Source organism: Phodopus roborovskii, unplaced genomic scaffold (genome assembly GCF_943737965.1).
Source record: "Phodopus roborovskii unplaced genomic scaffold, PHOROB, whole genome shotgun sequence".
In the NCBI taxonomy this organism is placed as follows: domain Eukaryota; kingdom Metazoa; phylum Chordata; class Mammalia; order Rodentia; family Cricetidae; genus Phodopus; species Phodopus roborovskii.
The window spans coordinates 20671722-20743202 of NW_026126407.1; the positions used below are offsets into that span (position 1 = coordinate 20671722).

The 71481-nt window shown below is 46.3% G+C and overlaps 2 protein-coding genes across 2 annotated transcripts; one reads left to right on the forward strand and one right to left on the reverse strand.

Moving 5' to 3' along the window:
- The first annotated feature begins 2470 nt into the window (after nucleotides 1–2470).
- Rasd1 (ras related dexamethasone induced 1) lies at nucleotides 2471–4016 on the forward strand. The gene is made up of 2 exons (XM_051180530.1): nucleotides 2471–2887; nucleotides 3002–4016. Exons 1-2 carry the CDS (start codon nucleotides 2602–2604, stop codon nucleotides 3556–3558), a joined length of 843 nt encoding a protein of 280 aa, XP_051036487.1. The 5' UTR covers nucleotides 2471–2601; the 3' UTR covers nucleotides 3559–4016.
- Nucleotides 4017–6254: 2238 nt separating this feature from the next.
- Nucleotides 6255–19871, reverse strand: Med9 (mediator complex subunit 9). The gene is made up of 2 exons (XM_051180531.1): nucleotides 19613–19871; nucleotides 6255–6843 (listed from the first exon to the last, which is right to left on the reverse strand). Exons 1-2 carry the CDS (start codon nucleotides 19822–19824, stop codon nucleotides 6627–6629), a joined length of 429 nt encoding a protein of 142 aa, XP_051036488.1. The 5' UTR covers nucleotides 19825–19871; the 3' UTR covers nucleotides 6255–6626.
- Nucleotides 19872–71481: the final 51610 nt, after the last annotated feature.

Consider the following 71481-nt stretch of genomic DNA (forward strand, 5'->3'; position numbering starts at 1 on the left):
AGACAAGCCCAGTCCTGGCTCCCTCCCAGCATTGCCTCGGACAGAGACTGGCCCTGAGTCCTTACCACAGGTACCATGCAGGCATGCCTGCCTTGTTGCCAGGGCCTCCACAAGGGTCTTGCTTTGTTTCTGGAATCTTAGGTTCTGTCTCGGAGCCTGAGGGACCACTAAAGTTGTCTTGTCCAGGGCACCAGTGTCTTGTCACCCCCTCCCAGTGCTCATGTGACTGGATACATGATAGCAGAGACTATCAACTTGCTGCCCAATGGATGGAGTCTGCATCACAAAGCATTTTGGGTCAATGAGCCTTAAAGGTATCAGGAAACCACCATACCTACCACTGCCAGCTTGCATCTAAGAGAAGACTGAGGTGTGATATCAGGCCAGCCTTGACATTGACTGTGGAGGGAGAAGAGGCCATAAATCTAAGCTAAGCCTTGGTCCTCTGATGTCTGTGGGTAGAGCTGGACCAGATATTTGACCCTGCCACCCTTTTAAGTCCCTTGGATCTTCCTGGGACTGGAGACACAGGGAAATGGTGACATTGGCTCTGGGCATACTGAGTCAGAGCCCCAGCCTTCCACCCAATGCCTTCTGGAGGCAAAGGAAAAGGGCCCCAGTCTGAGGTGAGCAGCCCTCGCTTGCACCCTTGGGTGGCCCTTTCCTGCAGTGAACACCCTGTGATAGTTACTGTTCATAGCAGTCCTGTGTTTGGCTTGGGCTCAAGTTCTTCTCACAGATGAGAAGAGACGCCCCAGATGGAGAAGGGAGGGGAGCATCCGTGCGGGCAAGAACCAAGAGTGGTGAAGGACTCACCCCACCTGGCCTGTCCTAGATCTAGCTGATGAGGCCCAGGCTACTCAATTGATATGGATGTTGAAGCAGCCTGGATGGGAGAGGAGTGAATATGGATATCCTGTTAAGCTGCAATGGGCCCAACAACTGCAACAGTGGGCACTGTTGTGGGGGGCACAAGCAGAGGTGAGGATGGGACAATTGAGAACCAGGAGGCCCAGGGGTCCAAGGCCCAGGCCTTGCTAGGTAAGCAGCTTGCTTCTCTGTGCTTCATCAGTATCTTCGTCTATAAAGTACAGAGTGCTGTTTCTCCTCTCCAGTGCTGTGTCCAGGGAGGGCGTTATCAACAGGACCACCAAATCAACACCCCTGGGCCCTGTGGGCCCTGGGCAGGATGGCTGATGCTCTACAGAGGCTGGGCTTCTGCTGAGACCCTGGGTCACAAGGAAGGGATGAAACCTTGGGGGCACTACGCAAATATCTCAATAGGTGGGGCACCAAGACTGCCTGGTTGGGTGGGTGCATTTGTCAGCTGGTGGGTCTCTGGGCTTTCTCCTAAGCAGACAAGGTCAGAGCAGAATGAAAACACAGCTTGACTTCGTCATCACCAGTTAAAAGCAGCAGACACATCCAATTTCTCCCCAAGCATTACTCAGTCCTGGTTACTGATCAACCTGCTGCTGGCTTTCTCCTTGAGCAGCCTCCCTGGTTCTATATACACTTTATTGTTCTGACCAGGAACTGGTCTTGGAAAGTGTTTACATTTACAATTTCACAATTAAGGAGCCGGTGTCATCTTCCAGAAAGGGAAACTGTGCTCTCAGGCCTCCTCTGAGACTTTTGGCCCCACTCAGCTCACTCAGTGCAAAATGAGATGATTGGCCCACAAGAGGGAAAAAGCCAGAAAGCCATTGGAGACTGTAGGGGACGCTGGCTGGCCTAGGATTGATTTTTTTTTTTTTTTTTTGTTTGTTTTGTTTTGTTTTGTTTTGTTTTTAAGGGCGTACGTGTCTCTATGTCATCAGGGACTGAGGATGATAGACCTCTGGTCCCCACAGACCAGACTGCCTTTAATTGGGAAAATAAAGCACAGATGGGGGAGTTGGTTTCTGTTGGCTCCCCTCCTTACACTTTACAGAAGCCCTTCTGGCCTGGCCACAAGCTTCGGCCTCCCAGCGTGCCCGCTGGGCTCCCTGCTTCCCTCTGGTGGTGGAAGTTCAAAGCGCGGACCTTAGCGCAGGAAATCCCAAACCCAAAAGGCAGCACGAGGCTGGGGACCTGAGGGGCTGGCGCTGGGAAGACGCCCAGCAAACCTGTTGTTATCACTGGATTGTATTTTCTGGGAAACTGGGGCCCAAGGAAAGGGAATGTCCGCGCACTGGTGTTGAGAGAATGGGAGATCCCAGGGGTCAGTCACCGGCACACCAGGACCCCTGCGGCCGCTGAGGTCGCCGCGACCGAAGCTGGGAAGCACCGGATCCTCGCGTGGCGGTAGTTTGGACTTAAGTTTTCCTTCCAGTGCACGTAGGGATGGAACGGAGCCGCGGGCTCGAAGGCGGAGGTCGCAGCATCAGGGAGGAGCAGGGCGTGCCCGGGGGCGGGACGTGACGCACCTTGGCTGGGAGGTGCCAGCCCGGGCGCTTCAACACGCTGCATATAAGAGCAGAGTGGAGCGCGGAAAGCCAGAGCCCGCAGTCCCCAAGAGTCCAGCTAAGCTCGAGCGGTCTCGAAGCCAAGTCCTTCCGCCACTCCCGAGCCTCTACCTTCTCTTCGGCTCTGCATCTGCCCCCGGGGCCCCGTTGCCCAATGAAACTGGCCGCGATGATCAAGAAGATGTGCCCGAGCGACTCTGAGCTAAGTATCCCAGCCAAGAACTGCTATCGGATGGTCATTCTCGGCTCATCCAAAGTTGGCAAGACTGCCATCGTGTCGCGCTTCCTCACCGGCCGCTTCGAGGACACCTACACCCCTACCATCGAGGACTTCCACCGAAAGTTTTACTCGATCCGCGGCGAGGTCTACCAGTTGGACATACTGGACACATCTGGCAATCATCCGTTCCCCGCCATGAGGCGCCTCTCCATCCTTACAGGTGAGTAGGAGGCCGGAGTCGGGGATTGGGGGAGTGTGCTGGTGTGTCGCGGCAATGCGTCCGTCGTTCCACCCCTGACAACTGTCCTCACCTTTCCTACTCGTTTTCTTTTAGGAGACGTTTTCATTCTGGTGTTCAGCTTGGACAACCGCGATTCATTCGAGGAGGTGCAAAGGCTCAAGCAGCAGATTCTAGACACCAAGTCTTGCCTCAAGAACAAAACCAAAGAGAATGTGGACGTGCCTCTGGTAATTTGCGGTAACAAAGGGGACCGGGACTTCTACCGAGAAGTGGAGCAGCGCGAGATTGAGCAGCTGGTAGGCGACGACCCTCAGCGTTGTGCCTACTTCGAGATCTCGGCCAAGAAGAACAGCAGCCTGGACCAGATGTTCCGTGCGCTCTTTGCCATGGCCAAGCTGCCGAGCGAGATGAGCCCCGACTTGCACCGCAAAGTGTCTGTGCAGTACTGTGACGTGCTGCACAAAAAGGCTCTGAGGAACAAGAAGCTTCTGCGTGCAGGCAGCGGCGGCGGCGGCGACCCTGGAGACGCCTTTGGAATCTTGGCGCCCTTTGCCCGCAGGCCCAGCGTGCACAGCGATCTCATGTACATTCGTGAAAAGACCAGCGTCGGCAGCCAGGCCAAAGACAAGGAGCGCTGTGTCATCAGTTAGGAGCCCCCAGCGTCGGCCACACAACCCGAGGACCTTTTTGTTTAAAAGTCAAATCGGATTCCTGGGCTAGCCTGGGCGCTCCGTGCTACGAGGGCGCCAATTGGCCTCCTCCTTCGCTTCCTGCGACCCAGCCCTGCGCACCGGGAGACCATTAAGGGACAGTCATCTGTTGTGAAAGGAAAGAGAACTGGCTAAGACTGGACACTAATACCCCCTGTTGGTGCCTGCCCTCACTTTTGGGATGTCAGGACCCAGCACAGGGACACTTGGCGTTTTTTCTCAGAGACCGGAGAACGAGAGTGTGTGAAGTTCATCAGGCCGTGAGACTTCAAGTAACTAATTGTCCTGCCTGCTGGAGGGACAGGACCAACAAGGCATTATCTTGTCTGTGATTGGTGTTGCCATGACAGCTGCCAGCCACTTCAGTCCTCTGCAAACTGGAAACTTTGGCTGGGGGGGGGGGGGAGGGTCAATCATAGGCAAGAGAGTTGTTTACGTGTGTGTGTGTGTGTGTGTGTGTGTGTGTAATTGCTCAAAAGAAAAAAAAATCACAAAACATGCACTTTTAGTTCCAGTGTCAACATGACATGAACAAAATCTCTCTATTGTGTGAGGTCTTTATTATTTTTATTTAAAATAAAATAATTTAAAAATGGAAAATAAGGCTTCCTTTGCTCTTGCTTTTAGGGAGCTGGGTTCCTGCCTCAGTGGCAGTGGCCGAGCAGAAGTGGGGAGGGACCTTGCCTTTGGAAAACAGCCTCCCAGCTTCCAAGTGGGGCATACTCTAGACTTTTCTGGCTTTCTCTGTCCACCCTTTGCCTGTCACAGAGGGCCTCATTTCTGAAGACATATTCATAGTGTCCTTCCACACTGCCCCATCTGTTACTCAATTGTGGCAAGCTACAGAAAGCTGTCATTCTTGAAACTCTGACCTTGATTACCACAAATAAGAAGCCTGAGAAATGTTATCTGGGAAAAAGCCAGTGCTAGCTGCTTATCCCTTGCCCCAGGGTTGCCACAGGACCTAGTAAAGTGCTAATAGCTTGCAGTTTAGCCCCCAGAAGCACTCACCAGGTGAGGCTTATCTCCATTGCATTTTGCAGTCTCCCTCTGTAGCCAAGGGTTCATGGCTTGTGACCCAGATCTCCTAAACACTCCTACTGTCAACTTGGGGCAGGCCTCACCTTCCAAGCCTCTGATTCTGTAGCCAAGAAACAGGCACTCTGTGGGGGTTCAGCATGGTTCAGGATTAGCACAACCGTGATACCCATGAGCCAAGTGATACCAATGAGCCAAGTATCTGGTGCTTTTCAAGAGAGTCTTGAGCTTCAAGGGATGCCCAAGATTGTCCTAGGGGTGGTACTTCGACCCTGCTTTGGGAAGGGCCACTTCCAAGGAACCATGCCTCTCACAGAAAAGCATTCACTTCTCAACAATGGATGGCTGGGCTGTCCAGGGTCTCCTGCAGGAGATATGCAGGCTTTTATGTAGTTTAATGGATGCACATGCTGGGTGGAGGAGGAGCACAGAGAACATTTTTGCCTCTGCACTACCTACAATCTTAGGGTTTGACTCCTAGTACTGTTGAAAAAAGACAGCAGGCAAACCATGCATCCTGAGTAGAGCACACTTTTAATTCCGTATCTGCAAATGTGACAGGTCAGCACACTGGAGTAGAGAAGACTCCATCTTCTCTGGCCCTCTGCCTAGCAGGAGGACCTGAAGCTTCTGCATCTCATGTGCTCTGTATTTTACAGAAACAGGGCAGAGCCTTAAAACTGGGCTCACCCACTGCTCCAACTTTCCAGAAAATAACTGATTCAGTTAAATAACAGTTCCCAGGTAAATGTGGCTTAATTGGCACTCTCCTCCCAAACTCAGAGCCCACTTTTTTGTACAAACCACTGGAACTCATCACCCTCTTTCACACATCCCAGGCCTAACTGTGAGGCATCTTGGATAGACAATGCCACCAGAACATTGCCAGCCAGTACTCCTGCCAGGGCCAGCTGGCAAGCACCTGTTAAGTCCTAAACTGGTCAGCCCAGGCTGTGCCCATTTCAAGAAGTATTGGGTACTTCTCACCTTACTTCTGAGAGAGGAAGGGCCACCCTGCCCTCAGTGTGACAGCTCCTGGGAGGGAGAGAACACGGTGTCCCATGTGGGACTAGCAGAGCACACTCTACAACTAGCACACAGCTATGGAACCTCCAGGCTTAGCTACCCCTGCCCTACAGACCTGACTCACATCACACACACCCCTGGCTGAGGAACCACCCCAATTACCCCCTTCCAGCCACTCTGCTCCAAACCTGAAGTGTGCAGGAACCATGTGCGGGGTAGTGAATGTGACTGACTCCTTGGCTAGAGAGGAGATGACGTGGTAAGCTGGGGCCTATGAATCAGGGCAGAGCTGCTTGCTCAACAGCCTCTTTGAGCCAGCGTGGGAAGGACAAAAGGCCCCAGGCAAGCAGCGCTTTGGCTATTCTGAGCACTGCCTGGAGTGATGGAGATAAAGGGAGCAAGAGCCTATAAGGCTAGTGTGCAGGAGGCTGGAAACTGGAGTTGGTGGCTGGCTGGCAGGGCTCTGGGATGATGCCCCAGAGATAACAGTTTCATTCAGTAGCTCAAACAAAAAAGGAAGTGAACTGTTTTGAGGGGAGAAGCCACCCACCCTCTGGCCTTTCAAAACAATGTTCACACTCTCCCAGCCTTCTTTAATTATATTAAATCCATGCCATCTGAGTGCAGGCCTAATTTATCCCATGAATTCTATGCAAATGCTTCATGAAACTGCTGTTAATGGGAACAGTATGTACCAGATATACTCTGATGATATGGGGAGTGGGAGGGGCCATGAGGGAAAGAAGGGAACAGCCATCTCCTCTCCTTCTGTGCCCTCTAGATCTGCTGATGGGGCCAGGGCACAGCTAGTCAAGGCTGAGTACAGACACGGAGGCCCCACACCAGCCACATGTGGCCCCCAGTTTAGAGCTGGGCTCCCAAAAGAGCTGGACACCACAGGTGTGAAGCTCTGAGTCCTTTGACAGTTGTCCTGGGAGCTGGCCCTACTCCTTGGGGATCTCAAACATGCAGAGGCTCTTGTACTTCTGTAGAAGCTCATTCTTGGTCCTGACTTGCTCCCGGAGGCTGTGAAGCTGCTGCTGTTGCTGCTCAGGGCTCACATGTATGCCGGGCATGGTGCCTATGAGCTTCCTCATCTCCTGGAACTTTGTTTTGAGAGCATTCAGGTCCTGGTGGAGATCTGGGCTGTCCTTGTCCATGCTATGGGTGGCAGGGGGAGTAGAAGGCAGTCAGTTATTATTAGCAGGAGCAGCTCATCTCCACAATGGCTTCCTTTGATACTCTCTGAATGTTCTATTTTCCATGTCTATCCCCTGAGTAGGTTGCCTACCCCAAAAGACAGGAATTGGTCTTTTTGTTTTGTTTTTTTACCTTAGCTTTAAGTTAGATCATAAAAACATTCCCTTGACTAGCACACTTGACAAATCTGATACTTAAACTCCCTGCCCCACTGAGGGCAGGGACTGGAGCTTGCTTCATCACAGGTGTCTCACTGGTCTGGCCCTATACATAGGACATTACGCTCAAGAACCAATTGTGGATAAGAACGCTTACACGTTTGAGTTTGGAGCCCCACCACCCATGTAAAAGTAGGGGCTATAACCCAGCTTAGGTAGGGGTGGAATATAGAAACAGGCAGGTCCCAGAAGCCAATGAGCCAAAATAGAAAGCCCCAGTTCTGTGCAAAGGAATACAGTGAAGAGTGATAGAGCAAGGCACCCAAAGTGCTCTCCTGTGGCCTCCCTTGGCACATAAATGCACATACAATATGCCAAATTATGTTTTCAAAACACCACCTGTCAAAAGAGTGAATGCCTGGGAAGCAAGGCCACAGCCATGCTAAATGAATACACCATTACCAATCACCAGCTGATTGCTACCCAAAACAAAAAACAAACTTGATGACATACTCCACTCCACCTGACCTGAGCCATTTCTAGGCCAACCAGGAGACTTTGAGCTAGTAGGACCTTCATTTCACTGAGGTATGATGCTGGCTTAGACTTTAGTTATCATAAAGATGAATTCCCATAGAGCTAATCATGAATTTAACTCAGTTATAAGTCGCGGAAATTCTTCAACAGACATAGGCTCTCTTCTACCATGGTTCTGCAAATGCCTTCTTCTGGGTCAAGTCCATTTTCAAGGCAGATCATTCATGCCTTTTCACAGCTGTGATCCACTGCAAAAAACCCCATTCCTGCCATCAAACCAAAAGCAAAAGAATAAAGGTCCTAAGAACAGCATGGTGGTGGCATACACCTTTGATCCCAGCACTCGGGAGGCTGAGGCAGTTGGATCTCTGTGAGTTCAAAGACAGCCTGGTCTACAAAGCGAGTTCCAATACACAGCCAGAGTTGTTAAACAAAGAAACCCTGTCTTGAAAAATCAACCCCACTGCTCTACCAAAAGAAAACCCTGAGAACAAAAGAATCAGCCCCTGGAAGCCAGGAATTATGATCTTCAGAACAAGCTCCAGCTCAGAGCACCAACACTGAGGACTGTCACTGATCAGGTGTCAGAATTTAAAAAACACTCTTTTAAGAAAACTGGCTCAGAGGGGCTGGAGAGATGGCTCAGAGGTTAAGAGCACTGGCTGCTCTTCCAGAGGTCCAGAGTTCAATTCCCAGCAACCACATGGTGGCTCACATCCATCTGTAATGTTAACTGGTGTTCTCTTCTGATCTGCAGGCTAACATGCAGGTGGAACTCTGTATACATAATAAAATCTTAAAAAAAAAAAAAAAAAGAAAGAAAGAAAGAAAGAAAAGAAAAGAAAACTGGCTCATATCACATGTTTAGAAGTATAGAGTAAAAGCAAACAACAACAAACCCCACAAAATTAAAAGATGGAAGGAGGTTTATAGTAATATGGTTCCTGAAGCAAACCTAACAAGCCCCAAAGAAGTTGGAATTCAGAAAGCAAAGTGTGGGCCATGTGTAAGATGCTCACTTCTGAAACCCTCTAAACTCCAGATGCTGTTCTTTACCAGGTGAATTTTGGGGGGAGGGGTTAGACTTCAAGGAAGGAACAAGCCATAGGGAAAGGTGCCTGGAGGGGATTGAGCTGCAGGCCTTAGGCTGTTCACCTGCCCTAGTTGGTAGTGGTAAATAGCACAGAAGTCCTGGGGTGAGGAAAACACTCTATTTGGAACCTGTTATACCAGCATGACTGTGAAATCCCTGGCCTAAAGAAAAGAGTCAGGCTTGACAGTGAGGGAATAAAAGTCGAAAGCTCTAAATGGGCCTGCCTTTGTGCTCAATGTTAGTCACCATCCAACTTTAGAAGAGACGAAGAGAGAGACTAGGTCAGGAACGATGGAAACCATACAAAAGACAACGTTAGAGCACCATGGTTCCATCTACAGTGCCTTAAAGAGTGGGCAGAAATACTAGGGCCACAGGGAAATGAAGAGCAGAGCATCCTCCTAGCAGCCATCATAGGCATTCAGGCAAAGTCCCTGGGCTCTTGAACAAAAGCCTAAGAACGAAGGGTGCATCTAAGAACATGCCCTGATTTCCCCCAATTTCTTTTTTGTACAGAAGCAAACTGGCAACAAGTGAGCAGTGTGTCCTCCAGCAAAGCAGAAACAAGGGGAGACCATGGGTCAGCAGGCCAGCAGCCTCCTCTCAAATCCGACAGTCACTCTCCTCACCTCTGGGTAGCCTGACCTGGCTGCCTACATCTTCCTCCATTAAACTTCTGTCCTCCTCAGAAGTATGTCCCACCTGCCTCTGCTAACCAACCCTGGGACTAGTGCCCCTCAATCCTCTAGCCACAGCCTTTCCTCCCACTGGTCTGACTCCAGTAAGTGGCTTTTACATACCCAGATCAAATGTTTCTCTTAAATATTAGTAGATGCTGGAGGGGAGAAATTTAGTGATAGATACCAAGACTTAGACAAGGGAAGAAGTCCTTTTAGTCCCAAGACTCAGAGAGACCTGTGTTAGCATATGATGCAAACTGTTGTGTGGATCATCTCAAAATGTGCAATACCATACAACCATGTGTATACTAGTTATTCTGACAGAAATATATCAAATATGGTTCCCATTCTTGTCTTTTCATTTAACCCACATTGGAGGTCTTTCATATTAATACGTATTTGATCACATTGTGAAATTATTTAGTTATCTGGAATGCTTGTAATTCATCAAAATAGCAATGGACATCTTTACATAACTGAGAAAGTATTCTAGAAAGATAATGTCCTACCAGGGGGAATTTTGGGTCAAAGGCTTTATAAAATTTTTGACATATATTGCCAGAATACCCTCTGAGCCTGGCAACACACACCTATAATCCTGGCTTCTTGGAAACTGAGGCAAGAAGACCAAAAATGAGGTCAGTCCAGGCAGCACAGGAAAACCCCATCCCAAACATACACATATCTCCTCAAAACTCTGGGTGTCTCTCTCCTGACTGTGGGCAATCTTATCTGGCTACTGGTGGCTACTCCCTGCCTAGCAGTGACCTGGTTTTCTGTGGCCCGCCAGCACCCACAGGTTTTTGATACACTTCCCACACTAGCTTTCATTTGCCACAGGGTTGCAGGTGTTTTCATTCTCTTTAGTGATCACTTACAGGAGGCTCTGCTACTTAGAGAACTTGGAAAAACTGCCTCCACAGTATGCCTTTGGGCTTCTTCCCTCACTCCCAGCAACTCCCACAGCCCTCTTTCCCAAGTCTAGCTCCTCCTCCAGCATCCACAGTGGAGTTGCCATCTGCCTGCCTCTGTGCACATCCACAAGAGGACAGCAGTCCCCATCCCCTAAGGCTGCCCTCTCCAATTCCAGCCAACTCCCCCTCCCCAACACTACTTCAGACAGTCCACTGCTAGCTCTTCTTAGACACCCAAGAAATCCAAATCTGAGCACGTCACTATGATGAGTTGAGGCGGATCTCCACCCCAACATACCCTGGGGTAAATACAACTGTGAAGGAGGCCATGAGTGAGCACTCTTAACTTCCTCTTCTCAGACCCTTCCCTGGCTGCGTTTCTTTTACTGTTTTTTGCTGGCGGAGAGGCCACCCTCATGGAGACCATCAGGACCCAGATTAGCTCTACTGTGAGTCTGAAAAGAACTGGCACAGATGCAGAGGCTGGGAAGCAGTTCTTCTAAGCACTGCAGACTGGCTCTAAGGGCACCCTTTCTGCTCCAGGACACAGCGGAAGGAGTAGGCACTGGGTGGACACAGGGCAGTGGAACTGTGAATCCCAGACATGGCCTGTGGGGGCACTTCCTGCACAGCCCAGCAGGCCTCAGCTGGCAAGGAGCCTGTGTGTGGGAAGACGCAGGTCAGCAACACCCTGTTCCCATAAAAGAGGTCTTGCTGACCTGCCACGAGCAAATGGGAGGGATGCTTGCGCTCATCTCTTGAACTCCCTGTGCTGGGTCAACAAGGAAGGCTCTCCTGTACCCACTAGCAACCTAAGACATCTGACAAAAGCATGACATTTAATTAAAGCCACATTGCTTAAGTATCCAAATGGATAGACGACTTAACTGGGTAGGCCGAAAAGCAGCACACAGGCAGGGACACCTCATTTCAGAATTGGTAGGCTGGGAGACTTAGCTTCAAATCTGATGAGATAAGCTGAGTTTGAAGGCAATGCTTTATCTTCCTTTCTTGTCTCTGTCCTCTGTAGCTTCACTATATACAAAGAAAGGCCTCAGAGAGAGGGGTTTATAATAGTTCTTACAAGTATTTCCTCTCCGAATTCTTTCAGACTTCAAAAAATAGGCCAGGTATGGTTGCACATACTTTTATCTCAGCACTTGAGAGGCAGAGGTTGGCATTTCTGAGTTCAAGGCCAGCCTAATCTACATAGTAGTTCCATGACAACCAGGGCTACATTGAGAGACCCTGTCTCAAAATAATAATAAAATATGCAGCCTGTAAATCCTAGTACCGGCATTGAATCTGGCTTCATGACTGATAGGCAAGCAGTAAACCACTAACTCACATCCTCAGACCTCTTTTTGATTTTGATTGCGCAGGCAGGCCTCAAATTCTCATCCTCTTACCACAGCTTCCCTAGCAATTGGGTTTATAGGGTTGGACACCAGGTCTGGCAAACATGTAGTTCATATATGTCGTTGTCTGTGTTCATAACTGAGGGGGGGAGTGTGGATTGAGAAAAGGAATAGGCAGGACACAAGAGTGTCGGGAGGGCATCCAGTAAATACTGAACCCCCCATGTTTATTGTGTATAGTCTTTTTATAACCCTATCAAAAGAGAGGGACACGGCAAAAGACTTCCTTACCAAGATACAAAGAACAAGCAAGCATAATTACTTATCAATACCCAAAACATCAAGTAACTATAATCTGAGTTAAGTATTCTATTGTTCAGGCAGGACATGCAGCAACCACATCCTATGCTAAGTATCTTGTTGCATTCACTTCTTAGGCCAGATATCCTTGTTGTCTCACCTTGGCAGAGCAGGGGCAGGCAAAAACTCTGACATTAAGTCAAGATGGAAAGGAGTCAATGCACTGGATGCTGGGAAATCCCCGATCCTGTTTTAATAAGGAGCCAGGGCATGTTTATGTTTTATTCATGGGGGAAAAAACACCTAGTCCAGTATATGAAACAAAAGAAAGCGAGATCTGATGACATTGTAGACCCTCACAGACAAGTTTGAGATCTGCTGAACCTGTCTGTGTTCCTGATCCTCTGTATAGTCTGAGAAGAGGAGGAGGAGACCAGGGTTGGTGATTCCCAGTTTTTTGGTGAACCTGCTACACCAACTTTCAAGATATCTGTGAGTTTTTATTCTGGATCTGGCTAAGAACTAAATGTTTGACAGTTTATCAACACATCTTAGGACATAGAACTAATTTTTGCCAGTTAAAACTCATTTCTGCTGTTAAAATAAAAAGCCACCATGATGGACAGATACAACTGTGCCTTGCTAAACTCTCCACCATGATGGACAAATGCTCTCTCAGTGAATCAAAACAGATATTCTCCTGTAGGTTTTTCTACTACCATGTATTTTTGTCACATGACAAGAAAAGGAACAAACACAAACTCACACTCAGAAGCTGTGAAGGAAAAGCAGGTTGAATCTGACTAGATAAAATCATGATTTTTATGTAGGAAAAAAAATCACCATGACTATTACCAAAGATGAAAGAAAAGTCAACAGCTTGGGAATTTACATCTGAAAGGCAGAGAAGTACAGCTCAATAGAAGCACAGCAAACTGCAGGGAAGGGTACATATAACAGCAGCAGCAGCAAAAAAAAAATTAAAATTGCAAGCTAGGCATGATGGTGCACACCTTTTAATCCAGCACTCAGGAGGCAGAGACAGGTGGGTCTCCAAGTTCCAGATCAGCCTGGTCTAGTGAGTTCCTGTGATGGGAGATGCCATTATGTATATATGTTTCTCATACTGGTTAATGAATAAAGCACTGTTGGCCAATAGGAAATGAAGATAGGAGGGACTAGGAGACAAGGAGGAAAGAGAAAGTAGTAAGGAGGAGTCAAGATGGAGAGACTGGGGAGACAAGACGCTGGGCCCTTTCCCCGGTAAGAGAAGACCACATGGAAATACTAGATTAACAGAAATGGGTTAATAATTAAGACAGAGCTAGCCAATAAGAAACTAGTAACCGGCCAACAAAATTATATCAAATACAGAGTCTCTGTGTGTTAATTGGGGCTGGTACGGCGTCGGGACCAGACCAGCGGCGGGAGGAAAAACCCTACACCTTACAACCCTGTCTAAAAACAAACAAATTACATATGAAAAGATGATATACTGAAAATAATAAAATATACCAATCGACTATCATTTCTGACCTATCTATCAGACTAGCCAGTTAAAAGTTTAATAGTAGCAACAGAGAAATACACTGGTAATAGAATTGATGCACTTTTTCCAACTTTGCTAATAGTGACTGGAATGTTATATTCATCATGTACCACATCACTAGAATTTCTCCTGGAGACTCTAGAGAATTCATTGAGAAACTGCAGACTCGGGTATTAATTTCATTCCAACTACAGAAGCAGAACACAGATGCACTAAGAGTCACTGGGTAGAAAGTTTCAATGACTGATGACTCAGTCCTATATGGAATTATGTACAGATGTGGGAGAGGGAGGCAGTGGAGAGGAGTGGGAGACAGATCACTTCCTACTTTCCACCTATGGAATCGATCTTTCATATGGCTTAGTGCTTCTTAGGTGGCAGATTTACGGGCCATTATAGATTAGTAGAGTTTTAGTTTAACTGAAGTAGCCTGATCTGAAGTTTGGAGGCATCAGCTAAAAAGATGAAATGAGCAATAGCTGTCAAAATAGAAAGTGCATGTCCCCTGCTTCAGTGGTCCCATGGCAGAGGAATTACCTCACTGCAAACTCAGCAAAGGGCTGTTCATACCAGCATGGTGCCTACTGTAAAAATGAAGTACCAACTGAAGACCACCTGCATCTCAGATTCTCTGCAGCCCCCTTAATGAGACAGACTTGCATGTGCACAGGATGGAACCTACAGCAGGCACATGACAGCCTAGCCCCTGTTTCTACAACTTTCTGAAAAAACACACTTGTATATAAATCCAGAAAAGAAACTTAAGGAATTTCCAGCAGCCACAATTTGTTGTACTTGGCAACTGTTCCTTTTGTTAATTAAAACCCCCTTATGATGTAATTAATGCTGAGCTTTTTAGGAGAACAAGGTTAAGTCTTTACTCATCCCAGGAGGAAACATTAGCTCAAGTGCTGCTGAGAATCACAAAACAAGGCATCAGAGCCTGGCAGAGCCACTAGACCTGCTACCCCCCATTCCCCCACACTCCTGACCTGTAAGAATTGCTGGCAGCCTAGTCCTCCAAGAATAAAGGTTACCCTCCAAAGGAAATGCTGCCCTCAATTTTCCGGTTCCTCTACAATCTCTCTTCTTCCTTAGATTGTGCTGAACACATCACACTGAGCAGTGACCTCAGGAGTCAGGAGTGCACAGCTTTTCTTCCTTACCCAGCTATTCTACCCTCCCTTCTTCCCTCTTGTAATATCAGACTCAAAAGTGGCATCACCCACTATGAGCTTTGATTCCAGGCTTCCTAAATTCCTTCCTTCCCCTGCCCTTGCCATAGTCCTAATCTCTTTCCCTCACACAACACCCCAGAGCTTTCAAACTGGACCTACCCTTTTTCATGAAGACAGTACTAGTGTCCTAGTTGACCTCTCTGAGGAGCATCCTGTTTCCTCTTGGGACCTATCCTCTTTCTTACTTCCTTTTTTCCTTTCGATACAGGGATTCTCTGTGTAGTCCTGGCTGTCCTGGAACTCACTCTGCAGACCAAGCTGGCCTTGAACTCACAGAGATCTACCTGACCCACCCTGCCTCCCAAGTTCCCAAGTACTGGGATTAAAGGTGTGCACCACCTCAGCCTAGCAGGTCCTTTTTTTTTTTTTTTTTTTTTTTTTTTTTTTTTTGGAATTTTATATTTTTTTATTTTTATATATCAATCCCAGTTCCCTCTCCCTCCCATCCTCCCCGTGCCACCCCTCCCCATCCCATTCCCCATTCACTCCCCAGGGAGGGTGAGGCCTTCCAGGAGGGATCATCAAAATCTGTAAAGTCATTTGGGGTAGGGCCTAGGCATTCCATGTCTCTAGGTTAAGGGGTTATCCCTCCATGGGGAATATGCTCCTGAAGACCTTTTGTGCAACAGGGACATGTCCTGGTTCCACTATCAGAGGTCCCATAGACTGCCCAGGCCTGGAGGGTGGGGGTGGGGGGTCCTGCTGTCTTCCTTACTGCAGTTTCTTTTGCACGTGCTAAAGGCTCTGAGTAGGAATGACATATCTTCATCTCTAGGATGAATGGAACTGGCTTTTCTTGAAGTCTTTTCTCCCTAGGGTCTTTTTCCTTTGGCTAGTCAGACACTCCAGGCAGGTACCTTATCCTCGGCCAGGCTAGCAACTACACTGTGTGGGGTGAGCAAGGGGCTGGTTTCCTTTCTCAGCCCTGAAGTATGATATGTGTCCCCCACACTGAATCTTATTCCTTCTAAAGGATCGACCTTAGGTAGAGCAATATTTCATTGTCTGCAGCTGGAAGAAGGGTATCATCTGGCTGTTTTGGGCAGCAGAGTGGGTCAAAACTGTGGGTATGTCCTTAGACATCTCCTGTTCTTAGACCACCTTCTTTCACACTGCTTATAGAAGTGTGGGGAAGGCTACACCTTTCTATCACTGCCAGGCTCTGAAGTGTAGGGAAGGTCACATGGCCATGGCAGTTGTTTCAGAGTCAGTAGGTGAGTTAGACCTTGCCAGCTGTATTCTGGTGATCATTGCTTGTCCTTTCTGTTCTTATGCTAAAAAAAAAAAAAAAATAGAAAATTCCTTGCCACTTTTCATAGGTACGTACCTTAGAGTTCTCCAGTTCTATGAGAAGTGAAGTTACCTGCCCAAGGCTCCCTAGCCACAAGTCACAGAGCTGAAATCTGAATCCATTGATCCTGGCTAGCCTAGAACAAGACACGTAAACCAGGTTGGTCTCAAATTCAGAGATCAACCTTGGAATCCTGAGTATTGGGATTAAAGGTGTGCACCACCATGCTCAGCATTCAGATCTACTGATGTATAAAGACAGGATAATTAGAGCCTGGGGAGGTTAAATATTTACAAAGAAGGCAAGCCCAGTCACACAGAGTTGAACTCAGACCCTCTGACTTCATATCATGTTCTTGGTACAATCCCACTTCCTGTCACCAAGGCTGGTGTAATCCATGTACTCCGATGGCTTGGGAGCATCTGTTCTGAAGTGTTGATGAATGGGTACCTATTTGTGTTTTAATTTTTCCATGTATGTGTGGTTTACTCTAGATAACCCCAATACTCCGGCACTGCCCTGAGAAGGTAAGGGTTTTTTGTTGTCCATTTGCTTTCCTCTCTTCTGTCTCACTAATATATTTGCCAAAATATAACACAAACAATGCAGTCTACCTTATCCTATACAGGATGATCATGTTGTCTGAAGCCAAGAGAAGAGTCTAACGTGAGAAACAAGGCTTTGTAGTCATTTGAAAAGTTGCAGATGAGCACTGTGCTGGCTAGTTTTATGATAACTAGACATAAGCTAGAGCCATCAGAGGAAGGAACCTCAACTGAGAAAATGCTTGCACAAGATCAGTCTGAAGGTAACCCTAAAGAGCATTTCCTTAATTTGTAATTGATATGGGAAGGTCCAGCCTATTGTGGGTGAGCCACCCCTAGGATGATGGTCCTGGGTTCTAGTAAGAAAGCACATTGAAACCAGGTATGGTAGTCCACAACATTAATCCCAGTACTTGTGAGGCAAAGGCAGATGGATCACTGAGTTCAAGGCCAGCCTGGTCCACAAATAGTTCCAGAACAGCCAGGACTATATAGAGAAACCATGTCTCCAAAAACAAAAAGAAAAAAGAAAAGACAGAAAAGAAAGCGGGTTGAGCAAGGCATGTGAAACCAGCCAGTAAGCAGCATTCCTCCATGGCTTCTGCATTAGCTCCTGCTTCTAGGTTTCTGTCCTGATTTTCTCCAGGGATAAATAGTGACATGGAAGTGTAAGCCAAATGCATCTGGGTCGTAGTGATTCACCACAGCAATAGCAACCCTAAATAAGGCAAGCACCAAGCCACCGTACAGAAAGGGACCTAGGCTGTCTCAACTCCAATGAAGATGGCTATTAAGATTTTTTAAGCCAAATGACAATTCCCATTATCAGCAAAACATCAAAGGGCATGTCAATGTTCATAAACATGGCTGGAATTGTAATCTTGTCTTAATTTACTTTTAGTATTTGACGGTTTAGCAGAAGTTACAAGTTCAGGGGTTTGCACCTAGTGTCCTATGACTATATAGTCAGTGCTGAATAACCTGGTCAATGCCAGATCATGTACACACTAATAGTCTAATGGTTATAATGTAAGCAAAACTTTCCTTTGCCTAGTGATACATTAGCTGTGGTAACACTGCATCAGAATGCATCACTCACACTAGTGTGTGTGTGGGGGGGGAACAGTAATATTGCCAGATGTATAAAAGTACTGCATATACAATTACAGGTAGTGCCTAATGCTTGATAATGATATAAATAATGATGTCACTAGTTTATGCATTTACTATACTGAACTTTTTACTGTGATTTTAAAGCATATTCCTTCCTACTAAAGAGATTCACAATTGCTAGGTGTAATGGTACACACCTGTAGCCCCAGCACTCAGAAAGCTGAGATAAGAGATCAAAAGGTCAAAGGCAGTGTGGGGCTTTGTAGCAAAAACCCCGTCTCAAACAAATACATAATAAAATTCCCTCTTTTAACAGAATGTCTTAATACACCAACAGCAACCTTCATACATCCCATGCTACCAAGACTCTTTTTTGTTTATTATGTATGTGAGGTATGCCTTGTATGTGTGTCTGTGTGTGTGTGTGGGGGGGGGTGCTATTCCGGTCTGTGAATGCCTGTTGAATGTGCAGGCAGGCATGCTAAGGTAGGTTGTCTTTTTCTGTTGCTCATCAACTTATTGCTTTGAGACAAGATCTCATGATGAATAGGAAGCTCAGTTTCAGTCAAGCTGGATGGCCAGAGCTCTCAAGATCTGTTTGTCTCTGCCCTCAAATAATGGGCTACAAGAATGAGCAGTCATGAGTGGCTTCTTATGTGGATGCTGGGGATTCAAAAGCCAGGTCCCCTTGCTTGTACAGAAAGTATTCTCACCCACGAAACCATCTAACTCTCTCTTGCTGTTATCAAGAAGCCCCAGGAAGTAATTGTTCTGCACCACCTAAGTTTAAAAAAACACACTTGAGATGAGAATGCTTTCACGACAACAGTCACCTCTGGGAAGTGACACAACTGTATATAGAGATTAACAAAAAACGTACACCAGATTGGAGACTGGAGACTTTGGGTCAAACAAAAGACACCCACATTCTTAGGTATTCTGTTAAAGTTAATACTGGAATATAATCATTTGGAGCAACTTCCACGTCTTTGTTTCAAAAGTTTTCTAGCATCACCTCACCCCTCTCTGGTTGTAAAAATCATAGACTATTATGTTTGCTTTTCTCTGCTTCTAACTGTTAAGCCCTGTTATGGTAAATCAATGATTCCTTTCCAGTGTTCATCCATAGTACTTAACAGAGCCACATAAGTAAAGATGCTGCCTAGTACTGAAACGGGAACTGTGTTCACGGTGAGAATCTCGCAGCTGAACTTCTAAAAATCCACCAATATTCAAAAACTTTTAAAACCTACATAATGCTACAAGTGGAACATTCCACACTAGGCTTCATATGAAACAGTCAAAACGCACGTAAATTAAAACTATTGTATAAAATTGCCTTCAGGTAGCCAGGTGGGGTGGGATACACCTTTAATTCCAGCATTCAGGTGGCAAAGGAAGGCGATCTCTGAGTTCTAGGCCAGCTTAGTCTACAAAGCAAGTTCCAGGACAGCTAGGGCTGTTACAGAGAGAAACACTGTCTCGAAAAATAAAAAAAAAATAAAAAATTGCCTTTAGCCGGGCGGTGGTGGCGCAGCCTTTACACTGGGGAAGCAGAGGCAGGCGGATCTTTGTGAGTTCAAGGCCAGCCTAGTCTACAGTGTTCCTGAACACCCTGCAAAGCTTCAGATCTTGAAAAACAAACAACAACAAAATTGACTTCAAACTATGTGTGTAAGGACTTGAGACCCATCCCAAAGACACTGCGGGATCTGGGATGCGAACAAGAGAGTGCACCGCAGAACCTATGGATTTGCTAAGTATGTGGCGTTCACCTGGATGCACAGTGTAACTCTCAAATCCTGGGAGGTTGCTGAACTCAGAAGACCACTATGTGGCTCCTCTGAGGAAATGGGGCGTGGCCCAGAGCGCACAGCCTTTGGCTGCTCTGACCGAACCAGCAACACCAGAGGCCGGGAAGTTGCTGTCTTGACCTCCTCTCCTAGGCCCTTACCATTTGATGACATTGTGAACCAACGGCAAAAAGGAGTAATTCTCCTCCTTCACGCCTGCGGGGGACTGAGGGCGCGGAGCCGCCGGCGGCGGGAGCGCGGCGACCGGTAGAGGCTGAGGCGGCGGCGGCGGCTTGGACTCCGGCAGCAGCTCGGGCGGTGGCTGCAGTGTGTCTTCGGCCTGTCTCCCACCCGCAACCCCGGAGGAAGCCATGGTACCAGGCGTGCGGTAACTGATGAGAGTCGCGGGATGCTCACGTCACAGCTGCGCGCCCGGGAAGCCGGGCGGTGAAAGGCTCTGAGCCTGCGCCCTAGGCGTAGGCGGGCAAATGTTGCTAGGCGACAAGTGTCCGGCCGGCTAAATTAAGTAGTCAGAAGTAGAGGACCTATTTCAGTCATCTTTTTCCAGTTCGCATGACGAAAGAAGGGTCAAAACACCAACAAGGACCTTCTATCCACCCTGGGACTGGCAGGAAGAACGGATGACGCTGGTGAGCGCCGTGTGAAAATGGGGCTCCGAGGCAGCGAGCATCCTGATGACAAGGACCTACGCTTCTTTGTGTCATGCCAGCCTCCAGGAGGGTCCCTAACTGGCGACAGCAAAACACACCATACAAACACATTGTCTGCCGAGGTTCCACGTGGCTACCGAGGGAAACATCAACGGTTCTTCAATCATTTTGCCTGCATCTAGCAAGTGCCACATACATATGCATGCTAAGACTCTTGGGCCAAAAGTAGGGGGCTTCTGATACTTTCCCAAGGAAAATATGACATGGAAGCTGTGTTATAAATTAGTGGACAAGAGTGGCAGAAATTCTGATCTTGACTAACAAAAGGCAGAATTAGGAAAACTGGAAGAGGCCATGTCAGTCCCCCATGTCAGTAAAGAAAGGCAAAGAGCTCACATCCTGGAAGCAAAAAGGAACAGAAAGGGGCTGGAGAGATGTCTCAGTGGTTAAAGAGTGCTCAGTGCTCTTCCAGAAGACCCTGGTTCGATCCCCAGCACCCACAAGGCAGCTCATGACTGTTTGTAACTCCAGTTCCAGGGGATCAGACACCCTCACACAGACATACATGCAGGCAAACACCAATGGACATAAAGTAAAAATATATAAGTCATGAAAAAAAGGAACAGGAATGTGAATTTCACAGAATTTCACAGTGGCCAAATGAAGCAGGGTTGTCCCTGACTTCAGCTGCCTTGGGAAGGGCATATGGAGCCAGCTCTTCCAAAAATGAGATGTTGGAGGTGTTTTGAGTTATTTGTCTCAGAATTGTTTTCTTCCAAGCTGCAGAGAGTGTCCCAAACAGAGGAAGTGTTGGGCAAAGAATGATTGAAGTGTTGCATAATGGAACACAGAGACAAGATGAAATTTGGCAAGGTGATTTCCTTTTGAAAAATGAGTGCACCAGAACCCAAACCAAGACAGCAAAAATATTCATCAAAATGCCCACTGCCTTTACCCCTGACTTAGATGGTGGCTGCATTCCATCTCATTGGGGGGAACACAACTTCACAATATAACTTGATGGGCTAGTCACCCAAAGGGGAGGGAGGGTGTTCAGGACATTATAAGTCCTGGTGGGACTAAGTGTCTTTGACAGAGAAATGTTTCTCACTGCAGGAAACTGTAAGGTTTTCTTCTAACCCAGTACCTCTCCACCTGAGGGGAGGGTTTGTGAGTCTTGGGGGAGAATGGAGAATGGAATGGCCTATTGAAATTGGACCAAGTGTGCCAGAAGAAATTAGACACCTTTGGAGATATCTGGAAGAAATTATGGTAAAATAATAGTGTTAGTAAATAAGTTATCATTACTATTGTAGAATGGAAGTGACAAGAAACAATTAAAACCCTCATTTAATCCACTGAGAAACTCTGAAAGGTACATCTTAATTTTTCATTTCATAGAGAAGGAAACTGGAGTTAAACAAAGGCTATAATAGTAGCCCCAGGGTCAAGGTCACAGAGCTTCCTTGACATCAAGTCTGTGGTCTAAAATCTACAGGTAGGCGACCTTGGGTTCTGCAACCTTTTTATTCAGTGTTAATGTTTTTATTCAGAATTCAAAAAGCAACCTAGTAGCCACAAGTAACGTCCTCATACCACGTCATTTTTCCCCCTCGATGTGTTTTATAACTTAATTACAAAGTCCCAAATCTAACATTGGCAGAATGAGGGCACCTCTCTAAAAAAGCACTTAAGATATAAATAGATATGGCTAAAGAAAACAAATTGGGAATGTAGGAAGCATGAATAAGTATGGTGCATTGACAGTTTGCCCTAAAAATAGTTAATATAATTAGTGGCAAAGAATAGAGCTGACTTCACAACATTGAAAACAGATGTCAGAAAAATGCTCCCTATTCTGGTTTCATTAAAGCTGAAATTGCTGCAAATAAGTGTGTGTCTGTACAGTCATGCTGATGAAAGTTAGAAAGGGGGGTGGGTGACACTGAGATAGATATAGAGAGATTGTGTGAGGCTTTATCCAGTTCTACTGCAGCTGTGCCTTCCTGGGCAGCTTCCTGGGCTTCTCGGGGTACCTTGTCCCACCAGGTGTGTGACTAAAAGGCCAGGCTTGAGTAGCCTGCCTGCCTTCAAGCCAGTCTCCACCTCTTGGGTGTGGTATGAGTTTAGACAGTTGCTTAACTTCACTTTGAATAGCTCCATAGCATCATAGGAAATCTGAGTGGGTTATTTATGTATAGCAATAGTGGGAATGTGTCCCAAAAAGTTAATGTGTGAGAAATAATCCCAGGGTCAGGGGTAGCACCTTTATGTGTCATTAGGCTGAGAAACATGGATGCATTCATGTTACTTTAAGAGCGATTTCTTACCAAGGGAATAAGTTTGCTATAAAAGCACACTCTGCATTCTCTTTCTAGTCAGTCAGCGCCTGTTGTCATGACAGAGCCATAAGCCCCTTGACAAATGTAGCCCTTGACCTTGGCCTTCTGAGCCTCTGCAACTGTGTACAAAATCTGTTCATTATCTATCATCCAGTCTGTGGTCTGCTAGAATACAAAATGTACTAATACTTGGTATAATTATCTGTGTGGAGTAATATAAAATGTATTCTCACTTGGATGTGGGGTGTTCTTCCTTTTCCTGTCAAAAGCTAGACTGACAAAAGATTAAAATATACTCAGGGACTCAGCGGTTACAAGCAATGGCTGCTCTTCCAGAGGACCTTGATTTGATCCCCAGCATCCACATGGGCAGTTCACAACTGTGTATAATTCCAGTTCTAAGAGATATGATTCCCTCTTCTGGCACCCACTAAAGGGACAGATATTTGGAATATGGTACATATGTCAGGCACAGAAACATTTGTTGTAGTTGCAAGGGGAGGGCTTGGAGGACCAGCATCCTGGAGCAGCTAAGGCTCTCTTCTGACCTCCTTGAGCACCCATGTGTATGGGTCTATGCATGTACAGAGATACACTCACAGACACATAAAAATAATTTATAAGAGGGACTTAATATGTGGGACTTTTTGTATAGCCTGTGGCAAGTTAGCTTGCTTTCCTGCACCACAGTTTCTTCGTCTGGAAATGGACCAGTAAGAACACTGCTGCTTTAGAGCTACCATGCTAATTGTTGGTGCAAATGTGTGTAGATGTTAGTGCAGGGCAGAGCAGATTTCCTTTTCATCTTAAAACCATCCTGTTGAGAGGAAAGACAACCAGAACCAGACTCGAATGTTCAAAGAGGATCTGTATCCAAATACCCAAGAGCTTGCTTGTGTTGAGTTCTGTACCAAATCCAACAATACTGTTGTCTCCATCAGACGCCATCATCATGTGATGGGGGCTTTTTAAACTAAGAGTGTTCCTACCCATGATTCCTTTTTTTTTTTTTTCCTCACCTGGCATGTTGGGCAGGTGGGGAAGCTTTGCTTATTGTTAGCTTTTTTTTTTTTTTTTAAGCAATCACAGTTCAAGTGAAAGGTAGTTCTGTGCCAAGTTGGACTGTAAATCATGAGCTGTTGCAGAACCTTGGATGAATTGCTTGCCCCAGCCCACTCAGCCTCCCCTTTAATTTTCTTCCTTTCTCTTCCTCTCGGTCACCTCTCTTTACCAAAGAGACTCCCCCATCCCAACATCTCCCAGAAACCCTCACGCAGGTGCCTTTCAGCACAGAAATAAGACTCTTTTAGTCCCTTGTTCTCCTTTTTGCGATTTTCCAGCCAGCTTCCCTGTGTATCACCATCAGCTTTTGATAGAACACAAGCAGAGCAGTTCCTTCCGGGAACCAACTTTGTCTAAAGTGGCTCATTATTGTTCTGAGGCCATACGCCTTCTGAGCTTTTTACCGGGTCATTTTTATTCAAATTACTGGTTAGCCAAGCCATTCTTTTCTGTTTGCCAGCTGCTCCAAAGCTTCAGGCTCCATCCTTTCCTTTACCCTTAAAACAAATGCCCTTCTCTGGTATGTCTGTCTCTTCTCACTCATCATCCCCCTTGAAGTTGTTTATTCCCCCACTGACTCACTATAAATCTTTCCCCTTGACTTTTAACTCCATTTTGAAACGATAGAAATGTTAGATTGCTTCATGAGGAGGAATTGCTGTTTTAACCCCCCAGCAGCTCCAAAAGTGAATTATAGAGTAAAAATGAAGCTGATGGTGCAACAGGAATGGGGAAGGGCGGGGGCATAGGGAGCATCCTGTAGCTGCCAAGGTGGATGTCACTGGGGCTAGGTGGTCAGGCTCCTGGGGCAGGAGGGCAGACCGTGGATGTTCAGTGTCTCTTTCCAAAGCTATGGGAAACAAGAACTGGAAGAGGGCTGAGATATGCTTGCCTCAGGCCCTCACCTCCTTCTAAAGCTTCCTTGAAAACACAGCCTACCAGCTTTGCAAGCCCCAGCACACCCCTATACCTAGCCCTGCTCTCAGCTACCATGCACCAACCAGTGTGCCACACTGTCACTGTGTTTCATGCATGGTGTATGAGGGGAGGGATATTATAGGACAGGCATCCTTAATACCATGGAGAGAGTGGTGCCCTCTCTTCTCGCCTGCCTCTCTCCCTTCCTCTTTCCTCCCCTCTCTCTCCTCCTTCGTTCTCCTTCATGGCTTTGATGTAGAAGAAACTCGAAGAAACAGAATTATGTTCTAAAGGATGTACTAATAGATTTGCTTAGGAGACATTAAATCATATAAAGTAGAATTTAGCTAAGAGAGCACTGTGGCCTAAATATTCCAAAGATAAGTAGTGTGTTCACCAGCCCTGTTAGAAATAAACAAGATTAGGATGCTAGGCTGTAAAATATTTATTCACAAGGATTGACCAGCCATTAGGCTCATCCCACATCAAAAAAACATGCCTCAAATGGGCAGCCTAAGGGGGCAGTTCAGAGTCACAATCACCAGTAAGTCCTGGTCTGTTGTGGAAAATTTTTTAACTAGGCAAAGATGTGTTACACATGTTTATGCTGTGGAATATTAGTTTAACTATGTAAAAGTGTGTTACTTTTGTTTTGCTGCATTTGTTTAATTATGTAAAGGTGTGTTACTTTTGTTTTGCTGCATTTGTTTAATTATGTAAAGGTGTGCTGCTGGTTTACCTTCCCTGCCTGAGGCGCCTGATTGCTCTAATAAAAAGCGATAGGTGGGGCTGGTGGGCAGAGAGAATAAGTAGGAGGGGAAAAAATCTAGGCTAGAGAGAGAAGAACAAGGAAGAAAGAGAGGAACATACCAGGCCAGGGTCAGAAGCCAAGCAGCTGCCAGTCAGACACAAGGAGCAGTGAAAGTAAGATACACAGGAGAGAAAGGTGGTAAAGCCCCAGAGCAAAATGTAGATGTAGAGAGACAGATTGTTATGTGGGAGCTGGTTGGTGGCTCAAAAGAAAAAGCCTGGTACATTTGGCACCCAACGTGGGGTCCGAATTTCCACATGAGGCCTGAGACAGCTTTTCCTTTTACCACTAAATGTGTGGAGACATTTCTCACTGGCAAAGTGTTATTTCTCTCGTCATCTCCCCCTCCTTTCCTTTTGCTCTCCTTCCCCCTCCTCACTTTCCTCCTTCCCTCTCTCCCCTCAGGGTACAGGCTTGCCTCAGAGCCCAGAGTAGCTTGAACTCTCATCCTCCTGCGTAGCCTCCCCAAGGCCGGGCTACCTGGTGTCACCAGGCCTGCTGATAGGGCTTTGCCGATCAGGCTGAGCTTTGAGCTTTGTGAAGGCTTCCTTCCTTCTCACACAGCTCTAAACTACACTTCTCCTGGTTGGCGGGGGGGCTGGGGCCGGCTGGAGACTCTAGGAGACAACCCCTCTCCCTACCACTCACATTTCAGTTCTTTCTGACCCAGGAGCCATGAGCCCTTCCGTACAGTTTGCTTTTCTGCCTTCAGCTGAGTGCCTCTTCTGGGTCTCTGTAGATGAACCTCTGGCTCTAAGGGGAGGGACTGGGACACCCAGGGGAGCAGAAGGGACAGGCTTGAGAGCTTCTGGGCTGCACAGTTGGGCTCCCGGAGCTGTTGTTGGCTGCCCATTGGGCAGAACTAAGCACCCTACCCCACCTCACTGCACTCCACAGGGCTCTGGGTGAGGGCACTGCAGTCCCCGAGTCTGTCCTTCTCCGAGTACTCTCTCATCAGGGGCACACTGGGAACTCTGACATCCTTTTGCTATTCCTATGAAGATGCCACAGGTGAACTGAGGGGTAAACCGAAGGCCCAGAAAAGCCCCTGCTAGAGTCTGGCTCCCTTCTATGTAAGAATGAAGCCTGGGCCAAACAGTGTGACCTGGGGAAAGTAAGGACATGCCCTCTGCTGGCTTGTTGGCACTCAGTTTCAAGCTTGGACAGTCCTTGCTTGTGGAGGGGAGTGGAGGGGAGGGAACGACAGAAGGAGGTGTTTCTGAGGAGACTGTGGGGATAGGCATGCCTGGAAACCTCATAGTATCCTGCAGATGAAGAAGCAGAAGACCCAGAGACTGAATGAGTCACTCGAGGTCATGCAGTCCACAGAGAGGACAGGCACAGCAGGAGGGTACCTGCATAATCCTGTCCTTGGATGACACCTGGCACCGATAGTGTCCAGGAAACTGCAGTGTTTTCCAAACTGGGCACTTCCTTCCAGCCTCTTTTTCCTTTTCAGAATGTTTTTATTATTCAAGAATTTCATACAGTGTATTTTGATCCTATTCACCTGCCTCCCCCACCTCCTCCCAGATCTTACCCTCCCCGCTTCCCTACCAACCGAATTTCATGTTTTCTCTTTAAACCCATCAAGTCTAGTTTGGGATGCCCAGATACTCTTGGGTGTGGAGCCTGCTCTGGAACATGGTGGAACATGGTGGGCCACACCTGTAAAGACAACTGACTCCTCCTCCCAGCAGCTATTAGCTGTCAATGCCTCCTCAGCTAGGGTGGGACTCACTGCCCTCCATGCATCTCCCTGGCCTCTTAACTCATCTTAATTTTGTAGGAAATGCATGTTGTTGGTTTTCCTTCTTTGAAAGAAAAAAAAAAAACCAAAACAGGATTAGTAGAAAAAAAGTGAGAATAGCTACAGCCAGCTAGCACTGGTGTTTGGATGTCTTCTTGAGTTTTCTATGTGGCCTTGGTGACAGTTGGCAAGGGGGACTCTTATGTAACCACCTGGCCAGGGATAGCTGTAGCTGAAAAGGGAGAAGAGAATGTGCCAAGAGCCATCCCCAGTGTGGGGAGTGGAGTAGCTTCCAGATGGGGAATTCTCCACAGCCAAGCACAAGGCCCACGGTGACTGTCAAGTCTTCTAGTAGCTGTCACGCTAAAAGCTAGCCTCAGCTATGTGCTCCTACAGGACAGCCTCCTCCAGGTTGGCTCTGAACTGTACATTGGGGTTGAGTGCATCTACCCCCAAGGTGGAACACTGAAATCCTAATTTTCAAGGCTATGACATTAGGAGCTAGTTGGTCAAGATGGTACAGTCCTCAGTCTGGGATTAGCATGACTGATCGTTGGTGTTAGCTGTCAACTTGACTGGAATCACCCAGGAAATGGCCCTCTGAGCATATCTCTGGGGGATCATATTATTTGGGTTAACTGAGGTGGCAAGACCTTATCACTGTGGGTGGCCATTCTCTGGATGAGATCCTGGACTGTGGAAATAGAGTGGAGCAGAGTACCAGCATGCATTCACGTTTCTATTTCCTGCTTGAGAATATAATGTGAGTGGCTACATCAACCTGCCACCTCCTGTTTCTCACCACAAAGGACAATACCCTTGAATTGTAAACTGGAATAAACCTCTTTTCCTTTCAATTGCTTTTGTCAGAATATTTTATCATAGCAACAGGAAATGAAACTAAGTATCCTTATTAATGAGGCCCCAGGGAGTTTTTTGCCCCTTCCAGATACTGAGGGAGTGTCTATACTCAGGAGGTGGGCTCGACAATCTGCCAGCATATTCCTGAACTATCGGCCTTCAGAGTTGTGAACAACAAACAGTTACTGTTCATAAGCACAGAGCCCATGCCCCTTCTGTCACAGAAGCCCAAACAAAGAATAATTCAGATCAAAGTTGGTTAAGGAAAGAGAGGAGGCAGAAAGTCATGGCCAGATCCTCCTTGGTCTCTGGTGGTGGAGAGCACTGGGCTGTGCCAGGCTCCCTAAGCACAAATTGGGAACAGCAGTTACAAGGCACATATCTTCCAGATATGGCTAGTGACAGTGCTAACCATCTGTGGTCAGTGTGACAAATAGCTGAGGACCAGCTTGGAAGTAGGAAAGATTCCTTTTGGCTACCACTTTCAGAGGTCATGGGGGCCCTGAGGGCAGCACAGTGCATCTCAGCAGGCACATGGAATGGAAGAGTCTGCTCACTTCAAGCTACCTGGGAAGCAGAGAGGAAGAAATGGAGTTCCAGTGACTCCTTGAAAGGGCTCACCGATGACTTAGCCTTTTCTCTTTAAGCAACTACTGGCACACCACAGGCAGAGGACCAAGCCTTTATTGTGTAAACCTTCTCCCCTCCTCCTCTTCACATTTTCACAGTTCTCTTCTGCACTACACAAGTCAGCATTTGCTATCAGATGACCAGACTCATCGCTAACATGGGTGATCAGGACATCTGCCCCAGCTGTGGGTTAAGCATGCTCTCATGTGCTGGGGTTAGGATGGGGGCACATGAGGAGTGGGGTCTGACCAGAAAGATAAGGATCTGTCAACAAAACATTCTCTGAATGACAAGCCTGGATGGTGGTAGAAGAACCCATCCTTCTGGTCCATGGTCATGTGCTCCCTAGTCTGATCTAATGGTGAGGGCCTTACCCAGGAGCCTGGCCAGCTGGGCCTCCTGCATAAAGACCAGCAGGACTAACATGCTAAGCCACTTTAGGGCTGCAAACACAGTTCATTTGAAAGACCTAAGCACACCATGACAAAACAAAATCCTCCAACATCTAAAGCTGAGCTCCAAACCTGCTACATGCCCCCAGGCATGCCTCTGCCAATGCAAAGGTGACCATGAATGCATCACGCACTTGACAGTGACTGCAGAATCCAGAGGCTCACAAAGCCAGAGTCAAGGCACGACCTTAAATCTGCCTCTTGCCAACCTTTGCAGACAAATGGGCTCCCTAAAACATCCCCAGCATTGCAGAGCAGCCGGGCTGCCATCAGCCTCACACCTGTCACTCAGAACTTTGCAGAAAACTTTGCAGACACTGCTTGCTGCTCCTGAGACAGGGCTGCTGATGTGGATGTGTTGAGGGGAGCAGATGGCAGAGATTTAAACACTCTGCAGCACAGTGGGGTGTTTTCTGGCTTTTCCTTTTGTCAAAGATCAGCCATGCCTGGCATACTTTACCCACCGCCACTCCAGTTCCAGACAAAGGAACACAGTGACAGCACGGGAGCAAGCTGTGACCATCACACTCACCCTGGCTCATGACTAGTCTAGGGGTGGCCAGAGGCCCTACCATGAGTGGCAGAAATCAGTTGAGTGGCACCTACTGGGTAATTTTCATTTTTTGTGGAAAAAAATAGAAAGCCATGGCTGGGGCTGCTACATCCTCCCTTTCCTTTATTGATGAAATATGTAAGTGATGACCAGAAGACATGCAGTCATATTGAGACCAAGAGGGCACAACCTGCCTGCCACCATGCTGGTTGGGATTTCCTTTTTGCAAACTGTTTTGCAATCCCATTTCAGTCTCCTAAACAAAAGTGAAAAATTATTTAATATTGTGATCTCTTTTCACCAAAGGAAAAAAATAATTCAGTTTTGAAAATTAATCCATGCACATACACAAGTTTCATTCAGTTCTCTGAGTCATTACTGGCAAGACTATCAGGCCTAGATCCAAAAGTGTGTTCTGTGTGCTGATTGATGGAAGAACATGCTAGAAAAAGGACCACCCTTGACAGCCTTGCCTGTGACCTCTTGGGTTCTATCTGTTTCGATGGGGCAGGTGGCAGACCAGTCTTGCTGTCATCTGAGCCTGACTTTGTCACAGGCTGAACAAGCAGCAAGCAACAGAGGCCAGCCCACACCGCTGGGCAGGAAGGTTAGGCTTCTCCATGGTTACATTTGTAGCTTTGTTTGCTTTCTTAGGAATGGGCACCTTGGTGAAATCCTGGTGTGGGCAGGAAATGCAAGCCCCTACTGCAAGGAGGGAGGGCCTGAGGGTCCAAGAAGGGCTGTCAAGGGCATCTTCTCACACACACACACTGTTCCAGATAGACATCTGAGCACTGCTCCTGACAGCCCAAACTGTCAAACATGAGGAGGAGAAGGTCAGAAATAATGCTCAAGGGCACAGTGTGTGTTTTCTTCCTGGAATTAAAATCAAGTATTTAGAAGAAAAAAAGTTTTTAAATTAAAAAACAAAAAATAAATCAAGGTCCGGGTGGCGGCGGCTCATGTCTTTAATCCCAGTACTTGGGAGGCAGAGGCAGGCAAATCTTTGTGAGTTTGAGGCCAATTTGGTCTACAGAGTGAGTTCTAGGACAGCCAAGGCTACACAGAAAAACCCTATCTTGACAAATAAAGTCTTTAGAATTCCTAAACAGTTTCAGGATGATCAATGCTCTAAGTTTTAAAATGAGGAACTAGAGTTCAGACCAGTGGGGCAGAGCAGAGAGATAGACATACACAGAGGCAGATCTATAGACAGGTAGATAGGAAGAGAGAGAGAAGGGGGAGGAAGAGAGAGACAGGGCGGCAGACAGACACATGGGGTGGAGGGGACAACACTGATCAAAAGAGCAAGTTCGCTATCTGTAGGCCACATCCCCAGCTCTTGACAAACACTGCTTTTGACAGATTGTCCCTGAATGTCTCTGGTGCTGTGATGTAGCAATTGCAGTGGAGCCCCTGTCCCCATGAAGATCACACACTGGGTCAAAGGCACATGCTGTTTGGCTCAGTAAATGCTATCAAAAACTTGCTCTTAGGGCTGGAGTGATGATGGCTTAGTGGTAAAGAGCACTGACTGCTCTCTGAGGACCTGGGTTCAATTCCCAGCACCCACATAGAGGCTCAAAACTATTTGTAACTCCAGTCCCAGGGTATCTGATGCCCTCTTCTGTCCTCCCTGGGCATGAGACATGCACATGGTGCACAGATATACAAGCAGGCAATACACGCAAAACACAACCATACACACACAAAACAAAAAAAAAAAACCTTCCTTCTGTTCTTGGTCTCTATAACAACTTCCCAAGTTGCCAACCCCACCCCATGCTCCACAGAACAAAAGAAACTGGATCTGTGGACACAGGCATGGCATCTAGTGCTAAGTAGGCCATGCCTGAGGTGAGTATGGATGGAGATATCCAGCTATAAAGCTGAGTTCCCAGCTTGCCAGTAGCAGGGTCAATGCCATTGCCCACTCAGCTGCCATCCTGAAAATCTTTGTGTGTCAGCGTGTGTCTATGACACATGCATGCAAGTGTTTATGGAGGCCAGAACGGGGCACTGGGTCCCCTGGAGCTGGAGTTGTGTGAGTCAGCAGATGTGTGTACTGAGAATTAAACTCAGGTGCTCAGTTTAACCACTGAGCCGTCTCTCCAGCCGCTGACAGCATCCTTTGAAACACTGTCAGGATGATGACCTTAGACCTCCTCCACAGGGAAGGGAAGCAGTTCTTTGTCATGGCTCCCCTTCTGGTAGTACCCCAGCCAGGGCTGCCTGAAAGGCTACTCACAGTTGTGCCAAAGCTGTGAGGAACACTGATGGACTTTTCCATCTCTGTGGCAAACTTCAGAGGGTCAAGTTCAAAGGAGGGGGCTTATTTTGGTTCCTGGTTTCAGAGGCTATAGTCCATGGTTGCTGTGTCGATGTTTCTGAGCCCTTGTTAAGGCACAGCATTGTGGCAGGGACTGGATGGAGAATACTGTCAGCTCATAGTGGTCAGGAAGCCAACAAAGAGGAAATGGTGGGGTCTCAGTACCCCATTAGGGATACATGTCCAAAGACCCAACTTCCTCCCTCCAAGTTATACCTCCTGAAACTTCCACTTCCTCCAAATAGTATCACAGGCTGGTGACAAAGTCTCTAGCATGTGAGATTTGGGAGGAACATTTCAGAGGCAAATCCAGCAAATGGGCCAAGCCAGGGTCCCAGAGCTACTAGCTTCCTCTTACCCCATCAGAAGCACCTGGTATAATATGAAGCCATGACAAATGTCCTATCTTCAAATGCTGGAACACAAGCTCCCCAAACCCAGTACCTGGGAATGCATTGTGCCTGCAGGCTCACTGGACAACTAGGTGAATCTCCTCAGTCTGAGGCCTTGTTGAAGCAGAGTTTCTGGCTCCTGAAGAAAGGTGGGAAGAAGGTGGCATGAGCCTGGCTCTCATCTTGAAGCTCCAACTGCCAGAGGCAGAGAGAGGTACCCCTGAAGCGATGGAAAGGACTAGTTCTGTTTGCCAGTCCCAAAGTGAGGGTGGAGATGAGAGCCCTGGGGACCAAGGGCATCTGCTAAACTCACTCAAGGTCAGACATGCTAGCTGGCAACCTGTGGACAGTTGGAATACTTGCAAATAGTGTAACAGGTAATGGTGAGCATGGGGAATAGACAAAGAACTACAACAGTAAAGCCCAAACAATCTGATTTGAAAATGGGCAAGACCCAGGGGGTACAGCCCAGTAGTAGAGTGGCCGCCCATCAGATGAGAGGCCCCTGCTTTCCATCCTCAGAAATAACAAAACAAAAACAAATAGCAGCAACTTGGAAGGCCAAGACAGAATGAGTGGAAGTTCAGGGCTTGTCTGTGCTATACAGCAAGTTCAAGCCCAGATTAGACAAGTTAGTGAGACCATGTCTGAAGGCTTAAAAAAAAAAAAAAAGTGGGAAGATACACAGCTCAGCAGTTGACTACTTTTCTGGCATGGGTAAGGCTTGGGTTCAATTCCCATTTCTGCTAAGGTGTGGATGAGGGGAGAAAGAGAGAGGACAGAGAGGGAGGGAAGGGGGGAGAGAAAGGAACAGAGAAGGTGGGAGAGGGAGAGAGAGGGAGTCCTACTGTCCACTAGTGAATGTCCACTGATGAGTGGAACCAAAAAATACATGTATGAGGGTATTAGCTGTACAAAGGAAGTCCTGTCACGTGCTGGAGGTGATCCTCGCATGAATGAATGATCTGCTCACGTGAGGTATCTGAAGAGCTTAAGTTCACAGGGTCAGAAAGAACTGCACTGGTTACCAGGGCCCAAGGGGAGATGGAGACTGTTTAATGAGTCCAGAGTTCAGATCTGCAAGATGAAGTCCTGAGGTCTGTTCCACAGTGATGTGAGCCGACTCTACACTATTGACCTATACCTAAAATTAGCCCAGAAGGCATAGTTTACATCTAGACAGTAACACATCTACAGAGCCTTGATCCTCAGCTCGGCCCTCCTGGGAGGTGGGGGGGACTTTAGCAGGCAGTGACTCTAGTCACTGTAGATTGTGGGACTGGTCTCTTCCTCTATTTGGCTCTGTAGTCATCAGATAAGCAGCTTTGGCCCACTAGGCCAAAAGATGTGCCACCTGGCTACAGGAGTAACAGCAGTGGGCCTGCAGGTCACAGGTTGGAACCCCAGAGTTATAAGTCCATAGTAGCTCAGGTATTTTATCATGACAGTGCTGAATGGCACTAGCCTAAATAACAGAAAGCAAGACAACCTCTCCCTGACCCTCTTGGAACCCTTTTCCTGACAACCTGGGGAACTGTAGTTGAGGGGTCACCTTGCAGAGAACTTCACACTCATCTAGTGGATTCTGAGTGACAATGCACATGGAGTCCCAGAAACCACATCCGGGAGGCGGGATGGCCACAGCACTTTCCCGGCTGGCCCAGGTTATGGTGGGGCAGACAAGCCAGCCCTTTCTGCCTGTCTCAGTGCTGGCCCAAAGAAGCCACAGCACAGAAAAAGGACCTCCACAGCCACCCTCAGCATAATGTGTTGCTGGCAACAACAGGTTGGACAGATGTTGAAGTCATTTCTGCACAAGGTTATTCTCTGCTGATTCTGCCTGAGACATTCTGGAACAGGCCAACAGAAAGGACCGCTTTGCAGTCACCGGCAGGTTCAAGTCTTGGGTCATGTCTGCAGCTCTGCTCCCCCACAGTGCAAACAAACACAACTGTCCTTACTCTCAAAATGCTCTTTTCTGGCCTGTCTTAGAGTTTCTGTTGCTGTGAAGAGACACCATGACTACTGCAACTCTGTTGTTTAGTTTGTTTTGTTTTTAAGATTTATTTATTTTTTTAGTGCACTGGTATTTTGCCCGAATGTTGTCTGTGCAAGGGTGCTAGGTCCCCTGGAACTGGAATCATAGACAGTTGTGAGCTGCCATATGGGTGCTAGGAATTGAACCCGGGTGCTCTGGAAGAGTAGCCAATGCTCCTAACCTCTGAGCCGTCTCTCCAGCCCTACCACAACTCTTATAAAGGAAAAACTTTTAATTGGGGTGGCATACATTTTCTGAGGTTTAGTCCATTATCATCATGGTGTGACATGGTGGTGTTCAGGCAAACAAAGTGCTGGAGAAGGAGCTGAGAGTCCTACATTTTGACCCATAGACTACCGGAAGTGAACTGTCTCATTGGGCATAGCTTGAGCATAGGAGACCTCAAAGCCCACCCCCACAGTGACACACTTCTTCCAACAAGGCCACGCCTCCCAATAGAGCCACTTCCTATGAGCTTATAGGGGCCAGTTATATCCAGACTACACCATGGCCCATGCCAGTTTCTGCCCAGAGTGTTCAGAGTTGCCTGGAGAAGGAAGGAAGACCATCACTAACATACCTCTTCCCTTGCTGTGGCCCCCACTGCATTAGGCAGGGGGTTAGCTTTTCAGTTAAAGTCCACTTTCCCAGGAGTGAGGATCTCAGTCGTGCTTTCTCAATGGAGGTACAGGGGAGCAGGAAGAGAGGCCAGACAGCTATGGAGGGTGTCTTCAGGAGACTCACACCTTGTCTGTGTCTGTCATTGAGTTTACAAGTGTCCTTTTTCCTCTACAAAGGGGGGGGGATTCCTGGAACTTCTGTGGTGACGCTGTACTGGATTGGAACAATCTCCCATAATTCCCACAACAACGCTACAGGGTCCAAATAGAGCACATGTGTGTGCCTGCATGCTTGCCCACCTGCATGTGTATACACATACATACACCTGTGAGTGATGATCTAGGCTCCCCAATGGAAGCCTGGGGTTTGGAGGGTCAGTTCTGGTCACATAGCAGCTTAGTGGGCACTGGCTTCTGCCCAGCACATGCTAGTGATCTGCCATGATATAAATGTTCAGCTCTCAATTTCTGTCTATGACTCCACATTTTCCATATGGAGGAGAGACCACAGACAGATGGAATGCACTGCCTGCGGATGCTGCTGAGGAAAAGGGCCTTGCTCAGTGAGCTTCTGATCTTAGGTGTGGTACTATCTGAAGCCAGAAGCATCATCACTTCATTAGGGATGGCACTGTCACTGTGTAACATGTCCTTTGTCCTCTGTCCCCATATTCTGTTCTCCTCTGGAAGCATGGGACATTTGTACTGAATGGGCTAGGCCTGAGCAATGGTGCCGAGACATCTGCTTGCCTTTGGCACCCTTCCATTCCCATTTGGCTACACAGAGACAGTGACACAGCTCCCTCTGCAGAGAAGTGGCCTGTCAAAGCAAAGCCAAAGAACTAGACAGCTGTTATCCATCCCTATGCAAGAACTCCAATTCAGTAGCTACACCGGCCCTTTTCAATAATGCAGCTATAAAAATTGGGCCTCAACCCACACACACTATAATAACCTGCTCATTGGATACAGCTGGGCAGAACGTTGGGGTTCTTATTCAAACAAGGTTCCCTGGAAGAGGACATTCAGTATCTATTAGCCAGCCAGGCATGTGTGGAACCAGTTTCCAGAGGACTGCAATGAGGAGAGAGGAAAGTTCCAGCAAAAGATGCCCAAAGGAGTGAGAAACTGAAGAAAAGCATCCTAGGGGCTCCCCTGTCTGTGTTTTTCCTGTCAGCAATGCTGCAGCCTTGCTGGAAGACCCCAGTGGAGGACACTGTGTATACTTGATCTCTCCTGGGCCTGGTCAGTCATACAGAACCTGTACAGTGCAGAGTCATCTCCATGTCAGCCACAGTTACACAGGGCCAGGTCTCCAAGCAGAGAGAGGAGACTTAGTCCAGGGAAGGACCCAAAGGGGACCAGACAGATGGGTGCTATGGATCAAGCCTGTGATCACAGCACTTAGAAGGCTAAGGCAGGAGAAATGAAAGTTGGAGGCCAGCCTGAGCTATGAGAACACCCAGGCAGAGCTGCACCTATGCAGTGGTCAATGATGCTGTGCCATGGATGGTCCATGTCTTTTCTAAGGAAGGGCTGCATCACCACTGAGGTGACATGGTAGTTGTACCCTTCAGGAACTCCTACCTGTAAGCTCCCAGGTCCCAAGAGGCAGCTAATACTGGAAACACTCCACTAACTTAGAAATGATCACAACTCAGGGTTGGGGAGATGGCTCAGTGGTTAAGACCCTTGCTGCTCTTGCAGAGGACCCAGGCTCAGCTCCCAGCACCCACATGGCTGCTCACAACCATCTGTATCTCCGGTTCCAAGGGGAATTTGATGCCCTCTTGTGGACTCAAGAGAGACACTGTGTACATGTAATACACTTTCACACACAAAGGCAACACACACACACACACACACACACACACACACACACACACACAATAAAAATCCTTTTTAAACGAAAGAAACAGAAGCTTTTGTCTCACCTGTTTCGGAAACTAACCCAGCTATTTAAAGGGAGTTGGTACACAGCTGCTACAAGAAATCAAAGAACATGGACTCCAGGCAGTGCTCCACAGAGCCACTTGAGGACCTTAGGGACCCAGGTACAGCCCCATATACATGACCCAGGTACTTGGGGGTTGGGGGCTCCAGGCACAGCTCCAGACACTGCCCCAAACAATTGCTTTAGGCACTTAAAGACCAGAGACCACAGGCATGGTGATTCATGCATTATTCCTAGTACTTGGGAAGCAGAAACAAGTGGCTCTCTATGAGTTCAAGGCCAGCCTGGTCTACATAGCTAGTTCCAAGCAAGGACAATGCAGTGAGACCCTGTATCAAACCACAACAAAGGACTGGAGCTCCAGTCACATGCACACACCTGATCTGGGTCCTTAGGGATCAGAAACCCCAAACGCTGCTCTACACACCTGTTCTAGGGACTTGGGGATCTTGGCACTGTGACTACTGCTCTTGATGCTTGAACAATACCAAATGTCTTATCCAGTCCCTTTCCTAATTGCTCTCTAGCATCTGTGAAGCCAGAGTTATCTGCAAGTATACTCAGTGGCTACACTTCTCCCTCCCTGAGTGCTCACCTCTAAACAATGCAGGATCAATTTGCCCAGTGCCAGCATGCATACTTTGCAAACAGCAGTTTAAGCAAGATGGGCAGTACACAGGATCAGATTTGACAGGAACCAGATCTTAAAGGAACACTGGGAAGGAACTGCCATTCCTGAAGGATGTGGCTCTCAGATCCACCCACAAATGGCTAACTGTGCCTGTTAGCATACCAAAGAGCATGCTGGCCTCCAGGCTCTCTCAGTACCTGTGGCTCCTCTCAGCCTTTTGCCACCACCATCCCTAAACTTCTGCATCCCCCAACTTCTCAAGCCAATATAACTGACGTTTCAGCCATGTGCTCTCTTGTCTCACTTGATCCTCTAGGCTGTCCCTCTCTTGCCCCTCTCTCCACCCTCTCTCCTCTTTCTCTTTTCCTCTCATGGCCTGGTTCAGTCTGCTGGTCATGTTGAATCCACTTTCTCTCCCTGCTCTGGAATCTTCCAGATGCCCCTGGCTGTACTCTTCCTCATACCTACAATAAAAATCTTCTCCTCGACTATAGCTCACATCGCTTTACACAGTGGCATTTCACCTTCCATCTCTATGTTGAGAGGTCCCTAATTGGCAAGGGGCAATCATGAGTTCAGCTCCAGACAGTGGGGATCTACAACTCACTTGGGAGCATGGCACTCTAAGGTAGTGACTTTGGTGTGTCTGTGTGTGTGTGTCTGTGTGTGTGTGTCTGTGTGTGTGTGTCTGTGTGTGTGTGTCTGTGTGTGTGTGTCTGTGTGTGTGTCTGTGTGTGTGTGTCTGTGTGTGTGTGTCTGTGTGTGTGTGTGTCTGTGTGTGTGTGTCTGTGTGTGTGTCTGTGTGTGTGTCTCTGTGTGTGTGTCTGTGTGTGTGTGTCTGTGTGTGTGTCTGTGTGTGTGTCTGTGTGTGTGTGTCTGTGTGTGTGTGTCTGTGTGTGTGTGTCTGTGTGTGTGTGTCTGTGTGTGTGTGTCTGTGTGTGTGTGTCTGTGTGTGTGTGTCTGTCTGTGTGTCTGTGTCTGTGTGTCTGTGTCTGTGTCTGTGTGTCTGTGTCTGTGTGTCTGTGTCTGTGTCTGTGTGTGTCTGTGTGTGTCTGTGTGTGTCTGTGTGTGTCTGTGTGTGTCTGTGTGTGTCTGTGTGTGTCTGTGTGTGTCTGTGTGTGTCTGTGTGTGTCTGTGTGTGTCTGTGTGTGTCTGTGTGTGTGTGTGTGTGTGTGTCTGTGTGTGTGTGTGCGCGCGCGCGCGTCTGTGCGTGCGTGCGCGCGTCTGTGTGTGTGTGTGTCTGTGTGTGTCGGTGTGTCTGTGTGTGTGGGTGTGTCTGTCTGTGGGTGTGTCTGTGGGGGTGGGGGTGTCTGTGGGGGTGTGGGTGGGTGTCTGTGGGTGTGGGTGGGTGTCTGTGGGTGTGTCTGTGGGTGTGTGCTGAATTTGTGCATGCTTGTGTGTTCAGGTGCGTGTGTGTCTGTACCGTGTTTGTGGAGGCAGAGGTCAACCTCAGGTGTTCTTCAGGAGCCTTTCACCCTGTTTTCTGAGGCTGTGATACCAAGAGTTCGCTGAGCTTGGCTGGCTGACTGTCAACCTCCAGAGAATCCTGTCTTCACCTCCCCAGTATAGGATTCCAAGCAGGTGGGTGCCAGCACACCCAGGTTTTTTATGCGTTTCTGAGCATCAGAGTCAGATCCTTGTGCCTGCAGGGAAAGTACCTACTGACTAAACTACCCCCTTATTGCTACTTTAAAGGTTTTTTTTGTTTTGCACCCCTCTGAAGAATTCCCCCAAACCTCTCCTCATTTCTCCTATATTTCTCCCTCTTAATGGGTTTATTTTTCATTACTTTAAATTATGTGTGTGTGTGGTTACGTGCACATGGACGCAGGTGCCCATGGAGGCCAGAGGCATTGGATCCCCTGGACCTGTAGTTACAGGCAGGTGTGAGCCACTCCACATGGGTGATGGGAACTGAACTCAGGTCTTCAGGAAGATCAATAAGTGCTCTCAACTGCTGAGCCATCTCTTCAGCCCCACACCTCCCTTTTTTGCTTCTAGGGTGTTGGGTGTGTGGATGTGACACTAATGACATTCAGGAATTGATCTGGTCTATTCTATCAGTGAATAAAATGAATTCTCACCGCCTCTGCATTTTAAAAAGACAGCCAATTCTTTCTAAAAGTTTGCATTGCCCTACTGTAAAATTAGAGTTTCTCTGCAATTAGGACAATTGTTCAGGGACAATGCCTGTTCCTACCTGCTCCTCGCCTAACAGACAGATATTCTGCTTTTGAATAAAACCCATTTACCTTACTCCAAATGTCAAGATGTATGTTAAATTGTATTTTCGAGACTAAGCCTGTGTGTACCACTTGGCACAGCAAAGCAGCCAATTTGAACAACTCTCCTGTCCTCGTCCAGCCTGACCCAGTTTGGCAAAACCAGGCCAAAAGAGATGGCGAATAGGGAGCCAGGGTGGAACTGGGAGCAGAAACCCTGGGAACCAGAACCAATAATGAGAAGCAGGAAGGACTGAAATGCTCACCAAGATGGCCTCCCTTGCACAGCAGCCCAATCGGGGAGCTTCGTTCTAGACGCCCAGGTTGGGCTCCGAGTAGGAATCACCACTGCCATTTTCTAAACCCAAACAAAGCCAGTTACTGTAAAATGCACAGGCAGACCCAAGTCCTGCAGGCAGGAATGGCTCTGAGCCCAGGCCGGCGTGGCGGGCGCTAACCTGCTGCGCAGAGCTTCAGAAGGAGGGAAATCAAGAGTCGCCACCATGCTGTGCACAGATGAAACCCGACTGCTGCTGCTGCGCGCCCTGAAAGCAGACTCAAACTCTGTTGTCTACCTGACATAGCTGGGCTCTCACAGAGAGCCTTCTAAGAACACGTTGTCTCTCTGGGGCTTCTACATGGAGGAGAAAAAGATGCGAATAAAAGCGCGATTTCAGATTGTGAATTCCTGGTTAGAAGTTTGAGCCCCCAGGAGCATCCCTGTGGCGGAGACTGCCTCACAGTGCCCTGGTAGCAAGCTTCTTCGGTGTGCTAGAAATCCACATTTTACTTGTGTACTCAGAACAAAGTCTACCATCCTAGCCACCATCCACCAGGTGAAGTAATGAACTAGAGTGGTTCATAGACAAACTTAAGATGTACAAAATTTCAGTGTCCTTAGAGGATCAGGGTGGTTTCTTCCTCTCTTCCTTTTCACTGCTTAGAACAGAGATGGCTGGAGCCTTAGCAGCTATTTTGGGCCATGGAGGAAACATAAGCTACTTTATTTAGTTCATGGATTCTTTGGGGACCAAGTTCTGCCATGTACAGCTGTACTAATGTTGCCCCTAACATTTTCAGATACTTTTATTAGTCCTTTTTGTTTTTGCTTTAGAAACCTGAAAGCTAAGATTCAAAGTCTAGAATCAGAATATTTGCTACTTGGTTCTTAAAGCTTGCTTTCTGATTGTAGGGTCTCTTTATTGCTAAGGCCTTGTGAATACATGATTCCCTGTGCAAATAAATATTAATTTAAAAATTCCCCCTCTATTCAAATCAGTATTGATTTAAAAAAAAAAAACTGATGTTGTTCATCCATGCACTATGTGCAGAGGAGTCAATGTTACAGGGGTGGAGATATTTCTAAGCTACTAGGTCTCCAGGAGACAGAGTGTGGCTTGTGAACTGGAGTTCCTTCAGTTTTTTAAGCTAATATTTTTTCATTAATATACAATTGCATCATTTCCCTCCATTTCTTTTCTTTCCTCCAAACTCTTCCTATATCCTCCACATCAAACCTTCTCAAATTCCTGGCCTCCTTTTCTTTAATTCTATTGCTACATACATATGCAGGAATATAAATACAACTTGCAGGGTCCAGTCAGTGTTTGCGTGTACACGATTTCAGGGCTGACCCCTTGGTATTAGATAACCAGTTGGGGGGCTCATCCCTGGGGAAGACTATCTCTTCCACTGTCCACATTCTCTATTTGCCCGTAGTTCTTTGTTTGTGGTGGTACTCTGTGAGGCTTCCCCCTTGCATGTTAGCATGTCTGCTGGTGTTGTGCTTGCTCAGCCTTGTTTAGGTAGCCATATGGTTGGTTATTGTAGGTGAAGTTTCCCAGTCTTCTGCCCTTTTTCCTCAATGCTCTTTGAGCCTTGGGTATAGGTGTTGTGTTGCAGATGTATCTGCTGGGGCTGGGTACACTGTGGTCCATTGTTCTTTGCATTTTGACCAGTTGTGACTTTTTTTTTTTTCTGTAGTGGTCACTGCTGCAAAGAGAAGCTTCTGTGGAGTGGATTGGTAGCCACACTCACCTATGGGTATAAGGACAACTGTGTGGAGTGCAGTTGGGAATTATGCTGGTTTAGTAAAGTAGTTATAGTAGGGTCTCCACAAAGATCCATGACTTTACTCTCCTGGGTAGTTGGCTAGGTTGACAACACCATATATGATTTCCCTCCTGTTGTGCAAGCCTTAAAGCCAATTAGACAGCTGTTGGTTACTGCTGAGATAGGAATGCCACTACTGCATGATTGATTACCTTGCCACGTTGGTTGTTGCTATGGTTGACAGGCATTATAGGTGGGTAGGACTATTGGTTGCTTCTTCCCTTAGCAGCTTCCATAGCCTCTTCCAAGACTATGAAAGGTAGTCTTTTAGGGAGGAGGCTTCCAAATGAGGTACAGCTCAGCTCCTCCAAGTCCTTTGTACTAAGTGCATGGTGTCTTCAGCAATAAGGACCTTACCTTCAGCCTCAGAGACACAACCAAGTGCAAGCTTGTTTTGGGAGTCTCTTGAACTCCTCCAACCAACAACTTGAAAGAGGGCTTCTTATGCTTGGTACTGGGGGATTAGTTATGGCTCTTTAGAGGATGGTGGTCAATCTACGTGGCTTAACTTCATTTAAATTACATATGTATATATGTGTGTGTATGTATAAGTATATATGTGTATATATATACTGCATGTATATTATAAATCTCAAATTGACTTCCCCCATCCCTAATTAAAACTCCCCCATTTTCTCCCTTTCCCCATTTTAACTCTTAACTGAAGTCCCTCCTACTCACTCCTCTAATCTTGGTCCAAAGGCCCAAACCTTCCCAGTGTGATTCCCCAAGTCTGGACTGACTGATTTATAATTTCTACTTCTTGGCTTGCAAGCCTGAGCACATGCATCGTAATTCCCTGGAACGTATTACCCTATGTAGTGCTGAACTTCACCTATCCGACTTCTGATTCAGTCTGAGCCTGAACACTTGCATTTGGTCATGTTCTTAGCTGCTGCCGCCGCTGCTACCAACTGAAGATCCCATAGGAAAATGGCACCCACTCAGGACTTAAGTGGCTGGACTGTGTATGCACACTCAACACACTTGATTGTCTCCTTGTTAGCTTCAGTCCTGCTAAATGTGGAACCAGGCATCCCCCCCAAACCCCCCCCACATACACACACCTACCTCTATGCTTATACTAGGCATGTCTTAGGGATCTGATTCTCATATTCTGGACATGAAATCTGACTCAAGGCTGTCTGCAGAGAGCTGCAGTGGAGGCCTGTAGCCATTGCCCAAGAAGGATCGCTGGATTCCAAGTCCAGTTCTCTAACTCATTGCTGAGGCTGTTCTGTAGAGGTTCCTTGTGAGTCCTCCCTTCTGCCACCACATGCCACCTGTCCATTGTAGTTCTGAGTCAGTGGGGACAGATCCCAAGTCTGGAGGAAACAAGATGATCAGTAAACAGGCAAGCTGCAGGTAGGTGGTAGCTCTGTTCCCATTCTTGGCATTCATGAGCAAGAACAGATCCAATAGAACGTAGATGCAACTATAACATGTGATTTTAGGACTGAGGAGATGGCTCAATGAGTAAAACCAATCATAAGGACCTGAGTTCAAATCCCTAGAACTCATGTAAAAGCCAGACAGAATATAGTTCTTGTCTTCAGATCAAGTCCATTAGTTTGTAAGTTTTAGTGATTAGTTGAAGTCATTTGTATTTAAGGTCATTGTAGAAAGGGGTTTGCTATTCTCTGCACATGTGTTAGGTGATGTTCCATTTTCCTGGGTTCCCTTGTTAGCCATGGCTGTTTATTTCCCAAGTTTGGTTTGTTTATCTGTTGTCAGGCTGTCTTCCACCTTCCTCGCTATGAAGTATCACACTGAGAACCTTCTGCAGTGCTGGCTTGTCATGAATGTCCTTCATTTGTGTTTGTCTGAAAATGCCTTTATTTCAGTGGGTGGTGGTGGCACACGCCTTTAACCCCAGCACTCAGGAGGCAGAGGCAGGTGGATCTCTGTGAGTTCGAGGCCAGCCTGGTCTACAGAGTGAGTTCCAGGACAAGCTCCAAAGCTGCAGAAACTCTGTCTTGGAAAGAAAAACCCTTTATTTCTCCATTTGCAGGATATAGCATCCCTGGATCATAGTCATTTACTTTCAGAATATATGTATGTATGTATATATATATATATATATACATATATATATTTGTATTATAATAACTTTGTCTTCCATCCATGAAATTTGTTCTTCTATATGACCTTCTCTGTTAACAATGGTGCCTGCTCTAATTTTCACTTTATTGGCCACCTCCTTCAAGTATTTCTGTTTGGTTGTTTTTCAATGTTTTAATCTCCTTGCTAAATTTTCCTGTATATTTTGAAATTTTGCCTGCAATTTGTTAACTGTTTTGTTCACTTTGGAGACTGTCTTGCCAAGGCCTTAGGTAGATTTCCTTAATTTGTGCACCTTTTTGATTCTTCCATATAATCAACTCTTTTTTTACTGAAAATTTTACACACAATATTCTGATCATGCTAATCTCTCACAACTCCTCCCAGATTCTCCCACCTCTCCACCCACCCAATTCCAAACCCTCGTTCTCATGCTCTCTTGTTAGAAAATAAGCAGGCAAACAAAACTTTAAAAATCCAAAGGAAAAGATATCACAAGAATATCTCTCTGTGTGTTTCTCTCTTTGTCTCTCTATCCCCCCACCCCCCCACACACAATTGTTAAAAACTAGCTCCATTTAACACTGAGTTTCAAACTGAGTTACTGTGCAGAAAAAAAGAAAACGCTAGAAGTTAGTAGGTCTTTACTCTTAGCCTCAGGATTGTTAACCATAGGATGCCTAGATCACAAACCTAAGCTCAACCCTGTCAGCAGTTGAGTCTTGACAGAAACCTAAAGAGGAGACTTAGCTCAGAGCCACCCTGCTCATTTCCCAAAAACTGTTCCCTCTTCCCCTTATCGTGTAGTTGTTATCCTAAAATACTAACCAAATGCTCTCTGCTTCTGTAATCTCACTTAACCACTGCTTGCTCAGGAAAAACAAAACAAAACAAACTGTAATAATTGCCTCAGGCAGCAAAATATCCCCAGAGTTGAAACAACTGTGATTTGTGCCTTTAAAAGCTCTAGCTCCTGTTTTCCCCTTTTAGAGCAGCTCTTAGGTTGGGAAGTTACTGTTGTTGCAACATTGCTATAAATAAACTTTTTTTTTTTTTGAATCTTTTAAATGTAAGTTTTGTTTGCTCTTTCTTGGTGGTCTCCAACCCCACAACACACACACACACACACACACACACACACACACACACACACACACACAATTAAAAGCCATAATATAGAAACAAAAGATCAATAAGACAAAAAGAAAATGCCTAAACAAAGCAGTAGAATGCAGAATAAATAAATAAATACCACTGAGTTTCTGTGTGCTTTCCATCTCCTGCTGGGAATGGGGCCTATCCTTAAGTGTGGTTATATACTCAGTGACACTCCATTGGAGAAAGCTAATTTTTCCTTCGTAAGCCAGTGTGAATCTCAGACAGCTTATTGGTTAGGGGTGGGAGCCCATGTCCACTTCCCCTCACACCCTCTACTCAGCAGTGGGTCTCTATCTGCCTTGAACCTGTGTAGACTCTGTGCTGCCATAGTCTCTGAGTTCATATGTGTGTCAATCTTGTTGTCTGGAAGACAGTTTCCTTGGAATCATCCACCACTTCTGGCTTTTACAGTCCTTCTGCCTCCTCTTATGCCTAGCTCCCTGAGCCCTTAGGGGAGGGGTTTGATTGGACATCCCATTTAGGACTGAGTGCTCCAAAATCTCACTCTACACATCATCCAGTTGTGTGTATCTGTGTTAGTTCCTATCAACTTTTTTTTCTTCTTTTTGTTTTTTGTTTTTGTTGTTGTTGGTGGTGGTGGTGGTGGTGGGGTGTGTGTGTGTGTGTGTGTGTGTGTGTGTGTGTGTGTGTGTGTGTGTGTGACAGGGTTTCTCGTGTAACAGCTCTGGCTGTCCTGGAACTCACTCTGTAGACCAACCTGACCTCGAACTCACAGAGATCCACCTGCTTCTGCCTCCCTGGGTGGTGGAATTAAAGGCATGCCTCACCACTACCTAGCAATTCCTACCAACTTCAAGAAAGTTTTTCAGATGTAGGTGGAGGGAGGCACTGGTCTATGGATATAGCAGTATGTCATTAGGAGTCATTTTATTGCTATGTTCCTTTAGCAGAACAATAGTGTTTTATTTTCCCCTAGGCCAACATCTTATCCATTGTCAAGTTTTTGGCCACCTGAGCAGGGCCCTTCATGGGTTCCATCTCTTGGAGTGGGCCTTAAAACCAATCATAGAATGGCTGGTTACTGTGGTGATATATTATTTATGATTTATTAAAGCTTGCTTGAGGATTTAGAGAGCAAAGCCATCCTCAAGCTATAGAGATCAGGCAGTGGTGATACACACTTTTAATCCCAGGATTCAAGATTCAGAGGTAGATGGATCTCTGAGTTCAAGACCACCCAGGGCTACATGAGATTGAACCAGTCTAAAAGAGTAACAGAATTCAAACCTTTAATCCTAGCACTAGAGAAGTATACAAGATATGAGCAGGGTCTTCAGTAGTCAGTCTCAGGAGTCTCCAGCCATGTTGAGGAGAACATTGCAGTCTGAGGTTTGGCGGAGCCAGGGTTGCCTTTAAGTCAGCTTATGGCCTGCTGCTTTGATTTTTCTGGTCTTCAGCTTAAAGCTTAAATGGAAGTATCTGTATCTGGGTCTTTTATTTATTGTGTTACAGGTTACTCTCACAATCTTTGTGTTACTATTAAACCATCATATCTTGCAAGGAAATCACTGTTATAAGCTGCAATGGTTTGCGGATCATTGTAGAGTTAGTAGCTGCATTTATGTCACCTTTCTCCTCTGGTAGTGTACACAGTGCTTTCCAATACCATAAACACAGTCAGTAGGGGTGAAATCTTAAGTTGGACACCAGCTTAATGACTACTCCATGTTCAACGAGATGCAAATGTTGTCTTCAGCACTTTACTATTAGTTTGTGGAGAGTAAACAATAGCCTTGGTAACAGTCTAAGATGTTTGGGAGCTTTCATAGGGCCCCTTTGACCAACAACTCAAGTAGACATAACCCATTCCTGGGAGTGGAGGTTTCATTTAGTAGCACAAGATGTCTAGTTTGGGGTATTGTCTACCCCATTACTTGGTAACTCCAATTAGATTATATGTATATATATAGATGGAAGAAATATTTAAAATATACGGAAGTGTCTGCAGTATTAGTTTTCCACATGGTCCCTCAAATGGCCCTTGGTGCTAATTGCCCCTCCTCATATTCCCCCTCATATTCCATCCCTCAATCCTCTTTTTCATACCCTTCTCCATTTAATCTTTCCACTGCAGTCTCCCCACATCTCTCCATGACTACACATTCTAGTCCCCTTCCTTGGGAAAGCATCTCTTCCCTGTAGTCCCTTACTCAACACCTCTTCTGTGGTTATCAGAGTGCAAGATACATATCTACCAAATATTTAAAAGCTAACATCCATATATAAGAGAAAATATACAATATTTGTCTTTTGAGGTCTGAATTACCTCACTAGGATTATTTTTCTACATCCATCCATTTACCTAAAAATTTAATTGTTTAGCTACTGAAGATAGTACATTATGTAAGTGTATTTCATTTTCATTATCCATTCATCAGTTGATATACATCTAGGCTGTTTCCAATTTCTGGCAACAAACATGAATGAGCAAGTTTCTCTGTAGTGAGATCTAGAGTCCTTTGGGTATATGATCAAGAATGGTATAGCTTCCTGAGGAATTGCCAAATGGATGTTAGACATTTCTTTTAAATGTTTCTCAGCCACATTTGTGACTTGTCTTTTGAGAAGTCTGTTTAGTTCTGTACCCCATTTTAACTGGGTTATTTATTTTCCTGATGGTCCGTTTTTAAAATTCTTTGTGTATTTTAGATACTAACTCTCTATCAAATATGTAATTTGTAATGATCTTTTACCATTCTATGGCTCGCCCTTTTGCCCAAATGTTGGTATCCTTTGCTACGCAGAAGCTTCTCTGTTTCATGAGGTCTCATTTATTAATTGTTGATCTTAGTGCCTGTACTATTGATGACCTGCTCAGAAAGGTCTTTCCTGTGCCATTAGTTCAAACCTATCCCCCACCTTCTGATTCATGGCATCTGATATGTTAAGATCCTTAATCCACTTGGAGTTGAGTTTCATGCATAGTGATAAAATAGATCTATTTTCATTCTTCTACATGCTGACATCCAGTTTGATGAGCATCATTTATAAAAGATGTTGTCTTTTCTCCAGTCTTTTATCTGTATATATTTGGATTATTTGTCAAAAATCAGATGTTTATAGGTGTGTGAACTTATGTCTGAGTCTTCGGTTCTATTCTGTTGACCAATGTTTTTATTTATGTCAATACCATATATACATATATACACATATGTATATATGTATATATATGTATGAATATATATATATATATGTCAATATCTCTGTAGTATTTAAGATTGGGAATAGGAATACCTCCAGCATTTATTTTATTTATGATTGTTTTAGCTTTTAATATTCTTTGTTTATTCTGTAATTTAGTGTTTTGATTATTATGTGTCATGGAAATTTCTTTTCTGGTCCAGCCTGGTGTTCTGAATACTTCTTGTACCTTAGTAGGCATCTCCTTTTTAGGGAAAATTTCTTCTCTAATTTTGTTGAAAATATTTTCTGTGCTTTGACCGGTTTCTTCTCTTTTCTCTATTCCTATTATTCACAGGCTTGGTCTTTTCTTGGTGTCCTAGATTTCCTGGATGTTCTGTGTCTGGATTTTTTTTTTTTTAGCTTTAACATTTTCTTTGACTGAGGTTTCCATTTCTTCTATTTTGTCCCCAATGCCTGAGATCCTCTCTTCCATGTCTTTCACTCTGTTGCTGAGCCTTACCTCAGAGGTTTTAGTTTGACTTCCCAAATGTTTCATTTCCAGTTTTGTTTCCATTTGGGTGTTTCTTAGTGATTCTATTTCTTTGTTACATTCTTTCATGCCTGGGATTGTTTTCAGTATTTAATTCTACTGTTTCTGTTTTCACAGTCTTCATTAAATGATTCATTCATACCCCCTTTAAGGTTCTTGAACATATTCATAATTGCTATTTTTGAAGCCCTCATATTGTGCTTTAGCTATATTGCCTATTAGGATAGTTACTGGGTTCTGGTGAAGGTATATTGTCTTAGCTGTTAATGTTTGTTTTTGTTCTTGTGTCAAGGCATTTGGAGTTATGATGCTTGAGATGATTCTAGGCATTAGTTAACTGCTCTTGTTGGGTTTGGGTACATTTTCTGTTCCTTGATTTCTGTTCCCCTCTTTGGATCTTAGTGGCTGTAGGTTCCTTGGTAACAGTGCTTCTGCCAGTCTGTGGGTGGAATAGAGATGGGCTAGGAGTAGAGGCTGAGAGGAATTGAGGGAAAGAGCTAGGGGATCCTGTCTACACCAGGGGCTGAGGTCCCCAGAGAGTTGGAGGTATGGTAGGAGGAGAGGGATTCATGCAAGGAGGCAACAGTAGGACATGGAATATGTCTGGAGAGAGAGAGAAAAGGGCTAAGGGGACCTGGGTCTGTACCAAGAGGTTAAGTGTCCAGTGAATGGAGTTGGAGTAGGAGAGGCACCTTTAAGCAGGCTGCTACAGGCTAAGTGTAAAACCAGAGAGATCATGATGGAGGGCAAGAAGAGTGAAAAATACCTGAATTCCAGCCCACTGGGGTTCCCTGGTGGAAAGTGTTCTATGTATGAGCAGCTGACACAGAGGAATGAGGATGGGCTAAAAGGGAAGGCTGAGGGGTCCACAGCAAAGAGCTAAGTTGGGTCTTTACTAAGAGGCGGAGTCCCCAGGGAAATAATCATTAATTCTTTTGAGTAGTAAGACTCAAATGTCTTTCTCAAACCATTGGCCATTTGTGTAATATTGGGTTCCCTGTGGGGAGTTGGTTGGTTGGTTGGTGATTGGTCATGGTTGGCTGTGTCATATTCCTTATCTTACTTTTTGTTGTATTTTAGCATCTGTTGGGAATAGGTTTGTTTTGACTTCCTCTTCAATTTGGATATTCTAGTTCTGTGTTTCTTAGAGTAACATTTGCATGAAGTTCAGCTACAAGGACTGGTAAAACTTGGTGTTGACTATGAAGTGAGTTGCTGACGCAATCCATCTTGGCTACATGCCAACAGTACCAAGGGTAGGGCTGCACAGTAAACACCAAGATGAGCAGATGGAGCCTACACCTTGGTCTCCTTTGGATTCTGATGAAGGCAGGGTACCAAACTTCAGCTGCAGTGGACTCAATCTACCACCAAGGGGCTGTGGTCAGAGCCAAAGGCCCAAACTAACCTCTATGACCACATAAATACAGACTCTGGGGCCTACAGGGTCATTAGCATCTCTGACACAAGAACTCCACCCCATATTGACTTCAGAGACCACTAGGACCAAACTTAATCCCTCAGGAGACCCTGGGCAGTGGAACTAAAGCCTCCGCCCTTCACTGACCTCTGAGGTCACTGGTCTGGAGGCCTGGTTGCACAAAGTGCTCTCTTGTTCTGTGGAATCTGGAGGCCTGGTCACCAGACATTCTCTGAAGCCACAAAAGCCCTGGAAATCTTAAATAGAACATTGTAGAAATAAATAATCTATAAGGTTCAGACTGAATGCTATTCTGAGAAACATGACTGTCCCTGTACCTCTCCTTACTGCCTGGGAAGTGAGTCATTTCTTCACCCCTATCCACTATTAGTCATTCAAGGGCTACCTTCAATACCAAATAAGCTATTACTACAGTGGCCTGTATTTTATCTAATAATGTCCCTCAGTGAAGAGGAGTGATGCTGCTACGTTATACCATATTGCTGTAATTGATCTCTTTTATGATTATTTATTACAGTTAATCTTTTACTGTGTCTAATTTATTTTTTACTACATATATTTGGCTGTGTGTGTGTGTGCGTGTGTGCATGTGTGTGTGTGTGTTCAAGTTCATATCTGTGACATCTCATTCATGTTGGAGGGTCAAAAAAGAACTTGCAAGAAAGAGTCCATTCAAAAAAAAAAGAGAGAGAGTCCATTCTCTCATTGTGCCATGTGGGCCCAAGGGATTGAACTCTGGGAATCTGCTATGGCATGCACATGCTCACATACAAACACTGCACACAAGATAAATAAAATGTAATAAAAATAGTTTTAAATTAACCTACTGTGTAGTTTTCTAAACTCAGAAAAAACAGCTGCTATAAAGTCATTTGCCAAAGAACTTCTGTCATCTGTTTTTAAATGATACTTAAGCAGTTGAAATATAATTTAACTTTGCTTTCTTGTAATTGCTTTAAACAACTTCCAAACAAGGTTGATTTAAAATAAATAACCAAATTACTTCTGGGAACCTGAAAGGAACCATTCAGCAGCCTTTGACAATCTGGTGATCAGTAGCCATGTAAGACCAGGTGCCCTGGGTCCCAACTGTCATTGGGTTTTATGGAGCATTAAACAAAGAGAAAGAAATGAGGAAATGGACTTGAGAAGTCAGCTGAGGTCTGTGAGTGGGGCTGACAGCTCACTTCTTTCCTGAGCTCCTCCCTTGGCAGTCTGAAAGGGTGCCTTTTTAGCACTACAGAGCACATTATAGTAAGTTCTAGGAGCTAGGAGTTCAATATCAAAGCATCTGCCAGGCCACACTCTTTTGGAAGCTCTCTGGGAGGGGCCTTCCTACCTTTCTGTCCCTGAGGACTGTGTCCCCATCAGTCCCTGCCTCTGGCTTCCCAACATTCTGTGTGTGTGTGTGTGTGTGTGTGTGTGTGTGTGTGTGCGCGCGCGTGCGCGCATTTGTGTCTGTGTCTGTCTTTCTGCTTCTGTCTTCTACAAGGACACTTGTCATTTGGTTTAGAACTCACAAGAATAGTCACAATCCCAGGTTCCTTAATTGCATCTGCAATGACCCCACTTTAAATACCGTCACATTCTGAGACAGGGACATCTTGACGGTGACAGAGTGTTGTTGCAATGCAACTCCCCACACCATTTGCCCAAAATATTTGTTTCTGTTGTTGCCTGCCTGCCTGCCCGCCCACCCACATGTATGTATGTATGTATGTATGTATGTATGTATGTATGTATGTATGTATGTAATGTTTTCCAATGCTGGGCTTGGAATATCAGTATCCACACTCCCAGTTCTACCACTGACTCAACTCAGCCCCACTGTTTCTGCTTTTAACTAAGACTGGTTCAAGCTTGTCATTCCAGCAGCACATTTTGACCCAGCCCTGAGTTTTAGATTTAGCAAAATGTCTCTGTGGATGGCCCTTCACAGAGTTGGCCTCCACTGAGTCAGGGCTGATATCCTTGGACTCTGGGGCTCTGATCCTCCAGAGTTAAGGTGTACCATTCTCAGAGATTCTGAAGATTGCAAATTCCAGTCGAACAACCTAGGTGGATCTTGGAAATCTGACCAGCTCTAGGTGAAGTCCATGCTGCAAACAGCAGTATATGAAGCAAATGACAGGCACCCAGGACTGAATCTTAGAAGCCCTCTCTGGCCTGGTAAATGGAAGAAGGCAGCTCCTCTCTGGACTGGTGAAATTGACGGGCATCCCCACTACAGAATGATGTATGGGATGGGCAGCCCCACTATGGACTGTTAAATGGAGGTGGGCAGCTCCACTACAGACTGGTAAATGGGGTGGGCAGCCCCTCTCTGGCCTGGTGAATGGAGGTGGGCATCCCTCTCATTGTACTCAGGAGGAGCAAGGCTACAAGACCAAGACAGACCACCACCTGCTCCCCCATGGGTCTTTCTGCATACTGGAGGCCAAGGAGTAGGACTCAGAGGAGAACCAAGGAACTCTTGGGAAACTCATATTCTCTGAGGCCTTTCTTCTGACATCCTTACTGCAGCCTCCTCTCTCTTGACCTCTTAGGCACTCAGACACACCCTGGGCATGCCAGCTGCCTCTAACTGTCCTCACCATTTGGTGGAGACTGGTCAAATACCCACATGCCTCCTTGTTTGTTATGATAAGTGACTTCCAGATGATCAGGCTATTTCTTTAGTAGTGACAGCAGCAAGTAGGGCAAATGTAGCTGTCCATCCCAGTAGACAACAAAAGAGAGATGGAGGCCTTATGGAGAGGCATTTGCCATTGTAGCAGCTCTGCAGGGTGCAGAGAAAGCTGTGCCAGAAAAAGATGTGACAGGGTTACCACTGTTACCCTTGGTCAGACTCCCTTCTAGCACAATGGTGGGACAGGCCAGTGAAAACTCAGACACCCGGAATTGTCTCTTGCACTTCTGTTTTGAGATTGCTTATGCAGTCATGACAGGGACTTGGTTATTATCTTAAAAGTGACTCCCGCCTTTCGGTGTGACCCCAGCAGCCTTGTGGCTGTGACTTGAGATTGAAGCTTCTTGGGACTATGGCATGGACGTCATGTCCATGCAGCCACAGATTCCTAAGGAGCCTGAAAAGGAAGTCTGCTACTATGTAGTGCATGCTTACTCATGGCTACAAGCTCAAGGGCTCCAGACTGTCCTCTGGTGAGTGGCCATCTGGAAGTGCCTGGCTCAGTGGTTACCATACCCACACTGACCTTTCCAAGAATACTTCCAAACCAGGCACCCGTGGACACTAACACCACCCTTCTTGATGCTCCACCCTCCTCCCCTTCACACAACCTAGAAGGAAATGGCTATTTTAGGCAAGGGAGAAAGGGTGGAAGGAATTTCCCATAAGGCTGTCACACATGATTGGTACTGTTTCAGACAGTGAACAGACTGCCCTATCTGCCCAGCCCATCTGTCGATGGCTTCTAGGCAAAAGGGAGAAATGGGATGGAAGATGGATCCCTGGCGGGCAGCGACCAGCATTCTCTGTTATACAGTAGAGGTGGCTGTGTGAGTGGTACTTGTGGTGGTAGAGACTAGTTCTGCCACAGGAATTATTTCCAAAGTAATGAACACTCTATCAGAGCTATACAGGAAGAAATCAGCTGTTTACTGCTGGGAGGGGGGAGCCTGACGGTACAAGTATCACCAGGTGTGCCTAGTGGATGCGATGGATGACTGCGTGCTAGAGTGCCACCAGGTGTGTCTGGTGGCCGTCTGCGATGACGATTGTTTTCTTCAACAGTGCTGCCTCCTTTGGATTTTTTTTCTTTCTTCAGCATTGTGCCCACCTTGCCTGAGATGGTCAAGGTGAACTGATAAATCAGCCAGGAGCTGAAGAAACCAGAGCTGGAAATAGGCTTAAAATGAAGACGACTCAGTGTGTGTGTGTGTGTGTGTGTGTGTGTGTGTGTAGTGGGGGGCTTGACTACTTATACCTGGCTCTAATTGAACCTCACCCATCTTGGGTCCTAAGACATTTATGAGGCTAATCTCAATGGGATTTAGAATTGCCATGAAAACAAACTGATTATATTATTTGAAGTGGGAGGAGTCCACCTTAAATATGGGTGGTGAAGTGGGAGGAGTCCACCTTAAATAAACTGGGGTCCAGACTCAGTAAAAAGAGAAAGGGAGCCAAGCACTGAGTGTGGCTGAGTGTGGACACGGTGTGACCAGCTGCCTCCAACATCATGATGGATGACATGCCTTAGAACTGTGAGCCAAAATAAGCACTTCCTTCCTTGGAATTATATTTATCATGTATTGAATAATTGGGGAGTAAATATCCTTTGGGGGTTTTATGTCTTTACTTTTGCTTAAGTCAACTTGAGCAATTCTGAGGAATTCTGTCATCCAAAAATTGTCTTCTCTGGTAACTCTGTGTTTAGAAAAGAACAACAATAAACAAATGAAAAGCAAATTTCATATTTTTCATTCATTTAGTTTTAATTTTTAGTTGTACTATTATTTGTCTTGTATATGATTGTGCGCATGTATGCGTGAGTACACACGTTTCATCTCCTTCTGCCATGTGGGTCCCAAGCTTAAACTCAAGTCATCAGGCTTGTGGCCGATGAACCACCTCACTAGTCCTTTCTCGTTTCTATTATTTTTGAGATGGGTTCCTATCTAGGCAAATGATGATAGCCTGGCTCAAGCTACCTTCCCTATCTTGACCTCCCAAATATTGGCATTACCTACAAGCACTGTCACAGCCCCAAATACTTCATTTCTTTTGTTGCAACTTCAGGGAGACCATGATTTACCTGTAGCCTGTAGTCTTCCCAAACAGTCCTCCTCCTCCTCTACCTCAGGAAAGCACCCAATAGAACCTAGAAGATCACATAGACTAGCACCAGTTAGAGCTGCAATTCAAGCATTCACTCCAGCAGAGAGCTGACCTCACCCAGAACAGGTCCCATTGTCCCAGCTATCCCCAAGCAGAGTTTCGACAGCTGGTTTCTGCACAGGCTTTCACAAACGGCTCCTTAAATAAATTAAAATGTGCAAAGGTTTTTTTCTTTTAACAGTATTGAAGGTTGAATCTTTGCTCTCCTCCAGCAAATGGGCCAGAAGCCTTTGCCTGTGGACCTATCTCATTAAATCACCGGGGAGGGCAGCCTATTATCCTCGTGAGCCTCGGGAATTGTCTCAAGGTCACGGGCTGCAATGGGACATTGATCTTAACAGTACTGTGCTTTACTGCAGTCTCTTCGCCCATAGTGACATTGCCGGCACTCCAAGGGGCTTCAGTTCTTCATAATGGAAGAAATGAAGATGGATGGCACACTGTCACCACCACCAATTGCACTTGCTCTTTCCCTTTGCTGCCCAGCCAAGGGCTTGAAACCAAGCGGCTGTGTTCATTCTGAGTTATTGACCATTGCGATCCATGGCCGCCCACTCACTCCTTGCATGTGCAGGAGGGGCTCGCCCAGGGGATGGTATAGAGCACTGCATGACATGGCATTTCACAGGCTGTTTGCACATATCTAATTGTGCTTTCTGTGTCAGAAGGGCAGCCTGTGCTGGTCAGAAGTCCCCAAAACTCACTGGGACCAGGGCCAAATGCCTATCTGTGATTTTAGGGTTGAGTGAAGCATTTGCAAACAGACCTCCTGCTGGGTGAGAACCAGGCTCCCTCAAGCCCAGCCTCCTTCTCAGTCCCTCCCCTCAGCTCCTGTTGGCTTGGTCTCTGTCTGCAGAAGCCACCAAGAAGCGGTGTGTGTGGGGGTGAGGGGTGTGGAATAAGATGACACTAGGAGAACAGATGTTTCTGGTCCTTCCAGAAGCAGAGTGAACCTAGATCTAGCTCATCTGCTTACTTCTACAAGAGAATGAACAAAGATGCCCTTCACCTGGCATTGCTGGCTGGAAAGGCTAGCCTTCAGGAGACAGCAGGCTGAAGCTGGTACCCAGGGCCTCTGGGAAGCAGCTGTGCACTGTTGGGGGTAGGGCACTGAGAAATGAGGGCAAGAAAAACAGAAATTAGCTAGACAGGCTGAACAACATCCTTGAATTCAGCACATCTCCCAGCAAACCTCTCCTTGTTTAATATGCCTTCCCGGCGACCTTGAAGGAGAGACAGATGTGGTCATGTGGTTTATTCTATGCCAAAGCCTGCATGAGTTCTCCCTGTATCCCCCAAACAGCTCCCCCTTCCTCCACATCCAAGACCCCTAGGGTTTTAAAACAACCAATGAAATTATAAGTTACTGTGTATGGAAGACAAGGAGACAAACATTTTATTGAAAGCCCGGTCTCATGGTACTCCTTACTCAGTTCTTTCAAACAGGAGTTCATCTGAGCCTGCCTGCATGCTTCAGGCTACTTTCCTGAAGAAGCCTCATTATCCTCACATCCCTGATCAGAATCCCACAGGCTCCTGGCTCCTGAGGGCCTGGAAGGCTTTCAACGAAGGCAAAACGGTGCCCGGGACCCCTGCAATACTATACTCCTACAGTGCTGTGTATCACTCTCTGGTCTTTAAAGAAATCCCTTTTCTCGGCAGTGGGAGGTCCACTGCTTACTCTTGATGCACACAGGTCCCTGACATTGAGTACAGTCACATGCCTCACGATCATCTATAGAACTTCCTGAGCTTTCCACACTGAAGACCTGGGACCTTAAGAACTAGCTCCTCATCACTCCAGTCCTTGATCACTTCCACTCCCTGTCCTGAATTGGACCCTTTAGGGACCATACAGAAGTGACTTCACTCAGTATGTGTCCATCCTGTGACAGCCTTGTTTTGCTCAGCATGATGACTTCAGGGGCTGTTCGTGTTGCAGCAAGTGTCAGGAGTTCCCGATTTATAAGTAAGGATAATCACCCACTGAGTGGGTGGAGCACATTCATGCATCCAAGGCTTGCTTCCAGCTTCTAACTTTTGTGAATAACACTGTTATGGACATGGTTATTTAAAAACTGTATCAATTAGTGGTTGTCATTGTAACAAAAAAAATCAAAACTGAAATAATCAAGTTAAGAAAAAGAAAAAGTCAGTGGTGGCAGGTGCCTGTAATCCCAGTACTTGGGAAGCAGAGGAAGGCAAATAGATCTCTGAGTTTGAGGCGGGGGTGGGGGTGTCAACCCAGTATGATGGCACATGCCTTTAATCTCAGCACTTGAATGTAGAGACAGGAAGATCTCTGTGAGTTCAAGGCCAGCCTGGTCTGCTTAGGAAGTTCCAGCCCAGCCAGGGATATGTCTTTGTGTGAGTTGCTTCTCTTTAGGAGTGGATCAATTTTGTGTAGTGCAGTGTGGCCTTGAGCTAACAGATCCATCTACCTCCCAAGTGGTGGGATTAAAGGTGTGTACCACCACCACTTCTATAGCTAGCTAGTGTGGCTGCTTTGCTATTTTGATCTGCAGTGGCTTTAATAAATTATAAACAAAATATCACCACGGTGGTAGCACAGCACAGCAAGGCAGAAGAAAAGTAATCATCAATATCACTCCACTACAAACTCTACATCTTGCAACAGCCTGCCTGCAAGATACACTGGCACAATAGCGGCACAAATATTATGGGTGTTACAACTACTTTGAGGCCCACTCCATGAGATGGCGCCTGTACTTGACACTGTGAAAATTAATTAAACTCAGGTATTCATGTTTGCATAGCAAGTACTGTACTGAGCTGTCCTCCCAGCCCTAGACTAAATTTTATTTTGCCATACTACTCTAGTATATTAAACAGTTTAACAAACACTTATTGAACATCTGTGGTGCCAGACAAGACACATCCTTCTTCAGTGATGAACTATGATATGGAAGCATGGGCCAAATAAACCCTTTCCTCTCCAACTTGTTTTTGGTCATGATGTTTCGGCACAGTCATAGTAAGCCCTCTCATTAGGCCTGGCCTCTCCAGGTTCCATCAATTCCCAATCCTACTTCCCAGGAAACCAAGAATTTACCACACTTCCTTTGAGGAACATTCCAGATGAGAGCAGTGTCAGTGGCCTTGTGAAACTGGGGTATGCAATCAGGGATAAGAGTTCATTTCTTTTTTTCCCCCCGAGACAGGGTTTCTCTGTATTGGAGCCCTGATTGTCCTGGAACTCACTCATAGACCAGGCTGGCCTCAAACTCACACAGATCAGCCTGCCTCTGCCTCCCAAGTGCTGGGATTAAAGGTGTGCATCACCTGGCTCATTTCTAGTTTCTTATGAGTGCATGAAACCTGAAAAAGGGAACTAGCAGTATAAACATACATTTCTTTGGTTCATGTCTGGTTACAAATACATTCTGAGTATAACAATAACAAGGCTAAAGAGCACATAGCCAGAGAGTGGGTCATCCCTGAGGCTGGTCAGGAGGCCTCCAAAGATGAAGAGAAGGAAGGAGACAAAGGTAGGGGACAGCCACAGAAAGAGGTTGAGGAGCCACGAAGAGCTAGTCCTTCCTCCTAAGACTGAGGGAAAACAGAGTACTTGAAAAACAAAGGGTTCTGCCCTTAAATTATAACTAGATGTAACACTAAACTTTATCCTACTTCTTTTTTATAATAATTTTTTATTTAAATTTGAAACAAGCTTGTTTTACATGTCAATCCCAGTTCCCACACCCTCTTTTTGCCCCCCCCCCACTGCCATTCCATCCCCTTTCTGCTCCCCAGGGAGGGTGAGGTCTTACTTCTAGTACTAACTGTAGCTCTTAACTAACTTTATACCAAGCTCCAACCTAACTTATAAAAAAAATCCTAACAATGGCTCTGTCATAACCTGAACCCTAAACCTAGCACTCACCCTAGCCAAAACTCTAACACTAAAGCTATATCTAGCCCAAACACTAAAATTAACCATGACAACTACTTTAACTGTAACCATTAAACTAATGCTACACTAACCTTACCTTAACCCTATAAATAACCAAAATTGCAATCCTACCTGTAACACTAACCCTAACATTAGCTCTGATCATAACACTAACCCTAGCACTAACCAAAACCTAAACACGGCCCTAACACTATCCACTTCCTTACTCTAACCACTACACAAGGGAAAACTTTCCACAATTTAAACAGCCTTAAAATTTTATATCCAACAAAGCAAACTTAAGGAAAATACAGGAAGCGCTATTTCTGGCTGAAGAGAGAAATGATCAGAGCAGATAGACTATGAAAAGAAATAAAACTGTAATCATTAAAAAGCAAAGTGCCACTGAGAAAACAAATAACACACACACACACACACACACACACACACACACACAAACATAGAGACCACAATTAACACACATTTTCAATAATAACCTCAAATATCAGTGGCTTCAATTCTCCAATCAAAAGACACAGACTGACTGGATGGATCAAGAAAGATAACCAATCCATCTGCTGTCTAAAAGGAACACTGCTCTAAAAATAGGCACACCTTCGAGAAAAGGAATGGACAAAAGAGTCCCAGTCCAATGGGACAGGAAGCAAGCAAGCATCATTAGCCTAGTCTCTAAGAAAACAGACTTCAAACTAAAACTAATCAGAAGAGAGAAAAAAGGGACACTTCATTCTAACCATGGGGACAGCTAACCAACTGTCAGCTTCCTTTGACCTATACAGATCTGTGTCTTCGAGACCTGAGGCCTGAAAGAATGGGCAAACTACAGTCTAAGGCTGTAGACAGCCTCACTTCATTCTCAGTGTATTTATACAAGAACGAAACAAAGAAAGCAACGATCCAAGGAAGGTTGTTTGAGTTCAGAAAAACATGTAACTAAATGTCAGTAAGCGCATACTAAATATTAACAGAGCAGCCCTTTCCCAGAACTTTCTCAGGACAGACCAGTTTTAACACAATTGCCTGGCATGAACTATATAGATTATATCTGGGAAAGCATGAGAATAAGGCAGAGGCCATAGCCAGATTCAGGGTACACTGAGGACAGCACTCAACACATCCTTTTACCACACTAGGTTCTATAGCTGTGTTCTGACATCCAACAAGAATAAATATGTCTTATAAATTGAATGTAAATATTTGTCACTGAAGGTACAAAATCATGTCCAAGAACAAACCTTGGAGCAAAATGCATTTGAGGTAAAAGGCCCTCTGCCTTTTTTCCTGGAGCCTCTGTCAGAGTTCCCCAAGGCATTGTTCATCATGCATCATTCTTTTGACCATGTTCCAACACTATCCTACTACACATATGGATCAAACTCTGGGACACCCAACTTTATATAAAAAAAGTTGACTACTGTATTTAAAGACACAGATCAATATCACTCCATTAATAGGTGATTTCAGTACCCTACTTTCTTCAACAGACAGTTCATCTGATCAAAAAATAAAGAGAAACTTCAGAATTAATTGACATCATCCATTAAAAGCACTTAACAGATATCTGCAGGATGGATGTTCCACCCAAACACCAAAAATACACATCTACTCAGCAGCATACAGAAGCTTTTCTCTGAAACAGACCCTATTGTTGTGCAACATTAGTTGAAGATGGGTTACATTTGTTTATGCTGTGGAATATTTGTTTAATGATGCAAAGATGTGTTGCATTCTTTTACGTTGCATTTGTTTAATGCTGTAAAGCCTGTCTAAAACACCTGATTGGTCTAATAAAGGGCTGAACAGCCAATCGTTACGCAGGAGAGAGGGATAGATGGGGCTGCCAGGCAGAGAGAACAAATAGAAAAAAAGAAAAGGGAGGAGTGAGAAAAGGAGGAGAGGAGCATGCCACAGTAAGAAGGAAAGAAAGGTATATAGAATAGGGAAAGGTAAAAGCCCAGAGGCGAAAGATAGCTTAGATAATTTAAATTAAGAAAAGCTGACTAGAAATAACCAAACCAAGCTAAGGGCAGCATTCATAAGTAAGAAAAAGTCTCTGTGTATTTATGTGGGAGCTGGGTGGTGGGCCCACAAAGAGTAAAGTGTCCCTATTGCTGGAGACAACATGTACTTATGTCATCAAACATGGGGAAGTCAAGCTGGTGTCTATGAACACTACTGGAGGAGAAAGGTAATCATTATCACCTCTGTAAGAAATAATCAAATATGAGTCTTTTCTATTGAATATTATAAAATTTGTGTTTAAGACAAGGAATTATAATCGTTTTATCTTTCCCCACCTTTAATGCATATGTTTTAGTCTTTCCCACACAGTAAAACCTTTGTTTACACTGCTCTATATTCTAGGAATGGGATGGCCTGGAGCAGTGACCATTTGCTCCTTAGAGAAGAGATTGCTTTCTCCTTCCTCCTCCATTTCCTGTGTGCAAATTCTTTTCAGACTAGCCAGATGAATAAAATTGTGAGGCTGGATCCTAGCTAATGGAGATAAAGCACAGCCTCCCCCTGGTTTAGAATAAAAACCAAATGCACGTCCTATCTGAGTGGATTCTCACTTCTAAGCCTGCCATCTCGATCAAGAGTAAACTTTATCTTGTCCAGACAAGACACTTCAGTTAGAATGGTGTCTCTTTCCTTATGACCCTGAACTTCTTTCTTTCTCTAGAAATATGATCTTTCTGTATAGCCCTGGCTATCCTAGAGCATTCTCTGCAGCCCAGGCTGGTCTTGAACTCAGAGATCTACCTACTTCTGCCTCCTGAGTGCTGGGATTAAAGGCTTATGCTACCATGCCTGACTACAAACATATTTTTAACACCATGATGGTCATGGATTCTACCCTCTGAAATTGTAAGACACACACTTTTTCTTCTCTAAGTCACCTTGGTTGTAGTGTCTTTTAGCAAAACAAAGATAGCAGAGACAACACTCAGCAGTAGGCGTCCTTCTTTAGGGAGAATAGAGGAAAGGAAGACTGAGGTGTATGGGTATAGGCTCCTCAAGGGAGAGATGCAGTTAACCGTCTTAGCACTAGCCATATATGATATTTTGGTGGCTCTCAGGGCAGATCTCAGAAGTGTGAATGAAAATTCCTGGGAAGAAGTCCCTACAGAGGCTGATGGCTGATAAACACTTCAATGACTATGGAGAAGTTGGAATATTGCTGATCTGATAGCCTAATTGCAATTTCTTTTAACCTATCGATAGCCCCCCCCCAAACAAGCTATTCTTTGCCCACCTCTGTATCATACCTAATATTCTGATAAGACCCTTTGGGATTATTAATAAAACCAGTAGAGATCCCCCTATTTTGCTATAACCCAATTTGTTGGCAAATTTTATGCCAACTTACCACAGGCTGGAGTCATCTGAGAGGAGGGAACTCCAACTGAGAAAATGCCTCCATAAAATTGGGCTGTAAGCAAGCCTATAGAGTATTTTCTAGTGATTGATGATTCTGGGGTCATCTGTGGGATCTGTGGATGAGTTCTGTAAGAAAGCAGATTGAGAAAGTCATGGGGAGCAAGCCCTTCCATGGCCTCTGCATCAGCTCCTGCCTCTAGGTCCCTGCCCTGTTTGAGTTCCTATCCTGATTTCCTTTGGTGATGGACTACAATGTAGAAGTGTAAGCCAAACAAGCCTTTTACTTCTCAACTTGCTTTGGTCATGGTGTTTCATCACAGCAGCAGAAACCCTAAGACAAGTTGGTTCCAGGAGTGGGGGTTTTGTTGTGACAGACCTGACCATGTTGCTTTGGGGAGGCTTGTGGAAGGCCTTTGGAACTTTGGGCTAGAAAAACCATTGAATATTGAGATCTTAGTGGAGCTTGGAAGGTAAGAATGTTAAGAGCAGTGCAGATGATGAAGGCCTGACTTATGAAGTTTCAGAGGGAATCTAAGACTTTACCAGGGACCTTTTGTATGAAGAATCTGTAGTGTCTGGTCAGTGGGAGCTGAAGAATTGGTTCTGATTAACAAGAGACCAGAACCACTATGGTAAAACCTTTGCTTTGCTTGGATGATGGATGCTGGTCAGCGGGGGTGGGGGCTGAAGAATCAGCTGTGATTCAGAAGAGACTGGCACCACTGAGGTAAAGTCTTCTGGGAAGTGTTTCCTGAGAAACAGTACACAGAAGCTATGCTCCAGAGATGGTCAAGGTTGTAACTCATGCTGGCAACCAAACTTGGTAGTGCAAGAGTCGCCCAGGTGTCTTTGCAAGCATGAAGAGGTCATGGAGAGCAACTGAGGCTTGACACTGTCAGAGGCCTGGAGAAGCCCTGGTGAAGGTACAGCCTCAGTGACAGGTGAAGCTCCAGGATCAGTGGGGTCATAGAGAGAAGTTGAGGCTTGGCACCATGAAGAGAGCCCAGGAGAGGCTACTGGTGAAAGTGCAGTTCAGTTGTGCAAGCCGGGCAGTAGTGGCACACGACGGATCTCTGTGAGTTTGAGGGCATCCTGATCTACAGAATGAATGCCAGGACATCTGGGGCTATTACACAGAGAAATCCTGTCTCAAAACAAAAGCAAAACAACAAAAAAGGTGTTGTGTGCGCCAGACCGCCTGAAACAGAGTACAAGCTGATCCTACATTCCAAACAACTGGACAAAACAGCCCTACAGACTACAGCTAGGATATCTGAATCTTCTTCGAATCCCCCAAGACAGCGCCCCTTATCAGCAGGAAGTAGTTTGGAAAGAATGACGCCCAAATTCCTAAATATTGTGTATAAATGTTTGTTTTCATTTAATTGGACTTTATTATATAAAATTAAATAAAAATTATATATATATATATATATATATATATAAAGGTGTTGTGTGTTGTGCTGACAAGAGGTAAGGACACCAAATCTCTCATGCTCCCAAGGTATTTTTTAAATGCCTTGATTTATATAGCTTTCTTTGTTCTGTTACCATAAAAACTCTGAGAAACTGCTTCCTTATTGGAACATAGTATTTGGGGCTGGGGCCATGGGTATTACAATTTTTCTCAGAATAAACTGTGCCTTTTTAATTTCTTCCTTTGAGGCAAGAGCTACCTCTCTTGACAACAGAAGCTTTCTAAGGACCCTCCTCCATTTTCTCTCTATTTTTGATGGGTGAAACCACAGGGTGGCTCTGGAGATGTTTTGGAAAGAGTTACAATCTGGGAAACCAGAAGCATCTAGGGAGACACGTAAGGGCGTTAGCATGTGTCCTCTCCCAGAGATTTCCACACAACTACACCATTACAGCTGGTGAGCTAGATGGGCCTTCAGCAGCTGTTGACTGTGCTCAGATTCTTGCAGATCCCCAGGGAAGGGGCTCCTTCCCTTCCCATGTCCCGGATATTTCCCATGGCTTTCTAGCCTGTCTCAGGGGAACTGTGGTCCCTAAGAAATGGAGGTCCTACAGAGGACATAGTTGATGCCCTCCAGACCCCTGGCATCACTTCTAACCTATTCTTCTGTGGCACCTGGCTTCTGCACTCTTGAGGGGATACACCATGCTTCCCTATCCTGAGGCAAGCCCAGGAACCTGGGTTCTTGCATCCCATATCCAGGCAGACCAGAGCCAGTGATGAAGGTGGACCACTTTTTAATTTTTCCTTATGGTGTGTCATATTAACTGTACTTTCCTCTTGCACAAGACTCTCACAGTTCCCAGAAGACCAGACCAGCTATTTCCCTGAGATCTCATAGAAGCCTGGGGGAGGAGGGTGGGGTGTTCTTTCTCCACAGGAGACAGGGAAGTCTATCTCCTCATCCCTTGAACATTTCCATCAGGCCCTGTAGGGGAGCTATTTCAGGAACAGCTTCTTTACCTGAGCTCTGGGAGGGGCAGACTAGGCTGCCTCTCAGTGTTTGCTTTTTCTTTCTCCAAGATGTGTTTGGCAACAGCATATGAGCTGTGTAATCCTCCCTCCAGCCTGCCCTCAGCACAGCATGTCCCCAAGGACACCAAAGGTCACCAAACATATGCAAGGCTGGGTTTAGCTCTGATCTGAGTCTGGACACAAAACCTTCTGTGACACCGTCAGAAATTACGTCACTAGTACAGACACCCAGAAAAAGCCAGCTCTACTGAGGCTCACTGTGTGTGTGTGTGTGTGTGTGTGTGTGTGTGTGTGTGTGTGTGTGTGTGTATGGGGGGGGGGGGAGAGACATGACACAGAAGCCTAAGAGCCTCCTGGGCCAGGGCTCTGTATCCTTTGCTTTTGTCTTCAGCCAGTCTCCTTGCTGAGGCTCCAGGTGTCAAAATTGGAAGAGATGGGTCCCTGTGGATAGATGCAAACAACCCTGCTCATTCCTACAATCGACAGGGATGCACCCAGAGAGGGGGCGGTCACTTGGACTTTGGGCCTTAGACCCAGGCATGGGATCACAGAGGCTGGGGCAGGAAGTTCACAAGTTCAAGTACAATCTGAGGTACTTAGTTCATTCAGGATCACCCTAAGGTGACATGGTGAGATTTTGTCAAAAAGAAAGAAGAGATAAAGAGGGAGGGAAAGAGAGAGGGAGGAAGGGAAGGAAGGAGGGAAGGAAGGCAGGCAGAAAGACAGAAAAAGCCCAGAAAGGGGCCTCAGCCGGGGTGATCTGCCTGATGTCCACATTCTCAGGGTGACGTGTGATGTCTCACAGAGAAAAGACATGAGGTTGGGGTTTGAAATGGAGACCACAGTGCTTCCTGAGCCACCTTGAAGGAGCCTGGGACACAGTCTCCTGCTCACTGCCAGAGTCAAACCCAGGCCTTCTGCTTCCCAGCTTTCTCTCCTACATGGTCTTTTATCATCCCATTATACAGAATGAACTTTGAGCAGATCTGCTGCATGGGTCTGGCTTCCACTCTCTCAGACTCATGTCCTACATATTGCCCAAGGGCCCCAAGGCCCTCCTTCCAACCAACCAAACAGCAGGAAGCAGGGAGAAGGGAGGCAGGGGAAACAGAAATGATCGTTCTTTAGGCAGCCTACATCCACTGACCTCCACATCAGTCCCACTGGGGGCTCATATTAAAGCTGTGAAACTGAGGCTGGGACAGGAGAGTATAACAACTCTCCATGATGTTTATGGAAACTTCCAACAAACCCCAGGTTCCCAAAACAAATGCTTCCAACCTCTCAGACCCTGAGCCAAGTGTCCTAGCTCCTCAGCCCCTTAGACTCTTCATTCAGAAACTGGGCACTGGGAAGTTAAACCCCATGTAAAAGAAGGCAAGTGTCCTGTGGGTTCGTTTTCTAAGTTAATTTCCTCCTCAAAGGCTGTGCCTGGTAGGGACAGGCGTGGAACAGCTCAGTGACATCAGCAGTATGATCCAGAAGTGGCTGCTTCTCAGGGACCGGCCTAGGGACCATTCTGGCAGCTGGCAATGGCCTTTAGGGACAGCCAGGAACATACAAGAAGTACTTGAAGAGGTTCGGTGAGAGATGAAACACTGCAGACCTCCCTTGGGATAGTAACAGTTGAGGTTGTTTCCTGCAGGCCTGAAGGGCTCTGCGCAGGCCAGAGCCCTTTAGCAGTAGGCACACAGCATCATAAGTGGCAGTCTGCCCCCTCCCTCCCTGGCTCTGTGTCCTTTAAGTCCCCTGTCATATAGCCAGATGGCTTTACCCAGTGCCAACTTGCCAGCCTCCTTGTCCTCCTCTGCCTCAGCCTTTCTCTCAAGCTGCATCCCGAGGATGCTGTGTTAATTGAAGTTCTGGTTGCTAAATTGCCCTTGGAGCTGAGCTGAGCATGGAAGGCAAATTGAGGCAGCACTAGACTGGGTCCTCAATTGCCCTGCTGGGCGGGGGAGCAGAGACCAGAGCTGCCCAGTGCAGCCACAGCATGATGCCATCACAAACATCCTCAAGCCTTAGCCACCCGCCTGGCTTTGGCTATTTCCCTACCAACGCCCTTGAGGTCGAGTGTGAACAAAGGGAAGTTGATTTTTCCCTATCCTATTTTTAAAACCTGTCTGGGCTGGCAGGAGTTGCCATTCAACGCTCCAGCTTTATTTTCCAGCTGCTTGCAGACAAACCGTCCACAGAGAAAGGCCCAGAGAGACCTCCGCCTACCCCACGGCAGGGCCTGGTGCTTCCTGGATGTTTGTTTCCTCCCCAGCCTGGGAAAATCACTAGTTCCATTCCCTTGCTACAGAAACTGAGGCTAAGAAAAACTCCTACTACCACCACTACCACCATCTATTTCTAGAACATTCCCACCACCCCAAAGAAAGTTTATTTGTTTTAGGTAGCTGATCCCCGCCAGTCTGAATTCAGCTGCTGTAGTCACAGATTCTGCCCAGTTCTTACAAGTCACCTCTCACCCGTCCTTTAGACAGCATCCTCAGTGGGAGCTTTCTCCCCTGCATCCTTTCTCAAGGTCTGTCTGGTCCTGCATTCCACAGGGGATGGTGGGACAACCTCTCTTTCTCTGGCTCTAATGAGCACCGCTATTGTAGCATAGCTATGTAGCTCATATGAGGAACTTCTGCTTGGACTCCTGGCTTATTTTCTATGTAGATGTCAGGCTGGGGTTGCCAGGTCTCTGTTAAACAGACTATATGCGCTTATGTCCTGCCAATCCCCTGACCAGTAACAGGGCACCCTAATACTTCTTCTGGGCTTGAGGTTCCTATCTGTGAAAAGACAATTATGGTAAGCAGGTCTACATGCGCTCTTGGGAGTTGGTCTGGTTCTAAAGTGAGTGTGCCAGCACAGAGATATGGTTTGACAGGCCATGGAAGTGGGGGCCCTGGCTCTCTGGAATCTCCCATTCCCAGTGCCTGTTAGCTGAGGCCCACTGGGTCCTCCAGGCCTTTTATGCTCTGTTTCTAGTTGAACAGGAAAGCTCGGGAGAATACAATGGAAATTCGTCTGCTTATGGCCACACATACTCAGGTCAGAGACTCCCTGCTGCTTTTACTCCAAGAGATCCTCACTCTCTTCTGCCTTGCACTAATCTTGTGGTCCATTGTGACACCTGGACGTTCCCCATTCTGTTTTCCTGCTTCTACTTGCACACTTGGATCTATACCTTCTTGTGTGCTTTTTGGAAAATACCCCCAGGAGACCACATGCACTGGCTTCTGCTTGCTGCAAAAGAGGAGGTTATGCTATGCATGGGCCTGGCAGCCTTCCCAGGGTCCCACAGATGGGCAAGAGGCATGCCATGGAGGAGCCTGGCAGTGGGTACTTCCAGCACTAGAGTCTGGGCAGAGATGGCAATACCCATCCATGTGATGTGATAAGCAGGGCTCTTCCCTGCCCAAAGGCCACATCACATGTATAGGGCAGTGTGAGGTATTTGGTCAAAGACCAGCATGATCCTGAGGCAGGTATGGGGTTCACCTTTTAGCTGTATCTCAATCACCTCTCTAAAATGAGAGCACAAATAGCTGAGCCTGGCCCCCAGAAGGTTTCCAGGTGGAGACCTATCAAGTGTACAGGCAGTTCAGAGAAGCAGAACATTAGATGCTAGCCCTGCATCCACAGGACTAATGATGGTCATTATCACCCTGAAGGGAGAGTAATCGCTATGACCTACTTGGGGAACTGCTGTAACTGATGACCTTGGAGAATTGCAAAAGCCAAGAAAGCCACAGGCAGCTGGGGGCTAAGCCCTGGCACTGGGCACTGTTTGTGCTTGAGACCCTTGTCCTTTGGCCTGCATTTTGGTCAAAGGCCTTGAGAGTGTTTCTGGTGGGGAAACAGGGGTCTCAGCCCAGCTGTTTGCTGTTTGCTCTGCACTCGGTAAAGGGGTCAATGCGAAATCTGTTCAGGCAAGCTAGAGGAAATGGAGGACAGTAAGGGCTGTGGGATTCTGGACATCAAAGCAAGAGTAGGACAGAGCACTCCCACACTCCCAAAGGAAAGCTCCTCAACCAGAGCCTGAAGCAGATTTCCCCATGATGCCTGCCCCTCTGCCTTTTTAAAATTTGTTTTGGTTCTGGGAATTAACCCAGGGTTTTGCACAATCCAAGGAAGTGCTCTGCCCCCATTCTCCCAGTACTTAGTTGAGAACTTTATCTTCCTATTTGTTTCTGTTCTTTACAAAGATAACCAATATGGCAGAGGCCTCTGGGCCCTCAGTCCCATCGTTGTACCTCAGTATCCCCTGGGATGATGTTGATGCCTCTGCGGTAGTTCTGGTGTGTTGGACTCCACACATGTGCTGGGTGCCCACATGTGTGCATGGTGTCCACAGGCACTGTACAGCTTCCCACTGGAGATCCTGCTGCCCTACATTTCATCCTGGATTGTCACGATCTCTCCACGTGAAAAGGAATCGAGATGGTCCTTGTTTGTTCACATTCGCCACTGTATGGGAAGCAGTGGAATAATTGAACCATCATACATCTGTCTTGACAGACATCAGCTTGTCCCTAAGTTGTCACCTTGTCATAGTGTGGATCTTGACTGTCCTCCTAAGGCTTGGTGCTGTTGTGTGGGGCTGGGGTCTTTAGGAGAGGAGGCCCAGTTGGAGAAAGTTAGGTTACTGGGCAAGTCCTTGAAGCAATTTTGAGACCCTGTCTCTTTCTTTTTCCTGCCTGGATGTTAGGAAGTGAGTGACTCCTTACACTACACACCTAATGTGTGCTGTCTCACCATAGGCCCCACAGACCACAGGCTCTGTGGCTTGAGTACAAGGCAATCTCTCCTCCACATAAGTTTGTTTCAGGGAGAGAACACTGAGCAGTACGCCTGTCAGAGCCGGTGGGTCTGGTTTCCCAAAAGAAGTGCTGGGGCAGGGCACAGGCACTGGTTTGGGGGTGCTCTTGGCAGCAGGAGTTAGGACTTGGCTGAAGGGAAAAGCATTGCTATTGTCTTGAAGTTACCCGGTGTTTTTCCTTTAAGACCGGACCTGAAGGGAGTTTGACGGGTTCTGGCTTGGCATCTCTGAGGCAGCAGCTAGGCCAGTGGGGGGCACTGATATCTGAAGACCCACCTGTGGCTGAGGGGACTTGTTTCCCAGTCACTTGTGTGGTCGTGATCAAGAGACCTCACCTCCTTCCCAAGACTGAGCATCCACGTGGTATGGCAGCTGGCTCTTCAGAGGGAGGGCACAGGCGCTAGAGTGGGACCCCATAGTACTGTGATGCCTCAGGAATTTCAACTTCACCCCCCCCTTCCTCAGGTGAGCAGTCTGGCCTGACCCAGTGTGGACAGTGCTGACCAGGAGGTGAGAATGTGGAGGGTCACACTGGAAGCTGGCTACTGCTGATACCTACAGCTCACAAACCTCTAAGGTCTTGTGAAGAACCACACAGAATGCAAAGACAGAGGCCAAGGGCTTAGCCACACCAATTCCCATGGGTTCCTCTGAGGTCCAGGCAGGACCTTCTGAACATAGAGGGATATGTGGGCCAGGTAAGGACACCATTGTCACTATGGAGTAGGCAAAATCAAGGTGGGCTAAGGGGTATTCAGAGGCCTTTTCCTTACAACAAGGCTGTGCCAAACATTGCCTCACAGGCTTGCGTTCACAGCTGACTTTACTCTGGGCTACACGTGTATGCAGTCTCTAAACTTGATCCTTGTGAGTCTTTGTCCTGGTAACTACCTTGTTTACTCTCTTCCATGGAGGCCCTCACCTAGTGACTTGCTTCCAGCGAACAAAGATGACAGATTCCCATCCAAGACACAGCTGTAATTCCCACTCTCACTGGTTGGCTAAAAGTTCTGGCTTTTTGGAGAGGCTATTTTGACAAGCATGTGAGTGAGGCACCTGGTCACCAGCCTGCAAGGGCCTGAGTCATGTGGGAGCTGAGAGCAACCCTCTTCCCATCGGGCCCTCAGAAGCACTGGGAACCCCCTCCCTACAACACGACAGCGTTGGGGTCTGTCCCGGGCTCTGGGATCTAAAAGTGGAAGCTTCTTGGCCTGTAGGTGCTATTGTTTGGTCAAGCTAAGTTGCTTGATTTGGTTGGTGGTGTTTTGTTTAGCTCAATAACTAGTAAAGGCAAAACTGGGTTAAGAGAGGCCTGGGGTTGTCGCTTACTGATAGAGAACTTGCCTAGTACTTGGGGGGGGGGGGAAGTGGGTGAAAGTCCACATGAAGCAAGATCATGGGGGTGTGACAGTCATTGCAACTGAGTGGTGTTAGCTGCTCCCCCTTGCTTTGTACTTGTTCAACATTTCCATGATGAAAGTAAGGCTACAGTTCTCAGATGCTGACGTCCACTTCCCAGTTCAGTAGGTTTGGCTTCTGCTCGTGTTAACTTTTGCTTTACAAAAAACTCAGTCAACCACTTGATGCAAATGTCTTTTCCAGCAGGTCTTTTCCACAGGCGTCCCCTCAGCCTGGCCTCACTGGCCTTCTCTGTGTCAGCTCTGCTCCCAGCCAGGAGTCCCGAATGTTCTGTGCATGTCTGACATGCTTACATGTTTGCTGCGTGTCTCTTTCCACTAAAATGTCAGTTCCATAGGGTGTGGTTTCCATGTTTGTTCTCTGCCATCTCCTCCCTTTAAAGGGTGAATATGCTTGAATTTACCTGTACCTATTAGGGGCGGTGTGACATGATACCCACATGACATGGGATTACCTCATTCAAGG

What these genes read in the sequence shown, in the direction of transcription:
- Rasd1 (XM_051180530.1), top strand. Translation starts at nt 2,602, where the DNA reads ATGAAACTGGCCGCGATGATCAAGAAGATGTGCCCGAGCGACTCTGAG. An exon ending in GCGCCTCTCCATCCTTACAG is followed by an intron (nt 2,888 to 3,001) that starts GTGAGTAGGAGG and finishes GTTTTCTTTTAG; the next exon opens with GAGACGTTTTCATTCTGGTG.
- Med9 (XM_051180531.1), bottom strand. Translation starts at nt 19,824, where the DNA reads ATGGCTTCCTCCGGGGTTGCGGGTGGGAGACAGGCCGAAGACACACTG. An exon ending in GTTCACAATGTCATCAAATG is followed by an intron (nt 6,844 to 19,612) that starts GTAAGGGCCTAG and finishes TGCCACCCATAG; the next exon opens with CATGGACAAGGACAGCCCAG.